The 57,611-nt window shown below is 38.3% G+C and overlaps 1 protein-coding gene across 2 annotated transcripts; it reads right to left on the bottom strand.

The window, feature by feature from the left end:
* Positions 1–3,641: 3,641 nt before the first annotated feature.
* Positions 3,642–52,307, bottom strand: Ten-a (Teneurin-a transmembrane protein). Of its 2 annotated transcripts, XM_028302298.1 has the most exons (23): positions 51,918–52,307; positions 46,295–46,354; positions 36,751–37,004; positions 30,065–30,184; positions 29,289–29,969; positions 29,004–29,198; positions 28,708–28,917; positions 28,422–28,607; positions 27,823–27,969; positions 27,267–27,474; positions 18,811–18,930; positions 13,382–13,546; positions 12,719–12,893; positions 10,804–11,046; positions 9,809–10,036; positions 9,508–9,698; positions 9,100–9,335; positions 8,275–9,003; positions 7,777–8,180; positions 5,769–7,654; positions 5,520–5,673; positions 5,079–5,433; positions 3,642–4,997 (listed from the first exon to the last, which is right to left on the bottom strand). In XM_028302298.1, the coding sequence occupies exons 1-23, from the start codon at positions 52,043–52,045 to the stop codon at positions 4,009–4,011; spliced, it is 8,064 nt and encodes a 2,687-aa protein (XP_028158099.1). In that variant the 5' UTR covers positions 52,046–52,307; the 3' UTR covers positions 3,642–4,008. The 2 variants fall into 2 exon arrangements, with proteins under 2 accessions (XP_028158099.1, XP_028158100.1); XM_028302299.1 differs by lacking the exon at positions 46,295–46,354.
* Positions 52,308–57,611: the final 5,304 nt, after the last annotated feature.

Genomic DNA, 57,611 nt, shown 5'->3' with positions numbered 1-57,611 from the left:
ATCAGAAAATTCAATGTTTCCAGCTTCCATACATTTGGTAAAGTCACATTATTTTAAAAACTACAAATGATACCGTAAAACTGATTACTGATTCTAAAAGTGCTTCACAAGATCTATCCAATGGTATCAATAATAGGTTACAGAATAAACTGGATCTATCAAAAAATTCAATGTTTCCCTCTTCCATACATTTATTACTACCACAGTCATGACACTCATCTCTGCACAATATTATAGCAAGTAAAGCCTAAAACCAATGTTTTCCATGAATAATTTTATTTAAGAATACAATTTACGAGTTTATTTTAAGAGTTTATTATTTAATGAAAAAAATTACACTTCTAATATTGTGTGTCTGGCATACATTTAGTATGGAAGCTGGAAATATTGACTTTTCAGATAGATCCAGTTTATTCTGTAACCTATTATTGGTACCGTTTGAAAGAGCTCATGAAGCACTTTCAGGACCAGTAACCAGTTGTTCAATATCTTGTATAGTTTAGAAATAATCGAGTGAGACCACTTAACGTTTCCACCCTGTATAGTTTACATTTTATATTTTATATGATTAGCCTATTATGAAAACACATACCTATTGTTGCGTATGTTTCATAATGGAACCCTCAAAATGACTGCCATGGGAACAATAAATTTATTTTCAAAACTCAATGCAATACAATACAAATCGGATGGTTGTACTATGTAGTTCAGTTAAGCTAAGATGTAATTATCTGCATAATATCATGTACAATATTGTATAGAGTTTGAATGAAACGGGTCTAGATAGATTTGGTTTTAAAGATTCTTAATAAATTGCTTTGAATCGCGTATCGGAAGTAAATTAATTCGGTAAAAAAATGTACCACGCGACTTCTTAATGTTAAAGCCGTTCATTGTAAAATACGTAGAGTGAGAACTAATGAGCATAGATAGAGGCCTGGGGTGTTGCCAGTTAATAAATAGCGTTATGTACAGGAGACTATGTATGCCATAATTATTACATATCTATATATTTGTTTAAACATTATATTGGTAGAAGTGTCTTAACTAAATACTGCCTATCGTTGGTAACTGTTAATATTACTAGTGATAATCACTTTATAGCTAATAACCCGTTACTTTATCGATTAACTCTTAGCAATACCGGAAAGACTAATGCAATATTTCAAATATATTTAATATAGACTTTAGTTCAGAACGTGTTATAAGAAATCTATTTTTGTATGTTCTGTTTTCACTAAATATGCTTGGATACAGTTTTGACGGTAGGAGTAGAACTAATTGCTTGAACTAATAGGGTAGAAAAATGAACACCGATAATTACGTAAGTCCAAATAACTGATATATTATGATAACTTCTAAGGAATTGCTGTTAAATATTTATCAAACCTGCTAAATTTTTTAAAGTTATTGTAGCTTAATGCTATATAAATATTCATATATAAAGATATAACTAAAATGACGGTAAACACATATTTAATGAAGATCCTGTACAGACTTGCCGACGTCCTATGGTCTGTAGAGTTTGGAGGATTAAAATAAATGAAAACGTTAAAATTATATTTTGGCAATTCCTATTGTTCATTGATTTAAAAGTTTCCTGTAACAGCAGGCCATAAGACCTCGGTAGGCCTATGAATGTAGTATAATTTGTTTCTAGGTGGTGATGCTGAAACCATTTGTGTTTTTACGAGTTAAATGTTTTAAAATGACAGGCTTTTTAAGAATGATGATTTTTAAAGATTACGAGGACAAGTTGTTTAATAAAGTTTGACAAGTGTGGGCAGATCAAATAAATAGAATGGTAATCAGCTCTTTCACCTAAAGAAAAACTTGGCATTGTGGCAAGTTATTTGATGATGGAAAAATTGGCCAAAAAATCAATACTGTCAAAACTATAGTTAAACTTCAGTTTTCTTTTTTTTCCTAAGCTCGCATCACTCAACCGTGAAGAGACGGTTTTGTAAAGATGCACAGTAATTGATCTTTTATTTTGATTATGCTCAACTTACCATTATGTCCTCTAGCAAATGTCACTAAGCTGCTTCAGCTTGCTTATTAACTACTAATTTTATCATTACTACTTCAGTGTTATGTGCGCAGATTCTGCTGTTCCATTATAGATACTGTGTTTTATTCCTCACTGGTGGATAACAAGATACAGCTGTAAAATTTAGAAGTGTCAAACTGAAATATGTCATTTTACGCCATAATACTGTAGTTAATCCGCTCTTTATCGTTAGTTAAAATATTACATTGTTTTTGGGACTATAATGATTGTATTCCCAGTATTTACATAAGTCATCTATTATAACTTTATTTCTTTATATCACCCTGTATAGCTTTTTAGTTTGACACTACAATGTGTTTACCATGAGTTTACGTTAGGTGTGCTCGCTAGCGACTGCGTAAAAATATGTCATTAAATATTATGACATATTGTGCAGCGCCCCTAGTGGCTAATTTCATGAAATAAAATGTTTGACGTACTCGCTAGCGAGCACACCTAACGTAAACTCATGGTAAGCACACAGATTTTACGGTTTCATTATAATAATGGTGCAACCGAATCGGCAACTTTGTTTATTGATTTTTAGCGGTTGTTTGTTTTATCCTATAGTTGAACCTCATTGGTAGATTAGTCAATTTTAATATTTTCGCAATCATAACGCCAGACAAGAGTGATTTAATAATGCAACGATTATATGAATTTCTCTGATGCTATTTATACTACAGTTTTAATATTTTAGTGAATGATTGTTATAATTACCGCGACATGTTATACTGTCATACGCACAATTATCTTGTTTCATAGAATATGTTACCTGCCAAAATAATATCGCAGACATGTTACATGTAAAGTCATGAACATTTTGTGTTCTATATTTTAATGGATATTGTGTACCTATACTGTTGCTGTAATTAATGATACTTGATATCAGAAATGTGTTCAAATAGGCATTCTATGATATGCCTAGTTAAATATTATTGTGCTTTGTTTTTCTATTTAGAATATTTCCTGGGCATTTGATAAGTAGCGTGAACATATGTTGCCGAGTTATTATTACTACTGTTGCATTGCATATTATGAACTTTTAGTATGTGAGTAATTGTGCGAATTGTTGATCTCATTTGTTTACGGACATACAAGTAGCTCAATATGTAAATGTGTTTGTAAAATATACTTTATTCAGAACATGTAAATGACTATTTTAAGAGATAATAATATTATTATTGTATATATTTTGTAATGGAGATTTTTACACGTAATCCAATTTTATTCAGTTCGATAGTTGAATGTTTCCGATGTCCACATGCATTGATTTATCCTACTGCGTTGTAAATATTAATTTAAATGAGATGTGATATGCATACTGACATTATTTCTTAGTGGTGTATCATAAAATTTATATGATTGCGTTGACATGAATTTGTGTATAAATTGATATTGTAAAAATTAACTCGAGTACGTTGTTCAGACATTGACGTTTCGGACATAAATAAATAACTTTTACACAATCTCCTCTTTTATTTATGCATGATTTTAAATTTCTTCCTAGTTCATGATTATTATCTAATCTCTCTGTATGATTCGTGTGACACATGATAATGAAACGAGGAAATATAAAACTACATGTTAATTTGGTTAAAAAAGTATGCCTTTTTATTCTTTCAAATAGTCTTCATCTAAATTTTATAAGAACATTGGACACAATCGAAGCTTTTTACCGATAAATAAGTATAAATAATTTCATATTCACATAAATCGTCTTATTTATACATACATTACATTTATTTAATATCAGTCCTCTCAAAAGGTCCATTCTCTCCCTGCAAATTAAATTTTATTATTTACATAGCGATAGGGATTCGCGTCTACCGTACATACATACATCAACAATTAACAATTAATAGAGACTATTTACAAAATATATCACAATCACTCGCGCGTTCATCCGTCACTCAGTCGTCGACACACACAGATTTGGCATATGGATGGCGGCGTCACTAGCAGTCGTTCCACGCGAGCCACCAGGGCGCGCGGCAGTCCTCGCGCTTCCGCCGCCGGCGCTCGCTGCGGTCGGCGCGCTTCTTCACGAAGCGCACGTTGTACGGGTCCTCGGCCAGCTCGGGGTAGCGCGCCACGTCGTGCGCGTACTCGCCCTCGTAGCCGCCCGCCGAGCCCGCCTTCTGGATCTCGTCCAGCTCGGCCGCCGACCAGTCCAGCGAGCCGCCCAGCCCGCCGCGCAGCGCCTCGCGCTCGCGGTGCCACGCCTTGCGCACCGCCGCCGCCTTGGCGTGGTGCAGCAGCCGCTGCCGCTCCCGCTCCGCGCTCGTGCCGTAGCGCAGGTTCACGATGCTCGTCTGGCCGTGGATCTTCACGTCCGCGTACGAGCGGCCCGCCTCCGCGATCTCGTGGAACGTCACGTTCAGTTTACCCTGCATCCGCTTCAGCTGCTGCTTGTCGTCGGCCGCCCGCCACGTCTCCTCCTTCACGAAGTAGAACACGTCCTGCTGGTCGCCGTGCACCACGAACGAGAACGGCAGCAGGTGCGAGCGGTTGAACACCGAGGTGTAAACGTCTCGGTAGATGGCGTTCGCTGACGGGACCGTGGTGACGACGGCGCGGCCGCGGGAGTTCCGCGACACGAGGATCCCGCGGCCGAACGGCGGCTCCGAATCTGAGCCGATTCGCTTCGGAGCCAGGTCCAGGGCATCCGTCTTCAATGCGGACATGGCAGGAATAGATAGGCTTCGGAAATCAGCTATCCGCTTGTTAGACATGTGCGAAAGGAAGCCTGACTCGATGGTGACGCTGGGAAGTAATGCCATGGCGCCTGGCATGCCCGGTCCGGGATTCGTAGGAGCCGCGCCCCACACCGGGCGGGTGCGAGGCACACTGGGAACTACCGCTCCTCCTGGCAATTCATCAGGATACAGCTGTGGCGCCAAGCTCTTCGTGTCATATCCTAGTAGTTTCAGCCATGATAAATGATCTGTAAAAGAATTATGGTGTTAAAACTTGCTGAGACTAAAACTCAATTTTATTTTGATTATTAAGTTTTGATGATACGTACCTGTTGGTTTCTTATCCTGCGGCCTAACATTGATAGGATCGTTTCCATTGAATCTGTATAAATGCAGTTGAGTTGGAGTATGTATTCTTTCAATGAGATTTTCCCAGAGAGGTGACATCCATTGGCCAATCAGAGGGTCATATACTTTTCCGTTTGCCATGTGGACCAGGGAAGTCACTTGGTCCAAGAGTCCTCCACAGAAGTCAACTGGCAGATACAAGTAGGGGTTGGAGTCGTAAACGATATGACCGTACGGTGATCTCATGATTTCTCTGATGCCTTCTCCATATTGATTGAAAACCATTACTGGTGTTCCACATTGATCGGTTGCAATGTAGTATTTATGTCGGGCGACCTGAAATTAAATAATTTATTAGTTACTATGCTAAGAACACTGGGCCTTACAGAGTAGAACATCTGAGGGAATTTTAAAATACATACCTGCGTGTAAATAAGATGTCCTCTGTCGTCGTAAACCAACGTCATGAATCTATTCTCACGAGGCGAATAAATGTGGCTCACTTCATGCGGCTTCTCTTTGTTGGTGTAGAAGAACTGCGTTACGTTACCGAAGTTGTCTTTTCTTGTAGAAAGCCTGCAAATAACGATTACGTTAGATACCACATACTTATGTACCTATACTGAGTGCATGTATCAAAAAATCTGTGAATTAAGNTAAAGAATACATACCTATCCAGATGATCATAATAGTAGCGGACATCAAATCTTCCACGTTTAGTCGCCCTTATCAACAATCCTTTGGAATTGTATTGGAATCTTTCTTCCCTGGCATTTTGGGATACCAATCCACGGCTGTCGTATCTGTATTGACCTTCACCGAACTTGATTATACGGTCCATGTCGTTGTATTCCATTGGAATCGTGTTTCCTCTGTACGTCAAAGACAGCATGTTCCCGTTATCATCATACCTAAAGCCCCAAGGCTCTTGAGCCTCTACTCCAGTCAACTGCCCATCACAGTCCCATGTATAGTTTTTAACATTCGTGTAGCTATTGACACCCACATTTCTCGTGTGAGTTCGTGTTTGTGATATTCTGCCATGTTTGTCGTAGGAGAATTCCATCCTGAAAACTTCCATCCTGTGAATATTTACAGTTACCTCCTTTTCTAGGAACTGTTCGTTCAGAGTGCGTGAAAACATGGCGATTCCATCGTAAACTGAAGTTTCATTCCACTTTTGCTTAGACGCTGTAAATTGTCCCAAGATTTCAGGAGCGCCTGTCTTGCTATTATAAATGATGTGATGTGGAATAAGGGTTTGGCCACCAATTCTTCCTTGCACGGATGTTATCCTGTAGTTGTTGTCATATTCGTAAATTATTTTAGCATTGCTAAGGCCAGTTTTAGCTCCGTAGTCCAGTCTTTCTTCCATCAGAAGACCACCGGCGTAGGTTGATTCCCATCGGTAGTCGACGTCTCGATCAACGTGTAAGATTTCAGATGGTAGTCCACTGTTCTCTGAGTAGTGTATTTGAGTTTGACCATCTCCGTGAATGACTTCTGACACCTTGTTAGTAGTAAAGTATCGGTAGACTACTCTTGCACCATCACCAGGGAACACTGTTTGCAGCAGTTCACCAGTATGAGAGTAATGTTGCAGATACTTCTTAGAAGATCCTGGAGGTGTATATGTCACTCTCAAGAATCCTATTGATGGCTGTACGCTAAAGGAATGATTTGTCCCAGAGGGCAAAATAACATGAGTCAAACCACCATCTCCATCATATAAATATTTGAAACTTCTTTGACTAGCTAAAGTAATTTTAGAGACTAGATTGCCCTCATTGTAGTAAATAAATTTAGTGCCATCTTGAGGACTTGTGATTTCTGATAGCATGCCATGAGGATCGTAGTTGTATGTTTCTTCGCTTTCTCCCCACTTCCAACCGTTGATTCGGTAAAATCTATCATACGAAATGTTGAGAGGAACTCCAGCGCCGTGCGGTGTAAACGATAACGGTAATCCAGCGACATCATAAGCTATAGTGAATAGCGGGTTCCTGTCAGCATTGAAAAATGTTTCTTTACTCTTGAACTGATCAAATTCGATGATTAGGACTCTCGAATCGTTTACCCATATTTCTCTATTCAATGTTTGCTGGGGGTTTCGGACATCTCCGACCAAGGTGTACAATGAGTACATGTTGTTAATTAGTCCATCACCGAAAGTAGAGGTTTGGTGTGACCACATGTGGAGCATTTCAGCTTCGATAGGGAGAGCAGCTTCTAGCAGTGGATGTTTAGCGGCTGCGATACTTTCAAACTTCCCAGACCAAGGTGTTTCCAACATCAGCGTGTTGTTAGAATAGATTCGGCCCTCTGTGATTTGTTTACCATTGTTTATGGTAATTTGCTTGAACGATTGTCCATGTAGTACGTATTCGCACTTCTTAGCTACACCAACGGGGATGGTACTGGCTGGGTTGGATACTGTAACAGCGAGTCCGTAGTTCTTGGCCAGGCCTGAAGTTATGTGGACCTGTTCTCCAGAAGGCATAATAATCCTGGTGACGCGGCCGAGTTCGTCGTAATTGTAGATAACTGTTTCACTGGCCTGAAAGAAAAAAATAAGTATGAGAAAAATTGCATAAATAAATGGTTTGAGGTACCTACATAACATATGTAGTTGAATATACGGTTATTTATTATATTAGGATTAACTTATATTATTCTTACCCCTGATCGACTGTTGAGTAAACCGCTATTAGCATCATAATCTAACTCGATTTCAGATGTTCCCTTTTCGCTTATCTTTGTTAGGTAACCAATACCAGATATCTTCAGTTCCAACTTGTGATCTTGCGTGTTTTCTATCGAGCTGACAACATTGCTGTAGTCCCTGAGCAGCTGTATTTTATTTCCAGACGCATCAGTAACTGTTGACAATTTTCCGAAACTGGTGTTTTTGGAATACAGGAATGAATATCTTGTTTTGCCAGAAGTCAAGTCTTTGGTAGTAATGTGTTGACCGTAACGGTTGAAGACATAGATTTCTGATGTGGGTGGATAAGGTATTCTGAATTCTCCATTCTCATCATGCGTTGGCAAATAATGCTTCAGGGCTAATATATGTAGAGAACCTGTGAAAAAAATACGGAGATTAATAATATCATATTTATAACACCAAAATCTGTATCACATCACACCTTTAACATAATAAGTATAAATATTTACCTTGGTCTACAACATTCAAAACTCCATCTGGGGTAACGGCTAGAGCTGATATCGTTTGGAATTTGGCGTTTGACGATAGCAGCGTTTCAGTACTTGTGGGCGGTTCGTCTCCTGCTGCCACGCTTAGCCTGCATGGGCATCCAGCTTCTTCGCCCCGAGGGTTCATTGGCACTACTGTGGCCGAAGTAGAAGAATTGCATTCACAGCTAAGTTCTTTCAGATTCTCTTGGACCTTGCCAGCAAAGTGCATTATCTTTCCTGAAGGATCAATAGACTTGATCGTGTTCGATTTCTTTGAGTCAGACTCGGCAACGTACAAAATCCCGCTCGGTGCGAATGCTAGAGCTAAGATTGTGCCTAAGCTGGAATCTTCTCTGAAGTCTGTATTCGTTTTGTTCATCGGCTTAGTAATTGGCTTTCCATCGCTTCCAAGCCTGCAGTGGGACGGCTGCCCAGCAACTACCTTGATCTTCATATCCGCGGTCAGCTTCAGTATTATTCTGTCGTCAATGAAGTATAGCGACCCATCAAGAGGTGAAAGAGCTACTCCAGTTGGCCATTGTAGTTGAGCTTCATATGGTGGTATAGCTCCTCTGCATGGAACTGGAGACCAGTGGTTGTGGTGACCATGGTGGCCTACCAAAGTGTGGATGATGCCATTTGGATCAACTGCTCGAATGTTAGTTCCGTCTGCTATATACATAGTTCTGTCTGCAGCAATAGCAAGACCTGAAAAGAAAAAAAATACGAAATGAGTAATCATAATTCTTAAAAGAAATTAAATTGCTGAGACTTGCATCATGGAATTGTAACTAATTTTCGTACCTTTGGGATGAGCCAGTTTAGCCTTAATAGCTGGGCCTTCATCACCACAGTTGGAGTCGTCTCCAGGCACACATCGATCACCATTGCCAACCACAGGTTCAGAGTTAGTAGCTGGATCACGTACTTTCTCCAAGAGAAGCACTTTCCGAACTTGGTGCCTTTCCGAGTCTGATATGTAGAGATTTCCGTCGGCAGGTGATATGCAAATGTAGTACTGGTACGCCACTTGGGTGGTTCTGTAAATGCAACGGTGTTTTATTATAACAGGTTTTATGAACTCTATAAAGCAGTAGTAAAATATTTTACAGGTATTACTCTAATTAACATTTTATGAGGGTGCTGCAATTAGCTTTTGTAGCACTTTTTGGGTAGTATAATTTTGCTGGCTCATGAATTAGTAAAACTCACTCTAGTTTCAACACGGTGGTTACGACGCCCTCGGGGGTTATTCTTCTCACAAGGTTGAAGTCGCCGACGTATAATGAACCATCTGGGCCAGAGGTCAAAGCGGTAGGGGTCAGGAGACGAGAATCAGCTGCCTTGCCGTTGCAGTTGTCAGGACAGTCCAAGGATCGTTGAAGGCCTGTGCCCATCACGACCTGAAATTGAGCAGTTAACAATGTGATTACTCCTTCCTTACTGAAAAGATGTTCTTTATTCACTAATGTATTTCAGTCAGAAATGACTGACTATTCAATTTTGTATTTACCTGGACAGTTCTAGGATACTGCTTCAAATGCAGAAGCGCTCCGTCACCCTTTTGCAAGATGCCCTCATGGAAGTTGTAATGGTGGTGGATATCCAGGCCCCAGCCGCCGATATCGGAGATGTCTACGTCGAAGCCAGCCAATGTGGCTGTCTGAGTCTCCCACACGATGGAGGAACAGGACGAGTATTCGTAGCCGATGGAGATCTTAGCTTGGGCTTGACCGTAAACCTGGGGTGAGCAAAGATTGATGTTATTTTTTTGTACATAAAAATAATCTGGTCTGGTCTGGTCTGGTCATAGATGGATCAGAGAATGATATTTTCTTCTTTGGAACTGTAGATCACAGGTAGGTTAGAGGTAGTAATTTTAAGGGAGTTCTTTATCTCTAAGATATCGTAAAATTCTCCCAAGCGTTTCCTGTGTGAGGTGAGCTTAGCTTTTGCCTATTATTTAACTTTTTATCAAGGCAGCAGATGAAGAAGAGACCAGTAGTAAGACACGACCTCGATGCACGATGTACTCCATGCAGTGGCGGGGCAAGACCTAAATTTGATGTGGGCAAGACAGATTTCGCGAGGCCTAGTTCTGTGGCGACCTGAAGACGGATTTTATGAAATAATAAAAAAAAACGGGTCAATGGTCTATTCATTGACAGTTTCTGATTTCTTGATTCAGTGATTATTTTTAAAGGAATTTTGCGCCAAAGAATAATGTTTGTCACTTAAAACCGTGTTGTTGCTTAATTTTGTGTCTGATTATGGCTGAATTTGTTTGGAAAAAAAAAAATTAACTACATTGTTTAGCTATCAATAATTTATATTTAATAGTATTTAAAAGTTAAATTTGTCATGTGAGCAAAATTTTTGATGCGCGAGGCCCCTTGTTCCGCGAGGCCGTAGGCGGTGGCCCACGTCGCCTACGCCTTACGCCGCCACTGACTCCATGAGTGCCAGATTAGAATAGAATATACAAAAAATCTATATCCTGTTCCTTACCTTCTGCTTGTAAACGTTCCTCTTGTTCCACGCGAACACATGCGTCAGGTCAGGATCAGCTTCATACGTGTGCGTATGCAGCGAGCCTTCTATCTCGACGCGCACATGCACCCTGGCTAGCGCGGCGGGCACCACGCGGCGTGTAAGTTGCACGTGCACGCACGAAAGGTAACCCGCGGATTGGGACGACCGGTACGTCAGTTTGACAGAAGAGCCAGGGATGCCGATCGACTCGCTCACGATCTGTGGTAGATTTAGCAAGGTTAAGAAGGAAAGTAGGTGTAGGCAATTTCGTTTTCCCGACCATTTTGTTTAAGTTAGAATACGAGTTTACTCTATTTTATATTTAGGTACTTATTACTTATTTTGTGTAAGTGAAAAAACTTTTTTCAGGAAGTTTCAGGAACTCTCTAATTGGGCACCAATCGATACCGTCTCTACAGTTCTCGCATAGTAGTTAGTCGGTAGGTTACAAGGTAAAATAGTATCAGAACATCAGACTAGCACCATAGGGGGCGTCCATTAGGTAATGAGACAATTTTGGCTATTTTTTACCACCCCCCGCCCCCCTTGGTGAGATTTCATGAGATTTTGCCAGACCCCCTCCCCCACCCCCCAATCTCACGGAGATTTTCCAAAATGCCTATTTAGTTTCTATGTAAATGAGATGATCCATGCTTGGAAAATATTAGATCTTATAAAAAAAACACGACCTGCGTAAAAAAATAACTTTTATTACAATTTCCCCCCCCCAAAGTCTCACGTTATTAATGGACGCCCCCATAGCACCTATTAAAACTGTTTATGAAGCCACTATGTTTTTTTATGTGTCGTCGTTCCTACGTGACGATTGGAAGCTAAATCGTCACGTTGGAACGAATATGAACGGACATTTATTGCAAATAACTCCTGAAAATATAATGCAAAACCCGACTTTGTAGCTTTGAATATTTATAGGAAATGTAAGATTGCGTCATGGGGTAATTTTAGTAAATTGCCCGCAAATTCGCACAGAGCGATACGTGCGCGAAGGGAATAATAACACGCTCGCAGGACGATGACATATTTACGGACATACTCGTTTGAATGTACGGAACCAATTTAATAACAGTCATGTAATTTTGCTTTCGTTTTGATAAATGAACACATTAGCCTCATTCAGCTTGGGTTCATAATACTGTTCATTAGATACGTTATATACCTACTCGTAATTCTAATGTCAGCCGAGCAAATACCCACTATTTATATTTTTCTGGGTACCTGATTACGAAGCCATGACCTTTACTAAAAATATATTCGATTCCTGTTATTAAAAGTAACGAAACTGTCTTAGAGATATTTCAATCATGATTTCTTACTTGAAATCGATTGACTCAGATGGGACTTGAAACCACCCACACAGTCATGACCTTTCGCTTTTCCATTTATTTTGAAAGCGACGGAAATATCTCAGTTATTTCACTCTGCAATCAAAAATTGGTTTATTTCTTAAATAGACCATTCTGTACCAATAAATTGAATTGATCGGCCTTATTTGAGAGATTGGTGAATTCTTTATTGGTATGTATTTATATCAGGAAGTTGATCAAAGAGCACTAAGTACTTTCATACGCCAGATCAGGTTGAAATAGGTAGCCCAATAATAAGCTATCATTCATTATCAATTCACTGAAAGAGGAATTAACCTAACACGTAAACCACCCTGGCAGGCTAGCCCTGGCGTTATAGATTACGTTTTGTTATTCCTTCACTCTTTCCCCTTTAACCAGTATAGAAAAAAATATTTTTCATTGGTTTTGAACCAGTATGTCAATAAAGTTCAAAATATGGTGGCAACAATTCAGCCACTATCGGTAAAGTGGTTAACGGCTTTTACAAACAGAAGTGACGTCATAAAATTTAGATCAACATTTACCTGAGCCTCCGGGTAGACGACGGTGTTGGGAGTGTGGTGTGAAGCAGCAGGCGCTGCTAGAGGCGGTACAGCAATCACTTCAGGTCGCAGTCGCTCGTGGTCGTGTGATGGGCACGGCCCAGACTCGTTTTCCCACCATTGTGGCGTTGGCGACCAGTCTAGACGAGGTGGTGCTCTGTGGAACCGAAGGTGTCGTGTGAATAATTTTGTACACGTTATCTTTATCTATGTGATGCGAGTACTTATGTTCTTCATCTATATCGAGATAGAGCGTTTAAAGTGTAGTCATCGATTCATAGATAGAAGGTAGTAGGTTTGGATCTAGTAACATAAGAAAACTTGATGATCCTTTACCCTGTTGACTCTGTACATTTTTGGCAAAGGTCTGTCGAATAGTTGTAAATATAATGTAGGTACATTTTGAGTATCACCGAATACTTACGCTCCGAATAATAGGAAGAATCTACATCTAGTTAAGTAAGTAATGCAAGCGTGTCTACATTTTGCTTAACATGCTTTTAGTATGTATAAGTATAATCTGTCTCTACATTACATACACTCTAGATGTGAAGAACAGTCTAAAACCTGTCAATTAAAACAAAACCTTACCCACTTGGTTTAGCTCCCATTTTCCTGAAAAGCTTATAAAAACAATTGACTAACCTCGGTGTGGGCACTTTGACGCTCTCGTCACTAAGTTCCATTTCAACAGGCGGCAGCACGACGATCTGGTTCCAGGGCACGAAGACAGTCTTCCGTAGAGGCTTGAACGGTGATCGTTGGAACTGCAGCGTCACGGCGCCTCCTCCGTTGACCAGCACGTCGAACCTTTAGGGATAAACAGCTTTAATGTAAGGTAAATAAAGCGTATACGTATACAAAATTACACTAATCAATCAGGTTACGTCAAATTGATTCGTTACGTCAAATTTACGTCAAATTAGGTACCGACACATAGAATAAAAATTAAGGGTTCCTCGCCCCCAACCGTTCATTGGTAACTAAAAACCCAGATATCTAGAAAGTTGAAGACCTTTAATATTAATATTGATTAAATCACTAAAATGTATCATAGAGATTTCACGAGAGCATTAGTTAGCGCATTTTTCTTTTCATACTCATTTTAATCTGCCATTAGAGTCAGTTAACATTAACCAGACTGCTTGGTTAATATAACTGACTCTAATTCAATTCGCTTCGCGACTAACGCTTGTAATTTTCACGTTTTTGCTTGGAACCAAGCAAAAACGTTTTTAAATCTAGCGCTTTAATTATTTCTATTCTAGTCTAATCATTCCGCAATCTCTAACCTAATTAGGTTAATTAACCTTTATTAGTCGAACAAAAAAAATAGATTCGAACGAACGGTATAAGTAAATTGCTGACGACCGTTTCATTTCAACTCATTTTCTTTTCAATAAAAATCAGTTTTAACGGGAAGTTAAGCCCAGAAGCTAGTTGCAGTAAGTTTTAAGTATCTGAAACGTATCTAACGTGTGAAATTGAAATCCGCAACGCGATTGTTTTTATGTTTAAAGCTTATTCTACGAACGAGGCGTGTCTGGGGCAGTGCACGGCAAATTGTTTTAAGTAACTACTTAAAGGTACCGCTGTTATTTCGGCAGCAGTGGGTGCTTAGGTTAAATCGACTGGACAACATTAAGTTCGTCTGGAGTAGATTATCGAGTTCTGTAAAAATCGTATTATTATTTGCACAAAGTTCAGACGTAGTCTTGGATGTGCAGCAGACCACAATACCTTTAGTTACGTAGTAAGTAGGTAGGTACTTCATGAAAAACGTATTCGTTAATATTTTAACACTATTCGGCTATAAGGTAAACTTAAAGGTAAACAAACTAAACGTATACTAAAAGATTCCCATTTCATTTTGATTCTAGAGTTGCGTGTAGATAATGTATTGATTTAACAATTCGTTACCCTTAAGTCCGTCTGAAACGTAAACGATTTTACAGCAGATTCACGTTAATCGATATTTAAATGCTCGAACGTGTCATGTTATTCGATTACACGTTCACATGATACCGGTTGTGTTCCGCTGGCGAGTAATTCGATTTCGTACGCGATGCTTTTACAGATACGCGCAAGGAATCCGTAACGACCGTGGCCGAACAATAATGATGATTGCTATAAAGCTGCCTCAAATATTTGTGTTGTTGAACGCTAGTTAAACTGTTTACGCACATCATGCGAGACGGAACGGATTGGACAATATTACTCAACAAATCGATTGTTATAATAATCTCCTAATTTTGTCTTAAAGTTGAATGACCTGAAGTCGTTCTTTTAAAGCTCTTTTCCGTGGAAATGGAAAATTGAAAGCTTTTCAGCTCACTAAAAGACATGAATAGGATTTTAAATTAATAAATCTTTTTTCTGTGTAGCTACTCTAATTTAATAAAACTGTTGAGAGTGTGATTCTGTCCATTGACTAGAAAAAATAGTTTCAAGGTCTTTTTAGAATCAGCGGAGTTCAAAAATATTCATGTTATTTGTGGACTACCGAGATGATTTTATTTTAATTGTTTAATGGGGCACATATTTATCGCATTTCAAAAATACTAATGTAGAGTCTGAAATGTATTTTAACCAGGGATGTTATGTATATGAAGTTTCGGTTATGGATACTGTTACGGATATTAGAATAATATTATACCGGTTTCGGTTACGGTTACGGACAGTAAATAATTTCAGATTATCCGAAAGTTTCGGATAATTTCGGTTACGAATATTAGAATTTTAAAAAGGTAAAATTCTAAGATTAAAATGCTGCACGACCCACATAGCCACTTTATGTACTATACTATGACGGTACCTATGATGGAGGTAAAACAGGCGGGCATATCAGAATGGTGCCAGGGGATGCAAGACAAGTAACAAATATTAAAAATATTAAGATTTAGACGCCGCCTTTATCCGAAACTTTTGAATCGGTTTCGGTTACGGATATTTTTTATTTCGGATATCCGATAGTTTCGGTTACGGATACGGATATCCATAACATCCCTGATCTTAACCCTGTTGTTGTTAGTCAGTCTTGACAAATAAGAAGATAAGGTTGATTAAAAATAAATATAGCCGTGACGACTACGGTTATTTGACAGAAATGTATTTCAACACGCACGTCTTCGAGCACAATAAACTATAGACAATGCCGGTTATGAACGCAAATATCTATAACGAAATCCTTGAGAATTGGTTTTAATGGTCACTCCTGCGCTCTTCCAAGGTTCTATAATGTGCTATGCCTAGTCCTACTATTAAGTAGATGAAGTATCAACTGACACGAATTTTAATATACAGTGTGAGTCACGTTAAAGTGTACATATGAAAATAGATGAAACTAGACCTATTTTTATCGACAAAAAAGAGGTCAAAAATTTTTTGAGATTTTTTTAAAATTTTTTATAGATTTTTTTTTTCTTCCAATTACTTATTGTAAAGAAAACAGAATAACTTTTAAACTAAGCGGTATATCCTGATAAAATAAAAACAGTAATAATGCTAAATTACAGGCGATACTAAAAAAATACATAAAATACACAAAAAATGCCAACAAATAATAAAAAATGATACTTTTTGAAAAAAATCTGCTTTTAAATTCGTGTTTTTTTGGTTATTTGATAAATTTCTCCAAAAAATGCCCCTATAACAGGTAGTTTTTATTACTTTTTATTATTCTCTATCGTATTATCTTTGTAAAACCAAAAATCGCACGTCTCTATCCCTATCACAACATTTGCTATGATCGTGTGAACTAAGCCTCTCCGGGCGCGACATTCAAAATTGTATATCAAAACTGTATATCAAAATGCCCCTATAACAGGTAGTTTTTATTACTTTTTATTATTCTCTATCGTATTATCTAATCATAGAAAACCAAAAAAACACGAATTTATGCAGATTTTTTTCAAAAAATATCAATTTTTATTATTTGTTGGCCTTTTTTGTGTATTTTATGTATTATTTTAGTATCGCCTGTTATTAAGCATTATTACTGTTTTTATTTTATCAGGATATACCGCTTAGTTTAAAAGTTATTACGGTTTTTTGACAATAAGTAATAGGAAGAAAAAAAATTCTATAAAAAATTTAAAAAAATCTTCAAAAATTTTTGACCTCTTTTTTGTCGATAAAAAATAGGTCTAGTTTCATCTATTTTCATATGTACACTTTAACGTGACTCACACTGTATTATTATCTTTGTTTCAAGAGTGAGAGCTAGTGAACGCCAGACCTACGCCATTTTATAAAAGCTGAAAGTTTGTCAGCGCATGCTCCCAATATAGGATATAATGTTGGTGAATTATTAAGTTTGGGTCATCGTGGCTTTCGGAGCTACCCTAAAAAAACTGTCTGGCAAGGAGTTGGAACTATCAAAACTGTCTGGCTGTTGGGGAAAATACTTCTAATTATTGCCCAATTATTATACATAAAAATCAACAATGAGTTAATGGTAAGAGGCATATTTCCACAAAAAAATAATTTCAGGCAGGGGTGACATCTCCTGGCCACCAGAAAACCCTGATCTCACTCCAGAAAACTCCTTTTTGTGGTGTTACCTTAAGAATAGAGTATACTCTTATAATCCAACAACCATGCAGCAACTGCAGCTGAACATTTGGTAAAAAATGGAAAATAGGTTTCGAGGTAATTTTAACGAACGCATTTCAAGATTTTGATGTATGTGGATCGAATGTTGTAAGCGTCAAAGAAATCTCCTGAACAATGTAATTCAATAAAGGTAAATTTAAAAATAAATTGCATTACTTTTTCTTTAAATTGTAATAAATAAAGTTATTTTAAATTGTAATATCTTGAATTTTCAAAAGTGCATTTCATTCTAGGCCACCCTGTACTTCTGAATTAAATATGTAATTAATCAAACAAGCGCCTACCGCGCTATTGATAACGTTATTATATTTTGATAATTAGCCACAACTCTGTTTATTTTAATTAGCTGACTGACCGTTGTTAGTGTTTGGCGGTTAATTCTAATAATGTATCCCAATATTTGCATAATAGATACAGTCAAAAGTTATACCAAATATAAATTCTCACCAAATTGATGTCGACAGCTTGTAATAATTTAAGGGTGTAATGTTTAGTTAGGCCAGTTATTTAGAATAATTTATTCTAATTAATAGATTACAAAGCCAAAGCAATTTTCTTGATTATGTATGATGTAGGGTAAGTNTACCCTAATTGGCATTATTAGTGTAAAAGTTTGCAAAAGTAAAGTTCAATGAAGTCAATAAACTTTAAATTATCTGTTAGTAGGCCAATTTATTAAGAAATCGACATAGGTACTTGTCGCTGTTTTTGAGGCAGACTGTACGCGATAGAGCGAGGAGCAATGCCTATTTATTTTATAAGTAATAAAATTTCCCTGGAGCGAGCGCGAGTGCCACAATTTATAAAATGGCGATGTCTATAGTATACGAGTATTATACAGTTTTCATTATAGAGCTGCCTCTACAATTTTAATCCCTGATACACGTCGGCTTTCATTTCTCATTTACAGAGAAGTTAATCATTTCGATTCCTATGGGATTTTCGCGGTATAAAGGGATGACGTAAAAGCGATATTACTATGAATTACATCGAAGCATAATATTCAATGAGATTATTTCTGATAGAGGTCGAACTTTTTGAAGAGAGTCAATAATATGGTTTTAGATAACTTGTTATTTCTTAATGTTTTGTAGATTATAATAAATTTTCGACATGATGTACGACGTAATCAAGTAATATTATCGACCATATAACTATAATGTTTGTTTTGCTTGTTAATTCAAATGTTGTTTTTTTCAGCGTTCTCTGTTGTAGAATTTCATGACAATTTCTCTCAATCACAAACCAGTATTTTAAAATTTTTTTATACCGACATCGGAGAAGCTTTATTCGTTTATATTATTGTCTATACGTGCTATACTACTATATCAAAATATCCCTGTTTTTTGTTGGATTTCATTTGAGTTTTTCATCACATCACATAATTAAACAGTTTAAAGGCTTAGGTACAATAAAATAAAATACCCAAATACTTTTTATTAAACCAAACTCATACGTACCATCCACCTTGCCTGGTCAGCGTGAATCCGAACCGGGCCTCCCGGTCCACGGAGACCCTGATGCCGATGATGCCCAGCCCCTGGGGCGAGACCACCTGTCCCCTCATCACGGAGACTCGGCTGCACAGACCGGCCCACGTCAGTAATGAAAGGGGGCAAAGCACTAACACTGGGCAACACCGTTTTTTAAAAGACTGATATTAAGAGCTGTGGAATCGCTGAAAGCCATATATTTTTTATTGTGTTAGAACAGGGTTACAATAGAATAGATGTACATAATCATGGGTTAGTCTTATAGTAGTTAAAATAAGTTCTTGTTCTTTGCCAAAAAAATAAATAATAGGTCAAGGAATTAAAGTTTAACCGACAATATAAAAAGCAACTTCTCTCCTCCATCATTCTTAAGAAAGTTACCGATAAAAATATTGGTTATGCTATACATATTAGGATTTAACTTTTATTTTCACTTATTACTTAAGTACTTATTTGAAAAAATACTTAATCATTCTCAATCATCGCAGGGAGACAGCTTAGGAGACAGGGATGATTTTTAGCAAATAACAAGAACCTTTGAAAAAGTGGTTCAATCAATCATCGTTCATAATAAATTAAGTTTTGTTATATTACATAAGTACATAGTTTCAAAATAGGTTGTCTAAAATTTTTCTACCTATTCATATACATCAGATATCCATGATATCCATCAGACAAAATATCTCACATTTGTTTTACGATTACATGATTGTATACATTTTATTAAACATTGAAACATACTTAGTAGGCTATTTGAAAACATCAAAAATAATGTGACTGACAACCATTTAGTTAGACCATAGGTTCATAAACTGAAAGCTTAAGTTCATACTTAAGTAAAAAGCTTAGCTTGAAAGTTTTGATGTCATTTGTCTTTGTCTTTGACAACTGCACAACTCACAGCTTTATCGTCTGACGATTCCCGTGATTAGTAGCCGGAATATTGGCCACTAATAAAAATCGAAGGGGGTTTTTCAAATAGCCTATTGAGTATACATAAATTGAATAAATAACTTTTACCTATTTATAGTTCTTGTCATCATCTTCATCATATAGCATTTGTCATCAAAATCGTTGGTCTATTAATTTATTACGGTACGTGTACAAATTTTTGCTCGAGTTTTTAATCACTCATCAGCAACCGAATAAAGGTTAATAAAATATGTCCGTCTCTACATTTTTAGATTTGAAGAATAAAAAATAAGATTTCAATTGACCTGAATTAAAAAAAATTAAGTAGAGACGTTTATTTATGCCCCAGGTCGACATCCAGTGCGTTGGTTAGCATTTTATTGCAGCGATATTTTTTATCGCCACAACGCAATGCGGCATTTTCTCATAGCCCCAACGGGTTCTAGGCTAATGTCAAAGGAAACAGAACATGAATTTTACTTTGTTGCCTTTTGAATTTGCCACAATGCCTTTAAAACATTTGGAAAGTCTAAAATTCAGTTTCAATTTGCTCTACATTTAACGAAAAGTATTTTTGGTTAAGATTTAAGTAGGTAATTTTATTTGTAATAGTAATAAAATACTTTATCATTTTATTGGTATGTAGGCTAAGTATGATACCAAGAATTACTAATTACTGTTGCTAGTGTAATTAAATGTTATTTTGGTTAATCAATTAAGACTCTACTTACGAGGCCTTCGAAATTGATGATCGTGACTAAAATTTAATATTATTGTGTTACGACTTAAAAACAAATACGAAGTATTACTTTTTTTACATATTTTATGGTTGTTATTCCATAAAAACATACATTTAAAAAAATATTAATTAAGTTAGTATAAATTTACTTATATTTGTGGATAATTAACTAAAATTATTGTAATAACAGGGTTAGTAATAAATAAACATTACACATTTTTATAATTTTATACATGTTATTAAGTATACATTATCTTATTAAATATGGCTTCCAGCAATGACAATAGTGGCATATTACTATTAAAAAATATGAAACGGTTTCACCCAGTGGCTACTCCGACTATTATAGTTCGAAGTGTACGTGCTATGCTCTCAGTTTGTGAAGTAATAAGTATGAAAATAAAATATTGAAAAATAAAATAAGAAGTTTTAGCATTGCACATTCTCGTATCAGGAATCAGCTAATCGGCTAGGCTAAATTTTAGTTTCATAATTATAAACGAAAATAAAAGACAACAAGATTACTTATTGCATGTATAAATAGCGCAAAATTAACCCTTTATTATATTCACGAAACTAAAATTTTCCTAGATAGGATGTTTTAATAATGCATGTAACAGCTGCCACACAAACCATAGTCATAATATTTTGGTACAATTTTGTATTTTTATCCGGCTGATTTCATACTCATACATTATGTAGGAATTGGTGCAAGAAAAATATCTAAACGCAAAATTTACAGTGTAACTAATCAAATAAAAGAGAATCTAAAGCTTGAATTTGAACTCGATGAAATTATATTCGCAGAACATTAAGCTATTTACTAAAAAGACGGTTAAAATTCGCATGTCACAGTACCTATTACACATGAANCTATACGTACTATACTACTATATCAAAATATCCCTGTTTTTTGTTGGATTTCATTTGAGTTTTTCATCACATCACATAATTAAACAGTTTAAAGGCTTGGGTACAATAAAATAAAATACCCAAATACCTACTTTTTATTAAACCAAACTCATACGTACCATCCACCTTGTCTGGTCAGCGTGAATCCGAACCGGGCCTCCCGGTCCACGGAGACCCTGATGCCGATGATGCCCAGACCCTGGGGCGAGACCACCTGTCCCCTCATCACGGAGACTCGGCTGCACAGACCGGCCCACGTCAGTAAAGAAAGGGGGCAAAGCACTAACACTGGGCAACACCGTTTTTAAAGACATTGATATTAAGAGCTGTGGAATCGCTGAAAGCCATATATTTTTTATTGCGTTAGAACAGGGTTACAATAGAATATACATAAAAATGGGTTAGTACTTAATATACGTTCTTGTTCAGTATGTCCTTTGCCAAAAAATAAACATCCAATTTACCGAAAATATAAAAGTAAGTTATTCATTTTCAAAAAATGCTGATATAAATATTGGTTATGGTACTTTCGGTCGTACACTTATTAGGATTTTACTTTTATTTACACTTATTATGTAGTACATCAAAATCTTTTAATAGAGTTATTTGAAAAAATGCTAAATCATTCTCAATCATCACTGGAAGACAGGAGTTATTTTTTTTAGCAAATAACAAGAACCTTTAATAAAGTAATTCAATCAATCATCTTTTGTTTTGTTATTTTACATAAATAGGTATATAGTTTCAAAATAGGTGTCTTAAAATCTATCTATCTATATCCATCAGATATAATATCCCCCATATTATTTGACGATTACATACATACATTTTATTATACATTGAAACTTACTTACTTACATAAATAATAGGCTATTTGTAAACATGTACATCTGACAACCGTTTTGAACATAGGTTCATTAACTGAATTGAAGATTTATTTTTATACCAAAGATTTGAAGCTAAAGTTTTGATGTCAGTTGCCTTCGACAACTGCACAACTCACAGCTTTATCGTCTGAAGATTCGCGTGATTGGTGGCCGTAATATAGACCACTAATAAAAATCGAAGGGGATTTTTCAAATAGCCTATTGAGTAGACACAATTGAATAGATTACTTAAAATATTTAAGGAATTTCTGGTTACGTAGATCATCAAAATCGTAGTTCTATTGAATTTATTACAGTAAGTATTAATTAATTAAATAGTTTTGCTCGAGCTTTTAATCACTCATCAGCTACCGAATAAAGGTAAATATGCTCGTCTCTACATTTTTTAGATTTCAAGAATATTAAAATAAGGTAATTATTTCAATTGACCTGAATTAAAAACAATTAAGTAGAGACATTTATTTATGCCCCAGGTCGACATCCAGTGCGTTGGTTAGCATTTTATTGCAGCGATATTTTTTATCGCCACAACGCAATGCGGCATTTTCTCATAGCCCCAACGGGTTCTAGGCTAATGTCAAAGGAAACAGAACATGAATTTTGCTTTGTTGCTTTTTGCATTTGCCACAATGCCTTTAAAACATTCGGAAAGTCTAAATTTCACTTTCAATTTGCTCTACATTTAACGAGAAGTATTTTTGGTTAAGATTTAAGGAATTTTATTCGTAATAGTAAAAAAATACTTTATCAATTTATTTGTATGTAGGCTAAGTATAAGTGTGATACCAAGAATTACTAATTACTATTGTTACTGTAACGAAATGTTATTTTGGTTAATTAATTAAAACTCTATTTCCAAGGCCTTTGAAATTGATGATCGTGACTATAATATTATTGTGATACGACTCGAAAACAAATACGAAGCACCTATTACTTATACATATTTTATGGTTGTTATTCACTATAAGATATACATTACAAAAATATTAATTAAGTTAGTATAAATTTTACTTATATTTGTGGAGTTAACTAAATTTATAATAACAGGGTTAGTAATAAATACACATCTATACATTTTTTATTAGTTTTATACATGTTAATGTTATTCAGTATACATTATCTTATTAAATATGGCTTCCAGCAATTACAATAAAGGCATATTACTATTTAAAATTATCAAACGGTCTCACCCAGTGGCTACTCCGACTATTATAGTACGAAGTGTACGTGCTATGCTCTCAGTTTGTGAAGTAATAAGTATGAAAATAAAATATTGAAAAATAAAATAAGAAGTTTTAGCATTGCACATTCTCGTATCAGGAATCAGCTAATCGGCTAGGCTAAATTTTAGTTTCATAATTATAAACGAAAATAAAAGACTACAAGATTATTATTGCATGTATAAATAGCGCGAAATTAACTCTTTATTATATTCACGAAACCAAAATTTACCTAGATAGGATGTTTTAATAATGCATGTAACAGCTGCCACACAAACCATAGTCATAATATTTTGGTACAATTTTGTATTTTTAGCCGGCTGATTTCATACTCATACATTATGTAGGAATTGGTGCAAGAAAAATATCTAAACGCAAAATTTACAGTGTAACTAATCAAATAAAAGAGAATCTAAAGCTTGAATTTGAACTCGATAAATTATATTCGCAGAACATTAAGCTATTTACTAAAAAGACGGTTAAACTTCGCATGTCACAGTACCTATTACACATGAAGGTCAGTCCTGTTGTAAGACACTATGTAACAGCTGTAACCTTAACAAGAATTAAAAATGTGGATAATGTTGGCAATTTTAATGCTAATTAACGTAATGTAAACAGTCGGTTATAAAATAGTCCAGCTGCACTTCATTAATTGTCGTTTATAAATTAAAATTGAACAAGCGTGTTTGGAGGAACCAGTAGTCGCGAGCTACGAAGTGTCTAGGTACTGTTCCAGACCAGGCCAGCGGTCATAAGCTGGACCGTTTGATGCACCGGAATATTACAGTCATGGCAAATCTGTAACATCTAAATACAAAAATATGTACACACTCGTAGTTAGTCACGGGTTGGATTAGGCAACCTGGGTATTTATAATGTCGTTCTGCACAGTTTAGAATTATTGGATTATTGATTGATATGTGCTCATTTGAATACGATAAAATCATGATGTAAAACCATTTTTCAGTGAACGGATCTGAACACTTTCCATCGATTCAATTCAAGACCATTGAAATGGAATATTCATATCTCAGGATTACGCTGAAATGAATAGTTGTTATCCTGAAGGGTGATTTATTGAAACGATATATTATATTGGAATTGAATGGATGTGAATCGAAGGATTACTCAGGTAAAGAACACATCCTAGCGAATATGTAATAGCGATTTTGTCAGTAATCCATTTAAACCAATAATTCGCTTTTAGGTGTTAGATACCACACGTTTACATTGACTTAATTTATATATTTTGATGATATTTGTAGTTAATCTTGTAATACTTAAGGAATCATTACACATTTTAATTACGTAAAACACTTTTGAATCAGTTGTAGTAAACAGTGAATGATTAAGATTTGGTAATAATTCCTTCTTTACTTAACAACGTGCTAACTGTAACACAGTAAAGACATTTTTGTTGCACCAATTTAAATGTGTTGTATGTTTTCAATGGCTGATTGATGGAAGCAATGGCTGTAATGTACATTTGTCGACAAGACTGCTTTATTTCGCTGTGAAATAGTCGGAATACATTCAAATAAGTAGTGTTTTGGTTAGTTACAGGGGTGAGGATCTAAACACATAAAGAGCTCGGGCGAAGGGTAGGGGGTTGGTTAACAGATGAAAGACGCAGACAAAGGGTAAGGAACACATAAAAGGGTAAGTTTATTTGAAGCTAAATTTGCGTGTTCGCTGAAATTTTGCTCGATTGACAATATACAAATCGCGTCTCGATACGTATATTTTACATCCCTACACCTAACCGATTGTGTTTTAAACGTTTTGCGTGAAAGCGTAAATGATTTTCCTAAGTTTTAGTATAACAAAAGTATACCATAGTATATGTGAACTATAACATATAAGCACAAGTAGACGAGACAAATAAATATTACAAAAATACGGCTGTGGCTGCGGCAAATGATATTTGAAACGAGATATAAGTCGCGCGGTGACGGGTGCCCGATTTATGGGGCACATCGAGGGCTTTGTCGCAACCACATAGAACATTCAAGACAAAATACAGATGTTACATACACATAGAGAATGAAACGAATACAGACAAAGGAGTTAACAAAAAAGTGAAAAAGCTTTAGTGGCTCCGCTCGCGTGTCAGTTGACGGACATGCGATGGGCGCCGGCATCACACACATATGCAGGAGTCGCAACAAAAGGGAAGAGGTTAACAGATACTGAACACTGAGGGGCGAGGGCGGGCTGACTGACACTTACCATGGTGTAAAGGAATTCCAGAACTCGCTAGGAGTGGCGGACACGGCGGCACAGGGACACAGAAAGACAGGACAGATTACTACACAGATACCTACATCCCTCAGTGCAACCACACCCCGGCTTTGCAACCGCTCCGGTCGATTGCACTCGTCTACACTGGTTAACTTGCGTTTTAACATTTGAAATTAACGATTGAATACTGTCACGCGTGCCGAGTCATCGACGAAGCCCGTTTGCATTAGAACAACACCACCACTGTAAAACTTGCGTTTGGACGCGAACGGAAAATTTGGAAAAAATATTAACGAATGCTGTAGGTTGCACCAAGACATACGGAGTTAATGTAAAAAAGACATGCTGGATTGTGATGCATGGAGGATCTCCGTCAAGTAAAGTTTACTCGGGGCTAATGGAACAAATGCCAGAACGCAATATAACCACTCTAGACTCGTCAACTTAAAAAAATAGTGAAGCGGCTCGTGTTTTAATGCAAACAAACTTTTGAGGCGCTTTTGCATATTAAGCGAGGTGGGTTGACTACTTTGTTATTCAGTTTTGCTTTGTCTCATTATTCAAATCAGAAGATCGTATTCGATAATTTGTACGTTTTATAATTATCTCAAGAGCTACTACTTTTAGTCGATGTTTTCTGAGCTCGGATCATGAAAGAGTAATTGGATGCAAATTTCTGAAATTATCTTGAATTAATTTACTGATTCTAAGATTTACTAAATTATTCAAAAACTTTAACGAAAGTCTCTCATGATGCAAGCAGTTTTCATGAACCTTGCTAAAACAGTATTAACTTGTTGTAAAGACAAACAAAACTGTTCGAAAGCTTTTGAGCACTCAATCGATTGTGTAATTCAATTTATTTAATTATATTAATAGACGCTTTTGTTTTGTTTAGACAAACAGGTAGGGTTAGACACACACAAGGGATAAACATTAGACAATACACAACACATCGGATCTGGTGTGAAAACAAAATATTAACATAAAACTCAACAGATGAAAAAATAATGGTTAATGTTAAAAAATAACCATGCTAGGATTGCAAATGATAAATCAATATTTTACACGCGAGAAAACAGAGGAAAATCAAAACACTTCCACCAGATGATAAAATAAATCGTAAGTTATAAAAGTATTAAATATTACCAATTAAATTAAAATAACCACACCAAATCCTCGGAGAGGTTCAGGAAGATGAGTGGGATCGTAATGGTAAAGGTGCTAGCTCCTAATAATTACTTTATGTCATATGAAAATTGTTTCTTCTTCTTACTGATAACATTACATACGGCGATGATATCACGAATCTAAAATCATTGTAAAGTGCAATTATATTAAATTCATGAACTGTGCAAAACCGACAGGTCAGTCCTAAACCAATTGGTGTAAAAGATATCGATAAGACTGTTGGTAATTGATTTGCGTCTGGACGATATCTTTTACGTACATGAAGTGATTTGGTGTTTATCAAAAATTTTGGTTAAAACTCGCTGTGGGAGTACTTACCTCTCGGAGTATTCGTCCATGTGAGCGTAGCTTTGGACGGAGTTTTCTTCGATGAGGAACTTGACGCGCTGGTAGAAGGAGGCGGTGACGGAGGGCGGCTGTTTGCGTAAAAGCACTTCCACAGGGTCGTTGGACGAAAGGCACATGATGTGCTCGGCGCACTCGGGCCGGCTGCAGCACTCCGAGTCCGAGCAGTCCGTCATGCCATCTTCAAAACGGTAGTCATTTGTCAGATGACTGCTTTTGTTTTTTTTCACATTCGATAGGAGTTAATAAAAAACAAAATAATAACAAAAGAAATCAAATTCTGAAAGAATCACATTAAACCTCTTTGTCGTGAACGTATTGTCAATAAGTTCCCGGAAGAGACTGTTGTATTGAATGTTCAATACTCATAATGTAACTTGATGTTATTGCCCCTAAGAGGAAATTTCATTTCCCAAATACATACCGGAGATGATAAAAGTCTTCTGATGCATAACAATAAATTATTTTCAATAGAAATAAGTAAGTAAATGTACGTTGTTTTGAGGATAACTGATATCAAGAATCCTACCTTCATCATTGTCTTCGTTGTCGTTGCAGGAGAGTTCGAGTGCTATGGAGCAGTCAGTGCCCGCCCATCCTTCGGCACAGGAACACCGGTATACTCCGTCTTCGAGGAGGCATTGGCCATGCCGGGAACAGCCGTTGGGACATCCAGCTGATCGTACAAGATACAATAAATAAAGAAGAATCTATTCTTTTCTATTTATAAATGTAGCATGCTCCCTAAAGCCTTGAAAATGTCCAAGAAAATATACTAAATCTAGATATCAAATTAGGCGTGGGCATATTCCGCCAAATTGTTGTACTTAAGTAAAAGTTTAACCAAAAACATCGCCCTGTTATAATATCTTGAAAGTCTGCTGAGAAGTTTAGAAGTTGAATATTTGAAAATGAGATTACAAAAGTTAAGTTGAAAACTTAAAGATTCTTGAGACCTAGTTTTTATTCTAATAAAGAAAGTCGAAACTTGGGTGGTATTTTATGCAATTGTTTTACGAAAACTTGAAAAAATTGTTAGCATTCATGTGGATTGCTCGGAATTTCTTTGAGTTAGAGGTACTTATTCTTTCAAATAAGAGATTTGAGATGTATTATGTATGTACTGACGTATTGTGCAGTGTTTTCCGTTCCATCCTTGTGTGCAGACACAGGTGCCGTTCTTGCATTGGCCGTGATCGTGGCAGCGGACATCGCACGGTCTCTGATCGCAAAGAGAGCCAGTCCATCCGTCGTCACAACGGCATACTCCTTCGGCACATACTCCATGAGGTCCGCAGTCCAGTGAGCATACCACTGAAAAGTATTGACAAATTAATTTTCTGCAATTTGGTTTCTTATTTTCTGCAATTTGGTTTCTTGTTTTGATGAAGCATCCAGTTTGTTTTTTATATACCTTGTGAGCAGTCGTCTCCGGTATACAGTGGATCGCATACGCATCGGCCAGCATCTAGATCGTAAACGCCACGCTGCGAGCAAGCGGGTAGGCAGCGTTGTACGCGCGCGTCTCGATCAGTGCACGCTGCACCGCGCCAGCCCGCGCGACAAACGCAGCGGCCGCGAACGCAAGATCCATGGCCACCGCAGGTTGGGTCCAGGCAATCCTCTGTACATAAATTTCAAAATTATCTTCTTATTTCTCCATCATCATTCATAAACAACACGTGTTTAAGAATTTGAATTGCAATATACCTTCGTCACACTTTGATCCTTTCCACCCAGCTTTACAATGGCAATGGCCGGCCACACACTGTCCTCTACCTGAGCAGTCAGCGGGTTCACAATCGTGGGCGGGAATATCACATTCTGCACCTTTCCAACCCTCGGAACAGTGGCAGATACCGCCTGCGTATGCACCATGACCAGAACAAAGAACTGGGCATACACCTTAAAATAAAATGCACGTTAATTAAAACTATTATTAATATCTAGAAAAACCATAATATCAGCTATTAGAGTCATAGCTATTACACTTACTTTTTGAACAATCATGACCTTCGTAGCCGTCCATACATTCGCATTTCCCCAAATAGCAAGATCCGTGCCCAGAGCAATCATCAGGACATGAGTTCGTTACACCTTCTGCCTCAGATACGATCATTTCAACATTGTGTGGCTGGAGCTCGTCATTATATACCGAAATAAACCACCTTCCTGTGTCAAGATACTGCAATATACTAACGTTTACTCTCATATCTGTCGATCTTTTGCTTATCGTGTGGTTCCATCTCTCGAATGGGCTAATCGTGCTTAATAATGTATCCCAGTTATCAAGATTAAGTCCAAATGTCTCATGTCTGTGAGGACTTCTTCTTCTTCTTAATCTGTGGTCGACTCTACCGCCTCGGATAAATTCTACAAAGTCATATTGTGTAACGCTGGGAGCGACATTTCGTCTGCCGTAGACAGCGAAGTTGGCGCCCCATGGCACAGTGAAATTAAGGCTAACATAGGCGGGTTGTTTGTTTCGGAATTCTGAACTCCAAAACTGGTAGGCGGGTATGGTAGCGCTGTGAAGTTCGTCAAACTCTCTTAACTCTAGCGCGGGAGACCAGGGCGGAGGCGCGGCTTGCTGTGCTTGCTGCGGAACTATAGCTGACTCTATCGCGGCTTCTGCTGTTGTTGACCACCCACCCAGTGAAGATGTTGATATTGATTCTACAAATACAAATTTATTTTAGTACGGTGTTCATTAAAAGCTCACTGCGCTTTGCAAACAAACCTAAATACGAGAGCAAGTATTTTTTGTTTACCATCAGAAGGCGATGACGTTGATAAAACATCTCTGATCCCTTGTGCGTGTGTTACTGCTTTTACATCTTGTACGAGAATACAATTTGAATTGTCTATATTACTTTTAATTGACGATAATGCTGCAACAAAAGAAAAACACATTTTATTTATCAGTTTTCTAATATAGGTAGAATAGATTAAACTTTGATCGAGTTCAATTGAGCTTAAAATTAAACGATTACTAATCATTCATAGCATCAAGAAAAAAACGTAGTAAGCGTAAAATCTTTTATGTAATCTGGACTTCCAATTAAGTTGCCGTTAAGTTTGCGTCTTATCGGTGGCCCACATCGATAATGCCCAGTAGCCGAAAACTAATTCTATTAAAGTTCACACGGGTGTCGCTTTGAGCGACATGTATTTCGAAACGCGACACAATTGAAGATGTCGTTTTAGAGGAGTACGAGTGCGGGGTAGGTGACGTGACGTCCCGTCGAGTTTTAATTAAGCGAAGCATGGGCGAAGCGCATTTTCTAGCGGTGTGACTGAGCGATTAGTTCCGCTGCTGCGACCCAGACCGAGCACGTAGGTGGTTCGGCGACACCCAACCACTTTTTTGTCCCGGAGAATGCCGTTGTCTTCTCATTATGCGACAGTTGCCATCGATCGAATCGATCATAGAATACCGCGCTACGCACCTTAATTGGATCATTCTCCACGCTACTACTAAGAGGAGCACGGGCTCCAATAGCACGAGTTTTGTTCTGCCTGATACGATTTACTTTTTATATTGAAAGGATAACTCAGGCGTAAAATAATTCCGTTCAAAAAAGTGAATCAGTAAACCTCGGTAATATTTCCCCCGACTGCGGAGCTCGGCTAAAAACCTTCAAACGGGGCAACCGAATTGCTACGGAATCGTAATGTAAAGAGAATTTATTGTGTACATTTATTAGTTTTGTAAGGAGCACGGAGGCGGCCTGGATTTGCTTTCTAAAGGGGATGTGGTGTTTATTTGTTCCAGAACGCGTGCGCGGCGTGCAGGATGTTCGCGTAATAAGTTACGCGCGCGTTAAAGGCCATATGTCAGTCATTATAGACCTAATTGACATGAGCGATTTGGCACTCGCCTAATTAAGGAGTGAACAAGGAACACATATTTTTGAAGAAATACGATCGCAGCCGGTTATTTGAAGACCATAAATAAGGCAACAACACGTCAACCGAAAATAATTAAACAATTGATGTCACAGTCTAAAAAAAGCTTTTGTGACGGGATTCGTTAGGTTTAAAATGTTGCTGGCTTTTGTGAAAAACGTAAGAGATTTGGTTAATGCAATTTGGGGAGCTGGGCTAGAAAGATAGCAGTGTTTCCATAATTTGTGTGGCTGGCCCAGGGCGGTGTCGAAGCAATTAAGTTATCGTGGCGTTCCCCGTCACTCGACGGTCTGTCCCCAAGATTTAACCACGATAAGATCTCGAATTCTCGATGCGTTGACGCCATTTGGCTATTTACGTTTCGAATTGGACAATTTACATTAACTTCTGTGAGCTGCACTGAGGGTGGATGGATCAACGACAATAACTATTATCGGACCAAGCATCAATAGATAAATGAGCAATTTATATTCAGTGCCAACCATTGCACAAGTAAGTCATTCTTAAATCCAAATGCCAAATTACCATAAGAAGTGAGAAAAGTTTTTCAAACTGCCGTAGAAGTTAATGACATTTTGTTACCTAGTTCTATTACGACAACAAACCTTTTTTGGTGTGTTTATACATTTTCTTGTTCTCTCTTGGTTGTCAACACTGTATTATTTACACGCTATAAATAAGCGGTTAAGTTAAGCGTTCCATAAGTAATGTCTTATATCAAAAGCTTTTATCTGAATCGATTGTCTCGCTAAAACATGTAAATGTTCCATAGCCTATTTCTAAATAAATAAAAGCTGTATCATCATAAACAAAGTCTGTGTTTAGATAAACGAGCATAGATGACGTAATTTCCGCCCACGAAAATGAAATATGGCAATGTGGTAAGTCGCAACTTTTCCCGATGATCCCTCGTAAAATCTATAAATTTTCGACACAGAGCGGCGGCGAGTAGGAAATGGGGGTACTTCGATGGCGAGGCCGGCATGCATGCGACGATTGTGTGCAGATGGACGATGTTTGCTATCTCTACCATTTTTCGAGTTAATACAATTTATTGTAATACGATTCAGCATAGATTGCATCGTGCGATGGGGGAACGAAACTCGTTTGATGGAGTCCCGGGGGATCGGCAGCGACGCGCCGTCGCACTGACTCGGTATTAGTCACGTGATAAATCTTCCCGTTGCTCGTGTGCGTCCCCTATCTCTGTCTATTATTTACGGGATCTCATATGACCGTCCTTGTCGCTTGTTCACATGATCCACATTCGCGGTAGGGTCGAGGTCTTACTTGGCTCATTTTATAAGAAGTGCGGGAAATGTTTGTTGTACGGCGTGTGAAGTGTAAATGTTTATACCATAACTAATCCGCGTAATGAATTTCGAGGGTATATCAAACGTTTTGTGGGTAAACTTTAGCGATTGGAGGAAACTCACCTTAATTAGTTTAAGAAACTTAATATTTTTGTTTGTGAGCTTTTTTCATACTGCCGGCTACAAGTGGTGGTCTAATAAAACTACCTACATTATTATCAGCCAACCGATTTTCATTATATCTATATTTTTTATAGAAACTAAGGCACATAATTTAAAAATAATCTCTATCAAATACAGTTCTTTTGACAGCATTATTATTGCTACAACAGCAGGGCTCAAGTCTGAATGTTATGCTAACCCCAAAAAATGGTCCATTGACAGAAACAAACGAGTGCGGAGACCTCTTCACAAGCGTTAATGCTCGACACTGAGCGGGCTTTAATAAAACATTTGGGGTCCTCACGATTTCAATTACATTAAAAAGTCGGCGCTATGTTGCCCCCATCAATCGAGCACTATGCACGTAATGAAGGGTGCAACAGATGGTCCACATTTTTTCATTACAGCACTAAAACTACGCGCGCAGACCAGGAGATTTATGTCGGATTAAAATACAAAACTGCCTTTTATTCGGCACACATCCGAAACACCAGGAGGCGTGTCCAACAAATATTTTATTGTGTTTCTGAAACCCAATCATTACAGGACAAAACTTGTTTGATTTATTGTTGTGAGCGGAACGCAATGAGTTAGTTTTTATTGAAACATTCATTTAATTAGGATTTAGTTTCTTGCTTCCCCCATGTTTTAAAGTTATGGGAGTTCAACGAAATGATTGATTTAAATGATTCTTATGGTAATGTGGTCATTTAGAAGCGATAGTTCATTCAGAGAAAATCTTATTCCGTTTAGTCTGTCGATGGCGGCATCAGTATGCGACATTCGCCTCTTATCTACTGTCCCTGTAATTTAACGGGAATCTAAATGAACCGAGATCCGATACGATAAACCTTATTGACTTGAAACACCTTACACCGAGCCGGTTCATTACATTACTTTTAAACGCGTTGAAATGTGAGAAATTTATTTTAGTTCCACTGGTATACTCCTACACATCATGGGTTTCACAGAAATAGTAGTGATTTGTAATACTTAATACGGTGTAATAAAAACTAATCAAAAACGAGTTCTACCAGGTTCTACCGCTTTTTATTTCTGTTTGACAGCGACTTGCCGAAATTAGTGAAGTAGTTATTCTGACATCGCATAGCGTGCTGGAAGCACATTATTTAGTGTGTTGGAACTGTTTAATAGAGCTGTGGGTGAAGTTAAATTAAACGGCAGCAGTTAAACCATCACTAGGGATAGGAGGTCTTTTGAAGAAAAACAGAAACTTGTTAATTGACTTGAACTTAGTAACCATGGGACGAAAATCTCTTAACATGTAGAGACGCATTACTCGTATACTGCGTTACCCACAATTACACAATTTGATTAGTTAATTTGGTTGTCTGTATGACTCTACCTATAATAAACTTGTGTATTGTAACTTTAGGATGTTACGATACCTTGTCATCAATCATACCATTCAATTCGTAATATCAATCTTAGCATGAAAGCGTTGAAAGAAGAAAAAATCGGATCAAATTTTTGCCAATTGTATTGTAGAGCTTCTTCACTAGAAAATAAATTATGTTAAACAAAAGTTTTAAAGACTTAGAAGAGCAGACGCTATATCCGAAGTAGGTCGTAGGTAGCGCTATGGCAGTGGCCCGAATCACCTTTGATGCTATTTTTGCTGTGATATACTATACGTTGTCTGTCTGCGGTCTGCAGTTTTATCGCCATTCTCGCTCGCGGCCGATTGTTGGAAATCCTAAAATTAAACAAACTACTCCTAAGATAAAAGCATCGTCCGGTGCACAGAGCGAGCAGATACTTGATTATTCCCAGCATTATGTTACTCACTTTTATGCGACGTCTACTAAGTGAACCCGCTGTCATGTTGTTTACGTCGTTCCGTGTGTTTCCGCCGTTAGCGAGAAATGCTTTTGGTACATATTTACACAGCTCAACGCAACTATTCTGTAGTTGTGGCAACGTGCAATTCCGTTAGAAATAACCGCGGCATTGTTTTAGTCCAAGAATGGTTTAGTAATTTGGCTTAAATCGACTCAGACCCGTGGATTTATTTTGCAATTTATGAAGCATTAGGAATGCGTAAATTATGATCGGTCGTTTGGCGGGTAGGCCGGGATTGCGCGAGTCTGATATATTATCCATAGTAAAATAATACGGGACGTAGAAGTGTATGATAATTTATAACGGGCGAACACGGGCGCTCGGCACGCGGCGCGTTGCCTTGGGTTAGGCGCATCATTTATATTTTCCTATGTTTGTTTAGTTTTTATGAGCCTCTCTGTGGACGCCGCGATTCAAACAAAGAACGGTGAAAGACTAATGGTTGATGTCTGTTTCCGTTGCCACATCCATGTTTAATCAACTCATTTGCATGCCGGAGTGGATATTGGAATTTATCACCATCAGTAATTGAGTTTCGATGTGATGATGGAAATGATATATTTGTATTAAGACTTAGTTGTAAAACCATAAATGAATAAACTTTTATAGGCGCTATGTGGCTAATCTTTTAGCGTTTCGAAGAACAACCGTTATTATAAAGTATAATTTTGATAGTTGGACTCATTGAAAAAAGGTTGCTGGGAGCGTAGCTAGCTCGTAAATAATAGTCCAGTATGAATAATTGGAATTCACTGATTGTTGCTACTGTTTTCAAATTGTAGCTCGAGGCTTAAGTCTGACTTAAAGGTTAAATGTTTCGCTTGCAACCAATCATACGAGACAAGACTGCCCCTAATTGGAGGGAGAGTCCATCGCTCCGGGCAGCGCTGGTGGGGGGAGCTCACAGATACAGACGGCCCGCGATTTTTCATCTCGCAATCAGCGGGGGAATAGCGATCTACTTTAATAAGTGAGAGGATCACGGAGCGATAATTTTCTGACGTTTTAGACGAAGACATAAATTGTTTCATGACTGCGTTTACTCTCCCGCTACGAAAGGATATCCTATTATACCAGTATTATTTTTAAATAAGAAACGTGTTGTAAAGAAAAAGTTTGCAATTATTTATGCTTCTTTGGGAGCGTCAACGGCATTCACTATGGTGTATGGACCGTGAGCCACTAATGGATTGGATTGAGCAAGAATAATGTTATGAATATTTTAATCGGCATTCCGTGCTAGTTAATAAAAATACTGCCTTAACGAGAGCCCCGAACACCCCGCTGGGTTTTTATGAACAAAGATATATCGACATTATAACTTGTACTTAAAAAGTTTCAATACTTAATCGATTGTCTCTGCTTTTGTCTTTATTATAGCTGTATTTTTTATCGAAAGTTTATTGGAGGTTGGGGCACGTCTCGTTATAAGTAATGGTTGAATTTTAGTGTCTGTGCACCTTTTTCATTAACGGTCTATGTAGAAGCTGTAACATTTTACGAGCATATCGTCGTAACATAGTAGGTATATGGAATATAGAGTTACCGACAAAATATTTTTACTTTGTGATTACGATGATCATGCCCAAAGCAGGTTTTATTTTTATTGCGACTACCTATTATGTCTTTATAGTTTATAATATGTACGTATAATTACCTAGCCTCTGTATTGTGAGCTATACATTTTATTGTTTTTAGCCTTCTACAGTTTCCTTACATGTACAGTATAGGACATGATAAAATGCTTTATCTATGTGGATAATTATACGTAAATTTGAAAAGGTATGACAATAACGTAAACATTACTTTGTATAATAGAGAAGGTAGAAACTTCAGTGTCACAAAATGTTGACTCTAGGTTTATACATTTTCGATATTTTATGCTGATTAGTAGTAACTTAGCATCTTATCTGGCTACAATAGGGCAATAATGCAACAACAATAAGTAACTTACGTATATTAAAATTTACGTAAGTACTGTGTGTTTTTAGGGCGGTTCCCGCAGAAGTACATCTGCTTGTTCTGGCTATTGGACAACTTGTGAATTACCTACCTACCTACGTAAAATTTCCCGCCTTAGGCAGTTCGATTTTTTCAAGTTATTTATAATTTTCAAATACGTAAAATTTGTTAATTTCTCATGTGAGTGTTTTAATGAGAAATAAATGTTCTTTAAACCTAAGTAGATTGAAGTTGATAGATGGACTTACCTATAAAATACGCGAGCATCGCCGCTAAGATGACACAGAGGCATATCATGGCAATCGCTAGGCATTTCCACGTGCAGCGGTGCTGACACCGCTTGTCAATGTGGAAGCGGGAGGGGGAGTAGACGGGCACCGGGCTGGGCTGGCTGGCCCGCAGCGGGAACACCGGCATCACCAGCGGCTGGTTGGCCAGCTGGCAGTGGCCGCTGCCGAGCGTGCCGCCGCCCATGCCGCTCGACATCGCCGCGCTGCCCAGTCTGCGGACAAAGATAGATAATGTTAGCATTTTTAGCAAGCAAGTTAGCTAGTTTTTGTTCTGGTACCTTGAATAATGACGTCATAATAATAGAAATGTAGTTATGAAAGAACATCGGTAGCAAAAAAGCTCCCCGAAATATAGCAATTTTGGATTCCCAATAAAGCTCGGTACAAATAACCGCTCATAAGATGAATTTATTTTCAGTAAGTTGGCTTTAAATGGCACTTTTACACTTTGTAAGTATGTGGACATGTGCTAAGAAGAAGCAGCGCAAGAAACTGTCACTACTTTCAGCATATTATTTTTCAAAATTTTACAAGTTGTAAAATGTATTGGCGAAAGTTAGACAATTTCAATTACACATTTTTTTACCAATTATGATGTTTCGTTTACTCAGAGTCAGAAGATACCTATGTTTTTATAACTTAGTCCTAAATAGGTCTTAGATTAGGTATTCTTACAAAAATAAAAGAAGTTGCCAGCAATAAGCGGAAACTTCGGCGATCTATGATGTGTTTATTATTACGACTGGCAATCTTTAACGCACTTCCAAACAGTTTTACTACCCACCGCTCGTATTCAGCTATCGAGCCATCGATGTGGAATAAAATTGTTTTCCTCCTCCAAGCTCTTCGGTAAACAAAACAGAAAAATATGTCAAAAGTTTTTTAATTAGCGTAGTCACGACAACTGAGCCCCGACTTTTTAAGTTGTTACTCAATACACGCATTTTGAAAAAAGATTTAGACGTATTTTATGTGTTAACTAGCTGACCCGGCGAACTTCGTACCGCCTTAGCGTAGAGATTTTCTTAATATTTTTTTCCGTAAGAACCATCCTTGGACTTCCACAAACATTTAAAAAAAAGAATTATCGAAATCGGTTCAGCCGTTCACACGTGATGCCGTGACAACGCGAAACGGGTTTCATTTTTATATATATAAGNTATGTGTTAATAGGGAAAAAGGAAGATTAAGTGTCGAATTTGGGAAAGTTTTTCTTCTTGTAGAGAAATGAATTGGGATTATAACTTTGCCAAAATAAGTTATATCGGATTGTAAGAAAAGTTCCTTATCGACCGATGACAGTAATCTTCAAAAGTTTGTTAAAAGAGGACGGAATTTCATAACAAGTAGATCGTAAGATTGTGAGGACATATTAAGAGCGAACATTGTCTTAAAATACAAAATCGACAACATAATCATTTACAAGGCATTGAACAGTAAAATCCGTTATCGAATATTTATTGGTTCTATTAGTAGATAAGATCCGAATCCCAGGTACCTGTCCGCGACAGGTTGTAACGAACCCACCAACTGTTGGCGAAGCGAATCTGTGCCGCGCCATATGGCGAGTTACATAATGCTCAAGACAATCAAAACGTATCATTACAGGGATTTCGACAAAAAACGATCATCGGGGCGTTTAAACACGTCCGTTCCGAGAGGCCATTAATCAATTATCCGAACTTCACTGTCACGACTAAATTTAAAGGCCCGAGCTGGGAACATATGGTGCTTCGGCCGACAGCGCCCACCAACTGACGCCGTAATGACCTCTAGTATAAAGAATACGCAAAAAGAGAGTAGGAATAATTGGACCAAGTTTAGCGAGAACGAAGCGTGACTCCTAAAGGGTTTGTTTCGAGGAGGCTCTCGACTGTAATTTTCTTTTGAATAGCGGCCGAGAAACGTTCGGAGGAAGGACGAATTCATTAAAACGTGTACAGAAATCACAATGCCGGGCCACGCAGACTTTGCTTTAAATTGCTTTAAAAGCGACCGTCGGCCGTCTACAGTTTACTTAATTATTTTCGATTTCTAGGTTTTGAATAACTTTGGTTTTTCTTTCAATATTTATTGATTGATATTTTCAGTAGTTTGAACTTGTAAGGTCTTGGTATGAAAATAATTAATACGTAGATAGATAGCATTATAACTGATCAAGTTTCAAAGTGGATCGATTAAATCGTGTGATCGTATCTGTAATAGGACCAGATATTACTGTAAACGCATTTTTTATTACATGCACTACGGGTAAACTGGTAGAGCTAATACTACACTAAAACAAAGTTACTGTACTATTAACTAGTTATGAAGAAAAGAAGGATATCATCCGGTGTGCCACAGTCGTTACGAGACAAAGCATGACGAGAGTGTTCTGTGTGGCGATTGTTGATTATTATGTCGATCGTTCGTAACTGTACTTCGAATTGATTTTTTAAGTCTATCATCATTATACACAATTTTACTGTTTGTAATCTTGTGTAGGAGCTATTACTGGTCGCAGTGTATCATTTCCGCGCGTTACCGAAATGAGTGCCGCGCGTTCATTACCTGTTTTTGTCGAAGGAAATTTTGTGGTGAAGCAATGAAACGTTGCACAATACCAGCGCTTTTCAGTTTAGGAACGGAAGCGCTGTCTATTTTACGAGCTCAAAACTCGAGCTCTCGAATAAAGGAGAGCCGAAGGAGAAGCGACTAAGACAATTAACGAGGCCGACGACAGTGTTATTGTAGGACAATACTGCGATATTTCAAGCGGCGGACGAGCGTTCGGTGAGATTTTGACAGCCGCCCGTCGTGAGTGAGCTCTTAATGAAGCGGTAAATAATGAGGAGAGGTGTTGCTCCGCGCGAGAGCCGTGTCTAATTAACGCGAGAGAGCCCACAACCAGTTTACACACCGAGCTCATGACACGATCCATTCACGCCATTATTTTGAGTATCCAGAGACACAGCGTATGTCGGTAAACGACCAGCAAGCGAGGGAACGGTGCGATAAAGGAAAAAACATTAGCAGGTAGCTGAAGGCTCGTTAGCTGTTCGCGGACGTTGCATAGTTTTTATCGCGCATCCGTCGGTCACTTCTAGAGTCGCAAGACGACCTCTAACTCGGAAACTGTTTGAAACAAAAAGAATAAGGCTCGGGCACGGGCCGTGAGAACGCGTCTCCTTCGGCGGAGCGCCGTGCCGTCCATTTATCTTGAACAGTCGTGCGGGAATGGACCGGACAGCGATGTGCTTTTATTGCTTCGCCTCCCTAAATATAGGCTTACAGAGGTAACCCAGCGATTCTTTTTAGCCTTAAAATGATTGGACTGATGTATTGAATGCATCGCGCAAAGTGGCATGAGTACCACCTATTACACTGAAGTTAAATTCAAAATGGGAATAAGCTTACGATATTCTTGAAAATGGCTGCTAAAATAGGAGCTTTATTTCAAACTATGTAGGTAAAGTTTGAATGTGAACAGTAAAATAAGTCTAATTAACTTGACAAGGATCATGCCTGCTGAACGCGGACAGTTGTTCAAATTCCATCACACATTGACATTCAAGTCGATGTCCAATATTGGATAGTACCTTACTTTAAGTCAGGAATTTATTTTTTAGACATTGCCAATTCTATGCTGAGCCATTCATAGCCTACTCGCTAGAACAGGTGGCACGTGACCGGTTCTAGCTGGTATGTGGTTGTTTGCATCGTAGGCTCGATGAGTTATGGACGGACGCCATTAATTTTATCAGAAACATCACAACTCTTGTATCAGCTAGCCATTATTTAATTGTACAATGATGGCATGTTTAATATCAAAAAGCCTGATAAGATTGAGTTTAACATGCTAAATTGCATATGATAAAATTAATTATAGTACTTTTCAATATAATTATTACTTGGAGCGTTGGTATCGACGAGAAACTAATCAGTGTGCCTACCATGAGTTTACATTAGGTGTGCTCGCTAGCGACTGCGTAAAAAAATGACATTTAAATGTATGACATATTGTGCAGCGCCCCTAGCGGCTACTTTCAAGAAATAAAATCTTCATAGAATTTTTTGACGTATTCGCTAGCGAGCTCACCTAACGTAAACTCATGGTAGGCACACAGTTTACCTATACTGTTTTGGATTGTAGGTAGAGATTTGTTTCACTATAGAACCCAAGAAGGCTTATATTTTAGCTGTCACCTTTTTAGATATTCCACCGTATGCTTTTTTAACCGTTTTATTTTAAATTTAAAAAGATATAGCCCTTTCAAAAACGTAGGCAGAGTCACTTCATTTTCTTATTGTGGAGCCTTAAACACCCCTTTTACATTCAGCGCGAGGGTCGAAGCGGTCGAAGCGAAGATCTTATCGACTTTATTTAATATACATAACGTTTTGTAATAGTGTTATCGAGTCGGTTTATTTTCAGGTATCTTCGAACTAATTGCTTTGTGGATGAATGGAACAAAGAGATTATCGAGAACCGCCTGCAACATTGAGACAGACTTTCAATGATGATTGTTTCGCATGATTCATATTGAGCACAAATTAAGAATATAAAAGCGCTCGTGTTCAACAATGGAGCATCGGAGAGCCTTTACAAGACCAATAAAGGCACAGCACATTCAAATGTCAAATGAGAAAATGTTGAAAGAATCAAAGCGCCGAGAAAAGTTTATAAGAACGAACAAACAGTTTAGTTGGGTAAATCGATACGAACTTGTATCCCCGGCTTTGAAGACGGTCCCTCGCCGCCGCCCTCCTGCAAGTCATGGGTGTAAATTCAAGAAAGCCCCCCAATTTAAAGCGAAATGTGTAACAATAGCGCCGACTCGCTATGCCAATTTCCTCCCCCAATAAACGCTTCGGTACAAAGAAACGGAATAAAATTATCACTTACAGGGCCGCCTATTATTCGGTGCTGAAGTTAAAAGTGGATCTCCAAATAAAGATCGACGTGAGGATTTGGAATAACATAAACGAATTTAAACAAGTGGCGCTCATGCGTCGGCGGAGCCACGCCTGGAATCTGTCCACTTAAACGGCTGCCTCGCTCGACACCGATCACGCCCAAAGAATTAATTAAAAACATTCATCAAAATGGACTTCTAAATGGGCATCCTCCTCCGTTTAGTTAATCTACGGCTTCATTAATTACATGTTATAGTAATAAAATACGTAATCTATGACAGACGATTAAGTTTACAATCGTTTAGGCCGGTGAAATTCATACATGGAAATTGTTATAGAATGCTATTAATTTCCGCAACGGCCAGCTTTAAATCTCATTAAACGGATAGCGGAGGTAATCTGCGCCAATAAATCCGCATTTTGTGCAGTGCACCGCGGAATGGTGTGCGATTTAAATACGCTAGGCCCGGATTCATTGAACTCGCCACTCTTATTAATAACTCTCATAGCCGATGTTTGTTTTGGTCGTCTCGGTTAGGTAATGCTGAAGTTGATTCATGAATGGAGCGCCCGTGCTGCCCGAAGTACGCGCCCACTCGCGTATATTTAGCGAACATAATTTTCCAAGAAATATGTCACACGACGGAAGTTCTAACATTTGCATTTAACAAGCAAATCTGGATTACATTAACCACTATCTAGTGCTAATTAAAATTCATAAATGGAATAGGAAATCTCGCTGAGGCAGTCTTATGTTGTAGAACACGGAGATAATTAACGCTTTCCTAGAAACAAGATTTCCTAATAAATTAAAGAAGTTTAATTTATTAGGAATTTCCTTGGATTACTAATGTTGTATGTTTGCTATTGAATATCCCAACTCAAATTTTTATCCATCCACTTTATTTTTTTTTCATAAATAATAACGATAGAGCTTAATATTAATCTTATCCCATCCATTCTAAATTATAAAGATGGGCAATATAACAATCTAGATAGCTAATCTAATGCGGTGGCATGGAAGAGCTTACTGCGGCAGCCAGAGCGCTCTAGGCTCTCGGGCGAGTTTATCGCTCGAAATGAATGGAGGCGATAGCGAATAAGCGGCCAATTACACTCGCCGCTAGACTGCGAGGACCCGCACGTAAATAATCGTGCTCACGCGCACTAACCCGATACTGATAAACAATTTTCCATTAGCCGTCGACCGACGCGCGCAGGGAGAAGCACATTTCCAATCTACATACCTAACGGAGAACCCGTATGCGATAGCCTTTATTACGGAGTTTGTCGTTTCAGGATATTATTATGATAATACTCAAGTTATGCAAACTAAGTACTGTAATAACTAAGGGAAATATCTGAGCTGGTTCGAAACCGCTCGACCTTTCCTGGCTTTGATTTGAACGATCGCATATAAAATACAATTTTAACGTCTTTCCATGGAACGGCTCTTATAGAAACGGCCATCTAATTCTACAAATGGAGAGTTGAATATAAAATTTTATGTCGCGCTGAGATAACTATCAATGTGACCCGATTCCTCGAACGCAGGTCCTAAACTAAGCGCTTGGTATTGTTCAGCGAGACGGAAAAACGTTTTCGCAGGAGGCGTCCCACCGCGGGCACTCGTATTTCACCCGGAGTTCAATATTATTTCGACAGTCGCCGCACAAAGAGGCGGAAGGCCCGTGCCGCCGCGGGCTCCTCTCGCGTATCGCTTCACAATATTGTCCTCCCGCCTGCTGCCTCGGGTTACACTGTAAATATTTTTCGGCGGTTGCCTGATTGAAAAATTTTATCGCATTCCACCCCCACCTCTTCCGATAATGGATTGTGTTCGCTTTTAGGCGTACATTGACATGGGTACTGTCTACGAAGTCCCTCGGCCGGCCTGTGTACACAGCGGCATACGGCGCGCCGAGATAGCCGGCTATTACTGCTAATCAAACCGTTTGTACCCCACATATATCATACATACACGCGTTATTGGCAATTACGTTGGTATAATATAACTTGATCCAAATGTTCCAATTTGTTCCAGACTATGCAACGTTACAAAGTGAGCAAGTGATTACGGAATGAGATGCTCACGAGAACTCTAACTCATCTGCCTTTTCATAAGCAACTTTCGAAATATGGTTGCCCGACGGACCGGTTTCAACTAGGGAACTTTTGATGTATTATGATATCATTTTATACTCGGACAGTACGGACGAATGTATGTGCTTTTCAGTTGGAGCAAGCCAAACGAGCGCGAACTTGTTAGAGTAAGGGTTTATGAGTCTGAGGAAGTGTCCGAGACCTGTGCTGTAGCTATACGCTTGTGTATACGGTCCTGGCGCGGGCGGGGACAATATCTCTCTAATTATGTTTGTTTTGGGCGTCCGTGAGGCGTGCGGATTGTCGCTCGGCGCCGTTATTTATACAGTCGAAGATACAAATGAGGATCCATTACTGGATTTCCTCGATCTGAGCCTAATGAAAGACAAATAACTTGGGAGTTCAAAGCGATCGATAAGGGCATTTGCGTTAATTTGGTCGGAGAGATAACTTCGTAACTGGCAGTAGGTATTTATCTTATCTTACACCCAGACGTTCCACAGCTATGAATGAATATTATGAAAAAGAATAGTAAGAGTAATACGAGTATACATTATTAAGTTCCCCGTGCTCTACCATTCGGAATAAAAACAGCATCATAATAAAAACGCCGTAAAAGCAAAGAACAACCGCAAGTAGTACGGCAAGCTATAAATATTAAGCGGTGACAAAATGGCGTGCAGTGTCGGTATGTTCCTAACGGAGTATTTTGAACGGGGGAGTGATGCCGGCTAAGCATATAGGCTATACATTCCAACAACTAAAAGTCGGTGCCATTTTCAACCGTATATTGAGGACAGTAAGCGAGTTGGTTCGCGAATATTTCGTCACAAAGATTTAACATTAGCCCAGAAAACCACTGAGATGAGGGGCGCGAGTCATCCGTTGCACTACATTACCCGTGTCCCGGCGATTCTATGGGACCCCGTTTTGAATTAGAACCGATTGACATTTTCACTCATCTGCATTTTTTGGCTATAACCGACTCTATGATCCGTAAAATTTATTAAACGAATTTCCATGTGTAATATTTTACCAATTTAGCACGCTCAGTTACGATTTTGGAATTATGTCGTGTCATTACAACCCGCAATTTATTGCTTGCCTAAAATATATTAATCAAAATTTCACGCTTTGTTTTTTAATGGATATTCCGATTTGCATGTGGACAATAATACCTACTGTGGAAAGTTTCCAAGTTCTTACACCGAAGTAATTAATTAGGTATCAAGTCTTAATCGCCAGATGAATGCCAAGAAAATTAATACCTGAAAGAAATGGTCTCTCCTAATTTTGTATTCAGAAAGTCAATGATCTACAAATATGCCAGACTCATTAGGGCATTAAGCTTTTAATGTGCTGAGTTGAAACTCTGTGCTTGCATTCACAAAGTGGAAACAGTTCGCGGTAAACATACTTTCAGTTTTCCTATACAATATTAATGGGGGATTCCAGCGCAATCACTCTACGCTTGACCAACCCTCGGGTAATACATCGTTTGCTTGCACTAACCCATTGAATTGCTAAGCGCTGAATATTTACAAGCGTAATGACTGTAACGTTCTCTAATGATCAACGTATTCTATTGGCATTTAACCACTGTGAGAAGATAAACCAGTTGTCAGGAATGAACTATATTATTCAACTATCGATTCTAGGTAATTGGCGTTAGTCGCTTCAGTAGCTTTGCTTCTTGTAGCTTCAGTTTGTAAACTTGGAACAATTGAACCTTCACTAAGATCGGAAAAATTTACATTCAAGTCCTGAATATTAAAATAATTTATATACATTACGAAATGATCAATGAAAAAATATCTCATTTAAATCCATGAGAGAAAAATTACATCATTAAATTAAACCACAAAAATAGATTTAACGCTATTCGAATTTTATTAGATGACATTTTTATTACGGTCCACTGGCAAGTATAGAGCTGTAAATCGAAAGAAGGGCAATCAATGATGATTCTGTAATCTCACAGATCTTCTATATGGTAGGTAAAACAATTAAAATACTTTTTGTAGTTAATTATACATAATGTAGTGTAACATTTAATTAAATGGTGGAAACAAATGTATACGGCTGTCACAAGGTTAATGTGAGTAAGGGCTAGTAATGACAAAATCTACAATCCGTGTATTTCCACATGTTAGGTGTCAACTGGCACATTATTATGTTGTTTTCTTGGTGATCTTCATACTGAACCGCCCACGCGAACACGACGTCTGCGACCGCCTGTCACAAGTCACAGTCATTTTGGTGTGTTACGATTATTTTACAACTGCCGTACTTGTAAAAGTGTATCAGAATCCCTCGGGTCGTAATAATGTTTGATGTACGCTTCGGAGCGTTAACCCTATCAAATCAAAGCGGATTAATGTGTCTCGAGAGTTGTGTGTGTTACTGGTGTCTCTAATTACGTTTATGGTTCGGCTAGAGTTATGGTAATGTTCGGCAGCCCGTAGATGCCGGGCTACGGTGTTGTCGTGTCACTGATACTTACGACTCTGAATTTAGGGTCTGTAGGGCGAGCCATTCGTTAGTCACGCCCGATGACGTGTACCTTGGACAAGACCAAAACTGTTATTAGAAAAGTTTCGTCGTTCTTTTATTTTAAGGTACTCGTCTTAAAAGGTTTTAATAGCTTCAAGTTAAGGAAACATTCCCATTGAACACACCTTTAGAACACAGAAATTCTTTAAATGACAGACATTCGTTTAATCGCAGAAATATGGAGTTGCTTACGAAAAGGACATTCTTACATTGCCCTCGTGTCTCTTCCCTTAGTTGCACATTGCGGCAAAATGCATGAGTTTCCGGACACAAACAAAGGCACTCGGCACGCAAAGCCTGCAGTACCGCGAAGCCCTAAAGGGTAAAAAGAAAAGGCGTTTCGTGGTAAAAAGTGAGTTAGGGCGAAGCTTTGTTTGTGTATGGCGCGAGTTAAGTGTTTAGATAAGTGCAGCTGAGAGCGGCATGCGCGTTTGTTATCGCTCGGAGAGCTAGGAGCCAGACAAATGGAGCCACCCTGTGTGGTCCACTGTTGGTCCACTCTCTCCAAATATGTGCACTCCCAAGAAACTCACCTAATATAAGAGCGGACTTTGAACCACTTACAGCGAAAACTATTTACAATTTTAGTAGAGCAAAATGTTAGAGCTAGAGTGGAGGAAAACTCAACAATGGTTAATGAATTCTATGAAAGGCTTGGGTTAATGATTTTTTTTGTTTGGTTAAAAGCTATTTTATTTACGTTTTTTTCATGTGTAGATAGTTGTTGTCATTAATTTCCGATTTATGAAGTGCTTATTGCTAACATTGATATATTATAGCATGATAGCGTGACCTAGGTCATCATTGAATTCGTTTAATAGTTAATTTATTATTGAAGCAATTCATCAATCGGGAAATTATTTCGTATCGATATCGAATATTTATAGTAAAACGAAGCGGACTGTGCTCCTGAATTATAAAACATTCAAATTCAAATAAGGAGAGAAATAAATCCACGCGAGGAAACGTCGACATTACATATTACTGCGGGAATGCCAGGCGCCTATTCATTACAGTTATTTATAGGAGGTAGTGTCAAAGCGAGGTTTGTATTTATTCGGACGGCACGGCAGTTTGTTTATTTTTAAAACGGGTTAGGCTAAATACCCTTTCGATAAGCGACCAGTGAACTGAGCCGTGTGCCGTCAAAATAGTCGTGATCAACCGTCTGCGCCGGCGCGGCTCGGTGCTGCCCGCGTCACTGTCATACTGTCACGGATCCAATATGCGCTGTCTCTGAGATGACGGAATATTGGATTCTAATAATAGACTTTCATCATTACCCAAATATGCGTTCAATGAACTCTCTAACGGTTGCATCTTCTCTACAACTTTGAATATAAATGGGTTTTCATAAACATTAGGTACGAGCACAATACAAACACAATGCTCAATCTTCAGTATAATTTGAATCCTCAAATAATATCAGTTATTATATCAACGCGACGGATGACACAAATAGTATCTTCCGAAGGCGAACTGCCGGAAAACAATTTCCAATAGCAGCATTTAGAATAGGCACATAGAGTCGGACTTAATCAATATTGAAAGGAGACAATGGGCATCTCTTATTCAAAACGGAAACTATTACAGCTTTGCCATTGTATTCGGAGCCTCACCTCGATGAGACATTATTCAAAAGAAGAGTGGTTTGTTTACAAACGTTAGGAGATAAGTATTAGGAGTCGTCGACACAAGATTACGGGTGCGCGACAGTAACTCTGGCTCGAGTTGGATGCCGATCGATGTCAACGTGAAAGATTTATGTCGAGCTTGGTGACAGAATTTCGTTTTAGATGCACCTGGATTATCCTTTGCAGTGAATAGTAAACAAACTCTTTTAAGATAAGGCATCTCATAATGTAAGTTGCTAGACCTAAGTTTAGACTAGTCCTCTCTCACCACTAATATTGCAATACCCATTAACGGGTTATTAAGTTATAAGCTCATTGTTTAGATTAAGACCCAATTGTAAACACTTAATATGCAATAAAAAATTTGAATTTGAATTTGAATTTGAAATGCACTGACATACATTATTGATGGGCTCTGTGGTCGACCTGATAAAGTCTAAATAAACAGCCCGCTCGAATAGCAGTGTGGGTTTTATTGTTTGAAATATCTCTTTAAATTATTCTCACACGATCCAATAACTACATCTGCATTGCGTTGCGGGGATATATTGGTAGAAATTGGTGATAGTGACTTGGCATATTTTATCTCATTTTGAATCTTTCAACTCCCAACACTAATAAAACAAATTAAGTTTTCAAATCGATGTCAGTCAAATGATCAATGTAATTATGTATTAAACACAACATGACCATATTGACCATACGTCGGAATGAAGATGTACGTACGTACATACATTAAATTGAAGACTTATGAATTGAGTGTTCCATTTGTGCCAGACAATGAAACGTGCGATGTTGTACTGATGGCTGATGACACAGAGTAATTGGTTCGTTTGATCGAGCCAATTATAACCGATTGAGTAGCAAGATTTAGTTTAATGAAATGATTGTATGGACATTATACATTAGGTTACAGGCAGATAATTGAACTTCCTGCGGCGGGCTACGATTGGTTTGAAGTGAGCGCCGAAGCCGATGCTGCGCAGTGCCCCTTTCATAGCACAAGAGGACATGTGGTGCTGACTCGATGAGGCATTTCCTCTAATTATATGGGCTATTAATAAGACGCTCAATTTGTTATCGGCTGTATTTTATTGACTTTGAAAACGGTTCAAAGCCAAGTTTAATCTACGAAGCCGTGAATGGAAATTATTCGAAGATTGACGAATATTTCTAATGCCGTATAATTTTTACTTTTTGAGATTCACGGGTTACTATAATTAAATTGACGTACAAAAAAGTTTCAAGTAGGTACTCGTATGTAAGCGTCCGTTAAATGCCTCTATGTTTAACTCAACAAAGGAGAACGAAGAATGTTTCTTGTCAAGTACAGTTTACTTTTAACCGCTCGTCGTTCCAGTTAAATGGTTTTTGTTTATTTGACCCCATCGTGCAGTATCTGAATGCATAAATTAATTAGTAGATATGGCTTATGCGAATTGGATGTTGAACAAAGCGAAACTCTGCAGGAGAACGTTTGCTTTGGCAACGATCGTCTAAACGCTATTAACAAAGTTGCCAGTTTGAGTTGGAGTTTGATGGGTGAACGGTGTTTGCGTTGTCCGGGACGTATGGAAATCATTTCTTGCTCGGGTGAACTTCCCGGCTCCATATACGGACAAATATTTGCTGTCAGTCTGAAACTGTCTTGCACGGCTTGGTGATCGTGTCTCTGTACACGATTGCCGCATTTGCGCTGATTACCCCGCGCAGCCAATTACAGACTTGCGACTGGATTCCAATTTAAAAGTTTGTTTGCTCTATCGAGTACCTAATACATTATGGATGGGCACACACAGCTTTTGAGGTTGACTGACGTGTTTGTTTTAGACTGTGGGAGTAGCTTTAACTGCATATTTTGCATTTTTTATGGTATCACAAGATTGTATGATATGATGTTAAAAAATTGAAGAAGGTACTATTTTGGTATAGATTACAATCTGTCGGTAATTTCCCACGACCGCTGACCATGAAAAATGAATCAATTATATCAAGTCGAAACTGTTTATGTTGATGACTCGTCGATGGTCATCGTTAATTGCGCAAGCGTCGCTCGGGGTTGTTACCTTTATAATGGCAGTTTCCTCCTCTGAGCGTGTCGGGCTGGGCGCGAGGGGCGCCCCACGATGCTATCTGTTCTCCATTGTTGCGTGCACTTAACCGACATATAGTTGCCTTGTCCGGCTCTTGTTAACACATTGTATAGGAAATTACATTCTTTACTCACCGCTAACTCAAATAGCAATTCCGTTATAGATCACCGCTCGAGCATATCAAATTGTTACCATTAGACGACCCGACGATAACATGAGGCTATTAAGCAAACTAATACTGCTATTAACGAATTCAGTATTACAAAGTAAACAAAACAAGACCAAAACGTACACGAATATGCAAAACAAGCTTTCGGCAAAGGACCCGAAGCTATTGACAAAATAAATCAAAGCTATGCATATTGAATATCATTATATACTTCCTTTCCGTAATGGTATGGCCATTTTGTACTGATATTGCAATATTAATAGTTGGGATTCGCTCTCGAATCTGTCGAAATTAAGTTGAGCGGCGATTGGGGTGGCGCAGATGGCAGTAACGGCCCCGCCCGCGGCGAACGTGTGCCAAGTATAAAAATATGATTTATGGCGAAGCATATAGAAAGAGCATCCGCACGGATTCTATCTAGTTCGCGAGCCATTAGCACACACATCTGCATTCAACTAGTACTCGGAAAAACTATTAATTCTTTCTTATTCCTCGAACTCTACTCTTTACTCCCTAAGGAAGATCCGGAGAGCTTTCGAATTAGTTCTGTACTTTAATAATGTTCGGTGGTCTTCCGAGGTTTGGAAGGGCTGTACTCGTACACTGCCATGTTTATGAAGCCTTGCAATATGAAATAGATGTTTTCTGGCTCCAGGCTCTTTGTTATTACTTCGAGAGTAGCGCGAGGGGCGGCGAACAGTTGGGGTCGGTAAGTAAACAAGTGCTGCCGACTGATTCAACTAGTCAATTCAATTGAGTATTTTCCTCATATCTTTCAGATTCATTTTGTTATACTTCCGCTCGTATATTGTTTGTCCGCAAATAGCCTATTGTCAAGTAATAATATTGAAAACTTTTGCCGTTTACCTTGTACGTTAATCTTGAGATAATCTTTTATTTCTTTTGTGATCTTTTTCGCACAAATCTTTTGCTCGTGTCGGATGTTTAATCACTTTTTGTAATTGAAAAGTTAAAGGGTTTTCAGGAGTCTCAATTTATGTTATGGAAGTTCTTTAAAGCCATATAGGATCTTTTCTCTTTGATATTTAATCATTAATTGCTTGTAATCGGAAATAAAACCAAAGGGCTCGACATTAATTTATATGCCTATGAGAAAGCTTTGAACGGCGCTGTGGTGTTTGGCATATTTTCCGGGTGATTATACACGCTTGTTCCGCGGTGAGCTTTCGATGTAGTCGGCTTTATCAAAGCTCAGTAATTTATGTGCGCCGTCGGCTCAACTGTTTGAGCTTTATCTCGCCGCTGCTGAATGTTTCTGTGTTTGATAATGTCTATTATAATTAAATTTATCTTTTGTCGTTTGTTTTCTCTTTTTAGATAAGATTCTCTGTGTCTTATCGGTGATGCTAGACAGTTAATATTTGTTGCTGGACACCTCTTGACTATAACTGACCTCTGCGTCCGTTACGTCGCGTTGATAGCGTGGGAAATACTCGTGCACTACTGGTTAATTAACTATGATAAGCTATAAATACTGTTATTAATTACTGATAAATAGAAATTATAGTAACCTTATCAATTTAAATGTAATTGAAAATAAACAGCATAAAATCTTATTAGAAATTAGGTTTCATTCGATTGAACGGGTTAGTTCGATTGATGACTTACATGGTGTTCGATGTGTTAGTACAAGCATAGGGTCCTGTGTTGACTTACCTAGGGTCCACGAAGGGCTCCGCGTAGATGTTCCGGACGGGCTGGCGGCGTGGCAGCGGCGGGGGCACCGGGCTGAAGCCCTCCATCATCTCGTCCCGCTCGCTGTACTTCAGCGACTTCATCGTCATCCTGCTGCTCCTCGGTACTACAGTCCACTTCACAAACTCTCCGGGCGCAACATCACTTAAACGTTAGCTTTCGTCACTTACATCGTTACTAACACTATTATACATTTTCACTGAGTTTATTGATTGATCGTTGACATTTCCGTGCACTATCTTATTTGGTTCTGGAAGAGACGTGTTTGTTTGTGTCGGGGTACGGTACGGGATACGCGTGACGCAGCACAGCGCAACCGTGCGGGCCGAGTGAGCGCGGTTGACTGTTGCGCTGCGCTCGTATCCCGCGCCCCGGCCCTCAACTAGAGACCTTACACCCGAGCTTTTGTCGTTTTTTGCGCCCGCGCCGAGGTGCCATCAAAGCTTGCTGAGTTATTAGAACAGGACAAAAAACTCTACAAGGACCACATAGTGCATGGAGCTGGCGCAACCGAACGTGAAGTCGGACGGTGCACGTGATGCGGTTAAATTTTTCATTGTGTTTTTATAAGAACGACTGTTGTGAAGTGTGAATAACAGTTTTTTTTTTATAAAATCGCGGGGTGTCCTTTAAGATTAGCCGCCTGTGTATTGCTAAATGCCTTTTCAAGATTTTTTTTACTAAGATTTATGATCAAAATATTATTATTTTCTTAGGTTCCTAACTAATAAGTGTTTGTAAAAAATAAAACTTTGTTTTGACCAATTTAGATGGATGATTCATACTACCAGTTATATCGATAGGTAGGTTGATATTACTACGAGTATAAGACAAGATTAAAGACTACATAATTTATACAAGACAAGATTTTCGAATCTTAACCACGATGCGAATAAAATTACGGGCTCGGACACGATACATTTAATCTCTAACTAAATTACTTGGGGTGATTTCGCTTATTACGGTTGAACCTGAAGCCATGTTAAAGAAACGCAAGGTAAAACTGCAAATAATTGGAGTTCAGACAAGAAAGGAGAAAGCATTTAATCGATACGATTATCGAAGGATGAGGGTCGGGTCGGCCGAGCACGGGGTTTCTACGAATTACGAATGGGGGTAAGTGCTGGTTCACATGGAAGAATTTCCTTCAGAATAGCACCAAATTTTCGAAGCAGACTTGTATATTACACATTGCAACGAACATATTACTACTACATGCGCTTTGTACAGCGCGGTAAAACCCGAGTTATATGCAAATAATAAGATCTAGATGGATATATTATGCGGAACGTTCGTGTATGGCAGTGATAGTTCAAAGACCGTCGTCCCCCTGCTGCGAGCGGCTGCCTGGTTGATCTCACTGCTTTGCATGTCAAACAATTACCCCAATACACATTGTTCACGACAAATACGAGAGGCGTACACACAGTAACCTTTTTTGTTCTCTAAAATATTTGTTTTCAAAACTCGTTACCCTTTGCTCAAATTTTATTTACGATCGCCGAAATTGTGTTGCGAGCGTGATTTATTGAATGTTTACTAATTTAACGGCGCCGCTCCTGTGTGACCAGCACACAAAAAGTGACTTGGCAAAGGCGCGCGTCGAATAGAAAGGACCGCGCCGAAATTATGTAAAAACCTGTCCTATGGGCCTGAATTATCCCGCAAGGATAAGGAATAAGAATATAAAAGAGGCTTAGAGTTTTCCATACGGCTTTTTGAAGAAGCAACGAACGCGAGATTTACATACATACATGTGGGTAAACATGCTCGTTGCCGAAGTGTCTCCGAGTACCTGTATAATAAATTGATTTAAGCGCCTCCTGACAGGTTTAAGTATGTTTTGACAAACATTAGGGAATTTAAAGCCCCTGTGACAAAACTTTGTTTTGTGTCTCTCAAGTGACGTCTATCGCAGACACGAAGTGAATTTTCGTCGAGTTAGGACGAAACTCGCTTTGTGAACGAACTTCTTTTTGAGGACGAACTTAAACGTGGATCATTTGAATAAGTAATCGCCGTACTTAATGCGAGTACAGTTTGATGAGACCGTTCCGTGCTAACTTTCATATTGATAGAGTTATCGAATGTTAAGATGATTCTTTTACAAAAAAAATTCATATGTAAGCTACTTAAGCTAATCCTTATTTTAAAAAGATAACTTATCTTTTTGTTACATCTTTAAATGCGCCAGACAAGTATTTACCATGACAAAAAGTGTAAAAGCAATATTTATTGCAAACTTATAGGACGAGGTTCAATAATATTGTATAGGTAACAATACAGGACAATGTTAAGTCTTGCACTTTATAAGACTTGCAAGTTACATAAATCGAGTTTTGAATGTCAGTAAATTGTTAATCTTCGTTACTGCAGCTAAATCGTTTGATAACGTTAAAGAGCTTTTCACTGAAACTGCTTACTATTCATGTGTCATTTCTCTATTGGACAGTAAAAGCAAAATCCATAACGTGTCGCAGTATCGCCCACGTAATCGTCTAATATTTTAAGGAATGAGCTATTTACGACTTTGGAGGCATTCGATTGTTGCTCAGATAGTAAATTCGAAGCCACAAGGGATCACAGAGAGCAAGTAATGTACGTGCGTGTACACGACCGATGCATATACGGCGAGTAGGAAGCGCATCGTAAGATCGTTTCCCATGGCACAGACGCTGAGTGATGTATTTCTGACCGGATTGATGTATAGTGCAGGTTGTTCTTGCACTTGAACTTGTAGCATTTACGCTCGCTCTGGGCTCGTAACGTACTGACTCTATGGATGCTTTGTACAGCTATCTGTTTCATGTACCTAGGCGTGCAACAGTTTCTGATCTCACATACACTTAAATCTTAAGCTTCCAAGTCCGATTTACGCTACTTAATCGCATAAAATAGAACAATTACTGTGTTGTTTACACTTTATGAGCATTGTTGCCTGTTTAAGAGCAGTTGACTAATAAACACGTTTTAGTCGGTGTATTTACATAGACATTAACAAGGCGCCCGTTCGTTACAGCCGTATTAATCTCCGCTCCTGGCCCAAATAAATTTCGACATCCGTCAGCTACTAGTAGGCCGCCCTACAAAGAACGCTCAGCTATTTTAATTGGCGTAGCATTTTAAAAATCTTGTACAAAAAATGTCACCGACTTAGTTTGTAGAATATGCAACTTGAAACGATGTGACGACGACGACGAGGAACTTAGATCGTTTTCAAATTAATTTCAAAGTAAAAACGTAAACCAAAATTAATAAAGTTTAATACTCTGGTATGAATAATTTCCCAGAAATGACGTAGACGGGACGTTGAGGATAAGTTTCGCTAAGTTGTAGTTCCGTCGATCGTTGTTCGTTCGTCCCAACCAAAACAATTTACGTAAGCAATTAACTGACGGAATCGAGCTTTCATTAAATGTTCCGTAAGTTTTGCTAGTGCGAACAAGTTGTGTAAGAGTAAAGAAATTAAGATTAATTAACGTATGGGCGTTTGTTCGCGTTCGTTAGCAGCCCTAGCGGTGCATGAGTGTGCGCGTGTGTATGTGGAGCACGTTTCATAAGATAAAAGACGATATTGATTCCGTGACGAGCCAAGAGCGGGCTGTGGGAAACGATTCCTGCACGTTTAATAGATGCCCCGAGGAAACGGGCACATCAGCACTCTTTGTTCGACGTTCTAAGAAAAATCATTAAAAACACTCTTTTAGGGGAGGATCTCGAGGCTCGAATTATACGGAGTTGCGGTTTCAGTTTAAGTTGCGCGACTCGTTGAATTTGTAACGTGTATATTAAGTTTCCGAGTGTAATTAACGAGTTAAGGGTACCATAGCGGGGACTTTATTCCTAGTTTAGCGACGGTGGCCGCAGGACGGGCCGCATTCCCGCCGGGTAATTACGCACGCCCGTCTCGTTCCCAGCCGCAGCTCTAACATTTTATGCCTCATTTCGTACTGTATGATTTGCTGCACACAATATTTACTGTAATTATCGTGGGAGCAATCTACGTTCGCGTGCGAATCGAATTCGCGCGTTGAACTTCGATGACAGGTATTGTTTTGGTCGCGAAGCGTTGACTGGAAAAGTGGCAATTATGACGTTGGTAGTGTGATTTCCATGTCCAAGTCAGAACATTGCATAATTTGAACTTTATCAATAAGAACCGGTTTAAGAATTGTTTGTATTCACAAACATATTTTTTTTTGTTGAAGGAAAATGTCTAGATAGTTATGTGAGAAAAGCTCTGGAAAAAACTAATGACCGTATAGTAGTCTTGGTGACACACCTAAAGCTCTACTCAAGGAAATCTATGTAGCATCAACTCCTGCAAGATGTATCTCCCTAAAACATAAAAGACTACGTGTGCACTGTTAGGCACCTGAAAACATTTAAAAAAAAGTATTCGAACGAACGGCGATATAAACTCTACCTACTATTTCTTATATGTAGTCAATCATAACACTGGTTGGTTAGTTATTAACACGTTTAGTGCTTTCTCAAAACTAGATTCTAGAGTCTAGAATCTAGACGAACTGCTCTCCAGTTTTAGTAGGTACTTTAAATGTCACATAAAATTGCCATTTTAATAAAGCTGACTTTAACTAAATAAATTATTTAATTACAGAAAAATACAGTGCAATGCCAGATAAAAGCATTCTCCTTGGAATACCAGTTTACAACCTCAATATTTTTCCTTCATGGAAATGCATTTTTTTATTTCTTGGCTATTTGGGTACATTAAACCCATGGCCATGTATAAAAATAGTTATATTCAGCAGATAAGTAATGCGGGTTTGGGATGCGGAAAGTAAAAAGCGTCTCTACAGCTTTCCTTCACGTCTTTATGTAAAATCGATGCGCACCTCGCTTTAATCGGATATTATTTTTTATAACTTCCTCGACAAATGTCGCTGAAATACAGATAAAAACAGAATAATATCAAAGCCGTGTGCTACCGAGAATCACCTTTCCAATAGTGAGAAAGCAGTTCTGGGAATGTTATTTTATAATGCTCTCGGTTTACTAGTAAATACGTTTTCTGAAATAACCTGACATTTGTCTTCGGGATAGTACCTACATCAGTTTTGTTGTAATAATGAACATAATTGATGATCAAATAATCAGTCAGCGTTTCTACAAATATAGCAGCGGAAGAGTGGAAATAGCAAACGTGGTTGTCATTCTTGCGGCTGCGATATACAGCATATTCGTGCGCTATATTTTAGAAGTGGAGATCAAACGTTTCTGAGTTAGTGTGGATGATTAGACCCGACAGGCCGGCCGGCGGCCGCGGCTCCGTCACAACAAGTCTTCGCGAAACACGCCCCGAGATAAAAGCGACTCGTAGCTTTTTATTCCCATGTTTTTTCTCCTTTGGCGCTGGCTCTTCACGAGTTTTAACGGTTAATTTGTCATTAGCTCTGCATCTGTCAGCGCGTTTGTCGCTTGCAGGGCTGGGGTAGAAAGAAATGTGTTAAGCTATGAGCGGTTTTAAACGAAAGCAATACATAAAAATTAAAAATTTGAGCGATGGAAATCAATGAAGACGCCGGTAATGACGTCGCGGCGTCATTAATGATTATAATGGCCGGGGAATTGTTTCTAGTGCGTAATGGCGGGAAGGTAGGGGCGAGTCCGGAAATTGTCCTCTTGTCGGGC

The sequence above is a fragment of the Ostrinia furnacalis genome, unplaced genomic scaffold (genome assembly GCF_004193835.3).
Source record: "Ostrinia furnacalis isolate ACB-3 unplaced genomic scaffold, ASM419383v2 OfSCF1098, whole genome shotgun sequence".
NCBI lineage: Eukaryota > Metazoa > Arthropoda > Insecta > Lepidoptera > Crambidae > Ostrinia > Ostrinia furnacalis.
Note: the sequence above shows the minus strand (reverse complement) of the source record. Positions and strands in the feature narration are given on the sequence as shown.

Bases quoted from the DNA above. Each gene is read 5' to 3' on its own strand.
- Ten-a (XM_028302298.1), bottom strand. From the start codon at position 52,045: ATGACGATGAAGTCGCTGAAGTACAGCGAGCGGGACGAGATGATGGAG. The intron at 18,931-27,266 runs GTAAGTACTCCC...CGGTCTGTGCAG, and splicing joins ATGGACGAATACTCCGAGAG to CCGAGTCTCCGTGATGAGGG. The intron at 9,004-9,099 runs GTACGAAAATTA...TTTTCTTTTCAG, and splicing joins TAAACTGGCTCATCCCAAAG to GTCTTGCTATTGCTGCAGAC.